The following is a 72,089-nucleotide window of genomic DNA, read 5'->3' as shown; positions in this document are numbered from 1 at the left end:
TATGTAAACAGTGGGAACAGCCATTGGGGAGTCTGGTTAAGGGTGTGAAAAAAGAAGTTCTAGTCCAGGGGTGGGCAACCCCTGGTACGCGTACCAAACATGGCACGCCAGAAACTTTTGCTGGCACGCGAAACCCTCTCTTATAATCTTCCATTTACAATTTTTTTCTTAATATCGACTTTTTTATTTTTCAGATAAATTCAGTGTAGGTGCATCTTAGATAAATAAATAATTTTACATAACAAGTTATCTTAAAGACCATAGACATGGATTGACGAGAGAGGGGAAGAGCAATTTCTATGCCTCTGCCTTAACTCTCCCTGCCTTCCTAGATCTGACCAGTGTTTTGGTTTCATCCACATACGCTTGTGAATCTTTGTTCTCAGTGATGAATTTTGTTAAGTCTTGTAATAGGAGTAGCCTGACGGATGAAAGTAGTAGCTCGTGCATGTCTCTGAAGGTCACAAAATATAAGTAAAATCTCAGTCATCAGTGATGCAGCAGCAAAAGTTCCACTGATAATATCAAATGGAGTCATAAAGTTTTCTGTCAGACTATCAGTGTACATGTATACATTTAAAAATATATGCACTTTTTTAATCATATACTGTTTTTGTCGCTCGAATGAATTTTATTATTTCTTCAAGGTTCTTCACATACGTACACCTTAAGAGATATCAAGTAGGCGTAACATGTTCTCAAAAAATTAGGGTTGGCACGCAGAAGAATTTTGAGTCAGAAATTTTGCTGGTTTTGGCACACACTCACAAAAAGGTTGCCCACCCCTGTTCTAAGTTGAGGCTCAAGGAATTGAGGGTTGTTGCCATGGTAACATGACAGGCAAGACAAGCAGACAAGAAGGAGCAAGTTCTTTGACTCTGCCTTTCCATCTCCCTCTATTGCCTCCTAGTGGCAGAACCTAGAAGAAAGTCAACTGGCAAAGGGGACATTAGTAAGTTTTAACTCAACCTCACAGAGCAGAGCATGCATGGAAAGGCTATTTGGAGCTGAGATGCGATAACTTGTACAAAGAAGAACAAATTTACTTATATGTTAATTACTTAAGTCCTCAAAACAGTCCTAGGAAAGGACATCATTGTCCCCACTTACATCTGAGAGAATAGAGTATGTTACTTCCCACAGGCACACCATTAGTGAGAGGCAGCCCCACCAGGTATATTAATGCTGTTTTTGTGTTTTAGGCAGAGTTAATGCCAATTTGTACAGCTTGATTTGAGATTTCAAAGTCAGTCAGTCACCTTGTCATCATCTTTAAGTTAAATCAACTGAGATTGTTCCTGAGAATGTATGACTTAGTGTGCTGACTACACTAGGGTGCAAAATCCCCAGGGAAATGTCCATGCAGAGCAAGGAAAAGAGCACTCTGTACTTAACCCTCCTCCCCAGGCCTCTCACCTCTCTTCCCAGACAGGGGTTATCACGTGGTGTGTGTCTAAAACCTTGTGAGATAAGATAAGGTCAGCTTGGGGGGAACCAGAGATACATGGCTTTATAGGGCTTAAGCCAACTTCAATTCTGTTTCCTCCGCCTCACAAGATAAGAAACTTTGAGCTGTGTAAGGGAGAAAATTAAAGCTGCAGTCTGTTTGGCACCAGGGAACTAGAAAGATCAAAGCCCCTGGACACCACGAAATGGATGACATCCAGGGGCTTGTGCTAATAAAATGGTTCAACACAGAACAGGCACCTTTGCACCATTTGCCCCAGTATAACGAAGACTTCCTAATGATGTCACCTGTGCTATATAAATGTCTATGGCCCTTAAACAAGGGGCAGCTCTGTAACTGATACAGGAGACTTGCCTGGAAATAAAGATTTTAAGTAGGGTATTCAATTCCACTTGGCTCAACCATTTTGGTTTCCTAGAAATTCACTAGTAAGGCTCATGTTAGTCCAGCCAAAACACAGTGGCCTACTAGTCACCTGGGTTTGTGTTTAACTGGCTACATGGAAGAAAACTGCCCTTCAGTTGTTTGTCAGCTCATGTAATTTGGAATTCATTGCTGCCTATGCAGTTTAAAAATGGTTAAGTTTATGTGATGTAAATTTCATCACAGCTTTTTTAAAAAAGGAATAAAGTACTGATACATGCTACAACACAGATGAGCCTTGAAAAGAATCAATGACATATTTAGGTCATGCTTGTAAAAAGCCAAGAATTTAACATAAATTAGTGGGGAAAAAAGATATATGAAGTTGAATGGGAAAGGAAGGTGGGAGATACATACAAGAAATAGAACTTTTCTCTCTTCTCTTTTATCCTGAATATCTTTTGTTATAACGCTTATTACCAACTTATATTTTACATATTAATTATATATTTTTTAAAGACTTTGTTTGACAAAGTCTAGACTTTAACACACTTTTTTTAGAGCAGTTCTAGATTCATGGCCTAACCCTATCTACTTCTTATCTAGTCCCAAATCTAGATCTCACACAAATGCTATGGATTGGAACAAAGTAAGTCACATTTCTACCCATAGCCATAGGAAGGCTAGAAATGCATTATGGGGAATTACAGTTTCTGAAATATGGAAGGCCATCTAGGAGAAAGTAGGGATGAATGTTGAACAAGTCAGTCTATACACTTTCCACAGTTTTACAATATGGATAAGAGATTAGAGAGAAGCCAGATTCCGAATCGTTGATCAGGCTGCATAGAACCTTCAGCCCCCCTTTTGTTATTTTTGATCATCTGAAGTAGTCAATACATCACTTTATGGGCCTTCAGCCAACTTCAATTGTGTATTTTTGTCACTTGCCAGAGTCCTGATACAAACTTTAAGGTTTCTTCCAACTCTGATGTTCTTTGTTTCATTTTACTTTGCTCAAAAAAAGTTACCAGAAATGATTTTGGTGGGAAGGAAATGCAATATTAAACAGGAATGACCTAGGTCAAAACTGTGAATAACCTGGAATCTATCTCTCTCTTTTCCTTTTATCCTATTATCGTCCCGCAACCTTACTTTGGCTTACCATCTCTAGCAGGAGCAGTGTGCTCTAAATGAGCCATAGGATATTTAGTTTGGCAAATTTAGAAAAGATTTAAGCATTTTTAGTACCCTCGTAAGAGGACTCTAGACCTGTCTAACGATTAGAAGTTCAATAGGACAGGTTACAGGGTGTAGACAAAGGGATAGTTGAGTTGAACTTCTTTTCCTTGGGTAAGAAGATGGAGATAAGAATGTTGGGGTAGATGACAGTACCCAGGGGGAAAGTTATACTAGATAAAAAGGAAATACGCTCTTTTTCTCAATGCAGTATAAATGTGCTTTTATTAAGTTCTGGGACTACAAAGACAAGTAATACAGAGCTGTTAAAAAAAACTACAAGGAAAGCCTGGCCAGTGAGAATCAGTGGTTGAGCATCGACCTATGAACCAGGAGATCATGGTTCCATTCCTGGTCAGGGCACATGCCTGGGTTTTGAGCTTGATCCCCAGTGTGGGGGGTGTAGGAAGCAGCCAATCAATTATTTTCTCTCATCATTAGTGTTTCTATCTCTCTCTCCCTCTCCCTTCCTCTCTGAAATCAATAAGAATATATGTTAAAAAAAAAACTATAAGGAAATTGTTCCTTGTAAGGAGAGAATGGTAAGATTGTGGAGAGCAAATTGAGGATAAACTTAGAATTTCACATTTCCATTGGGATGAATCTTTCTTCAAAGAGTAGAAAGCTATGCTTTTGGTTAGATTTTCTCTGTTATATATTCTCCAAACACACTGCCTTTTCCCTTGATAGCATTTTATTACAGTTGTGCATAATTATTTGAGTAATTGCTTGGTTAATGGCCGTGTCCCGTTGTAAACATCAAGTTCTATGGGGCCAAAGGTGCTATCTAACTTGTTAATATCTATATTCCCAGAACTAGCACAGAGCCTGGAAAACAATAAATTAGATAACATTTTTTAAATGTTGTTGAGTGAAACTATTGTCCTGATTTCAAAGTCAGGGCAAAAGTTGGAAGCCATTACCTTCTAAACTTCCTTCTCACTCTTCTACATTCAAAGCAAAATATTCCCCAACTACCAAACTCAAGATGAAACAAAATAGCATCTTTTCTCCCTAAAAATCAGAAGTTTAAATATCTGGAGAGTACTATGTTTCTGTCACACTCATGTTCCCTAACTACCATTTATTACATTCGCTATGAATCTGATACCCATGTGTTGGCTTTAATTATATGATTCAATTTAACCTTTTTCATTAACTTCTAAGACTATCTTCTAAGATAGGTACCACCATTTGACTGATGGGAAACTAAGGCCCAGAGAATTTAAGTAACTTGTTAGAAATGGATAGAGCTAAGATATGAACCCAATTCCTTTTAATTCCAAAGTTGGAATCAGTCCCAGGTTGGCTGAGCATATAATTTCCCAAAAATGAATTAGACCAAAGAGTCTTCTCCCCCTGGTTTAACTAAAGAGATGTTGGTATAAATCCTAGTTCATCTCTGGCCCTAGTAGCTTTCAAATGTGATTTCTAGCAGTGCAATAATCATCCCCAAATCCCATTACAACCACACAGCGCGGACAAATGAAGAAGTTTATTCCAGTGGGATTTTATGTGACGTAGGAAGACCTGACCGCTCTCCCTGGAAGACAAGACAGATGGTGCACACTCTGGATACGGGTCCCACACCGCTGATTCTGGCCAAGGTGTTTTATTTTAACTCTAAATCTTTAAAAGCTCCTTGGAACAGTCATAGCAAACACTCTTGGGTTTGCCTTGTTTTCAGGGTGGAATGGTGGCCTGCACCTTTAAAGTTATGATCTCTCAGTGGTCCCCATCCCTTCGTGACACAGCACAGTAGGAGCCGAACATTTTTATTTTTAATTTCCCAGTGACAATGACAGTAGACAACTTGGATGAAATATGCCTTTGAATTACTCGGGAGTGCCACAGGAGGTAGGGACACGTTATGTTCTGATACAGACATGCTCTTTCAAGACGCCATGCAGCAACCCTGGTTTTGTAAACGCCTGGTGAGAAGACAGAATAGAATTGTACCGTTTCAGGAATAATGATGAAAAGTGAAGGCCCTCGTCAAAGAACTTTACTTTTCTCGCTCTGCTCTGCTTTCAAACTCCTGAGGCTGGCGGAGTAGAACTCCCAGCGCTCTGTCAATAATGTGGCTCACAAGCAAATCTGATGTGTTTTCTCAGCTGTAACAGAGCATGTCTGCACACAGCTCCCGAGGGACCAGAAGAAGTCTGGAGGCTGCGATGTGCATTTTGAAGACTGCAATTATTTTAAAATCTTGTATGAAGGTAGAGAACATTTAGTGAGACCCTTTGGAGCTTGAATAAACTTCCACCCAACTACTTGGTCCAGTGTGCAGCTGCTAATGCTACTCCTCACAGAGGAGCCTCAGAGGAAAGAATGGTTTCAGATCCATCTAATCTGGTCCCAGTTTTAGAGTCTTATGTGGTCCAGTCTGTGCATGAAGAAAGATCATCTGTGACATCCATGAACAGGGTTTTACTTTAGTATCTCTCATGGCTAAGGAAACTTGACTTTTGGGAGCTGTTTGTCCTGTGTTAAAGCCAGCAGTAAATGACATAATGACACCTACCTGGGAAGCTTCCCTCTTCCATCTGCAGCAGGCATCCGGCTTCCTAAACCAAGGATATCTAAGTGTGTCCTAACCTTGGGAGACATCAAAGTCTGTGTGAAAATTCTATCATCCTTTAGGGAAAACAAGACATAGCCCTTTTCCTTTAGAAAGCGGTGGTATTTGATTTTTGGGAAATAATGCTGAACACTATAGAATTGTGTATATATATATATATATATATATATATATATATATATATATGGAATAGAGAAATATGCAAATTAGCCCCAACACCAGAATGCATCACCACTGAACAGCAGGGACCTGAGCAACCGCAGGCTACCAGCACTGCCAGCCCCAGAGCAGCCAGCACACCCTCGGGCCTGGAATAATGATGCATTCTCAACCAGCCCCGAGTCACTGCACAGGGGGCTGCAGATCACAGGGCTGCAGATCAGAGAGCTGCAGATCAGGGGGGCTGTGGATCAGGGGGGCTGCAGTTTGGGGGGAGCTACAGATTAGGGGCTACAGATCAGGTGGGCTACAGATTGGGGGGGCTGCAGATTGGGGGGCTATGGACCAGGGGGGCTGTGGACCAGGGAGGCTGCGGACCAGGGGGGCTGTAGGAGGGGAAGGGAGCTGCAGATCAGGGGACTGAGGCACTGGGGACCTCAGCTCCGAGCCCAGAGCCTGGCTTCAGGGCTACAGCTGTGGCTGTGCTGCCCAGTGGGGAGCCCCACAATCTGCCCCCACAGACTCAGGAGAGCCAACGGGTTCATGGGGACGGCCAGGAAGAGGCCTTGCCTGGCCAGACCATGACCAGCAATCAGTGTTTGAAGAGGGAGCCCTCAGCCCCGTGGACTTTCTCTCCCAACGAAGCTCCCTCCGGCTCCTCCCTGCACTCCGCCCTGCAGATGGCCCTGCCGGCCCACGTGGCCGCTGCCCACACGCACTGGTGTCTGCAGTCCCGCGTGGGACAGTCAACCGTGTCTGAGCCACTCTGAGGTGGAGCCCATGTCACCGCTTTAAAGTTTTCATTTTTGCTGATCGGACCTTTGCCTTCTGAAGCGTAGAAGCCAGGACGGTGGGCGCAGTGGAGCCCGCAGACAGGCACCCAGGAGCTCCTCGGCTCCGATGGCTTCATTCACAGAAGGCGCTCCCCCGCCACCCACCCCCACCCCGCACCGCTCACCCCGGCCTGCGGCCTGCGGGGAGCAGCACAGTCACCACGACAGGCAGGGCCCCAAAGCTGCTCCTGAACCTCGCTCTTCCTCCCTCTGCTCCCAAAGCCCAACGCAGCCTGTGGCCACACCCGCAGAGGGTTGGCTGGTGCCCCCAGCGCCCTCCCCAGGGCCTCCCCAGTACCAGACAGGACCAGGCAGCAGGGGGGTGAGGTTGGCCTGGGGCACACTTAGCCCCTGCAAGCTGTGTCACAGCAGATCCTGAGCAGCAAGAACTTACCAATAGGGATGTTTGTGCAGACATTTTAAACAACTTCCACTTTTAAAACTGAATTGAAAAGCATAGATTGTTGCTCTAGAGCCATGGTCGGCAAACTGCGGCTCGCGAGCCACATGCGGCTCTTTGGCCCCTTGAGTGTGGCTCTTCCTAAGCCTTAGGAGTACCCTACAGTGTACCTACCTATATAGTTTAAGTTTAAAAAATTTGGCTCTCAAAAGAAATTTCAATCGTTGTACTGTTGATATTTGGCTCTGTTGACTCATGAGTTTGCCGACCACTGGTCTAGAGAGCAGTGCTTCGGCGGGACCCTGAGGTCACCTTGGAGGCTAGAACGAAAAGTTAAATGGTAGCAAGTGTTGGCAAGGATGTGGACAAATCCGAGCCCTCACACACTGCTGTCGGAATGGAAGTGGTGTGGCCGCTCCTCAAATGATTAATATCGGTCACATAGGACCCTGCAACCCGCCACTCCGAGGTATACACCCAAGTGAGGCAGCCGGTCACAGAATGCCTATTGTGTATGGTCCCGTTCCCATGAAGTGTCTGAAACAGCAGTGTGCAGATGGCTGGGTGGGACAGGCCACTAGATGGGGAAGGTTTTCTTCTAGAAGCAATACAATGTCCTAAAAGTGACTGGTGGTGCCCTACCTGGTTTGGCTCAGTGGATAGAGCATCAGCCTGCAGACTGCAGGGTCCCGAGTTCAATTCTGGTCAAGGGCACATGCCTGGGTTGCGGGTTCATCCCCAGTAGGGGGCGTGCAGGAGGCAGCCGATCCATGATTCTCTCTATTATTGATGTTTCTTTCTCCCACCTCCCTTCCTCTCCGAAATATATATATATATACACATATACATATACACACACACTAGAGCAGCGGTTCTCAACCTGTGGGTCACTACCCCTTTGGCGGTTGAACGACCCTTTCACAGGGGTCGCCTAAGACCATCCTGCATATCAGATATTTACATTACGATTCATAATACTAGCAACATTACTGTTATGAAATAGCAAAGAAAATAATTTTATGGTTGGGTCACAACATGAGGAACTGTATTTAAAGGGCCAGAAGGTTGAGAACCACTGCTAGAGGCCCAGTGCACAACATTCGTGCACTGGGGGTAGAGGGTCACTCAGCCCCGCCTGCGCCCTCTTGCAGTTTGGGACATCTCCCGAGGGGTCCTTAGCGCTGTGGCAGAGGTGGGAGAGGCTCCCGCCACTGCTGCTGCCAGTTGTGAGCCCGGCTTCTGGCTAAGCAGCACTCCCCCTGTGGGAGTGCACTGACCACCAGGGGGCAGATCCTGCATTGAGCATCTGCCCCCTGGTGGTCAGTGTGTGTTATAGTGACTGGTTGTTCCACCATTCAGTCAATTTGCATTTTAGTCTTATAATATATATATATATATATATATATATATATATATATATATACACACACACACACACACACACACACACACACACACATATATATATGTATATATATATATCCTATCTAATAAAAGAGAAACATGGTAATTAGCGTACGACCGCTATCCTTCCCATTGGCTAATCAGGGCAATATGCAAATTAACTGCCAGCCAAGATGGCCGCTGGCAGCCAGGCAGCTTGAAACTAACATGAGGCTTGCTTGCTTCAGTGACAGAGGACTCCAACGTTCCCCGCCTGCCGCTGCAGGCCTCTGAGCTGCAACTCTAAGCAACTATGTTACAAATATAGAAGCTAAACAAAACCCCAGAAACCTGCTTTAGTCCGTCGGGCTTCAGCCAGCAGGATTGCACCATTGTTTCAAATACAGAAGGTAAACAAAGGCCAGAAACCTGGTTTCAGCAGTGGAGGCCTGAGAGCTGGAGCCTCAGAGCTAAAGCTGGCCCAGAATAAAAAAAAAAAGAAAAAAAGGAGCGGTTGGAGCTTCAGTCACCCGCCAGCCTGAAAACAGCCCTCAGCCCCTCACCCAGACTGGCCAGGCACCCCAGTGGGGACCCCTACCCTGAAGGGGGTGTGACCAGCTGCAAACAGCCATCATCCCCTCACCCAGGCTGGCCAGGCACCCCAGTGGGGACCCCCACCCTGATCCAGGCAGCGCCCCAACCCCCACCCCACGGGCCCTGCTCTGTGTGTGATGGGGTAGAGCCATAACCTCCCCATCGGCCCTGCCCTGAGTGTGACAGTGGCGGCGCCCCAACCCCCTGATGGGCCCTGCTCTGTGCGTGACAGGGGGCAGCGCCCCAACCCCCTGATTGGCCCTGCTCTGTGTGTGACTGGGTGGCGCTGCAACCTCCCCATCGACCCTGCCTTGAGTGTGACAGGGGGCGGTGCCCCAACCCCCCAATCAGCTCTACCCTGAGCGTGACTGAGGGTGGCATCGCAACCTCCCAATCTGCCCTGCTCTGTGCATGATGGGGGTGGTGCCCCAACTCCCCAATCGGCCCTGCTCTGAGCCGGACCAGGGGCTGCACCTAGGGATTGGGCCTGCCTCCTGCCACCCGGGAGCAGGCCTAAGCCAGCAGGTCATTATCTCCCGAGGGGTCCCAGACTATGAGAGGGCACAGGCTGGGCTGAGAGACCCCCCCCTCCCCCCGGAGTTTACAAATTTTTGTGCACCGGGCCTTTAGTATACACACACACACACACACACACACACACACACTAATAAAAGGGTAATATGCTTATTAAACCGGATAGACCAGACGTCATTCTGGACATCCTTCCTGACAAAGCCGGGGCCCAGCCTAGGGGAAGCTGCCCCGGGTCCCGAGTGCCTGCGGCCGGCCATAGGGAGGGAAGCCCTGGTCCCTGGTGCTGGAGGGAAGCTGGTACCGGCAGCCCAGGGAAGGAAGGCCTACTCTTGGATGAATTTTCGTGCAACGGGCCTCTAGTTTTCTAATAAAAAACATGTTGGAGTACATTCAGGTATATTTAGGGACCAGGACAGAAACAGAATAGAGTCAGGGGTAAAGCCACAGACCTTGACATCGACAGACCCCCCAGATTTAATCCCAGCATTTTAGCTCATTTCTATGTGACCTGGGATTTGCCAAGCATCAGTGCCCACATTTACAATGTGAGGATTTTAATATTATCCATCTCGTGGGACGGTTATTGGAATCAATTGATGGAACACTTCTAAAGTGTTTAAATGATTTCTGTCTTATTGTAGACCTATACTACCTGGTAACTGCCTCGCCCTCACTTAAAGGGTCAGGATTGATGTTATCAATTAAAATGAGGCTTTGTCTGTCTCCAGAATGACTGGCAATCTTTTCAGCCTATGATTTGTTTCCCTATGTTGAAATAACTTCAGGTATGACTGCTTCCAATGGGGAAAGAAATTTGCATGCATCTATTATCATTCACTAAAAGAATTACCTAAATTAAAAATACCATGAGCCCTGGCTGGTGTGGCTCAGTTGGGTGAGCATTCTCCCCTGCACCAAAAAGTCAAAGTTCAATTACCGGTCAGGGCACATGCCTGGGTTGCAGGCTCAATCTGCAGGCATACAGGGAGCAGCTGATAGATGTTTCTCTCTCATGGATGTTACTCTCTCTCTGCCCCTCTCCCTTACTCTCTTTCTCTAAAATCAATTTTAAAGTATTTTTTAAAAAATACCATCAGATTTAAATAAATGAGGAACAATCATACACACCCCCACAAATACAGACTGAAAAATGCCAATTAAGATTATTTTCTCTTATTACCTAGCAAGCATGTTGCTTAAGAGGATTTTAAATTTCTCAGGGGATAAAGAAGAGAGAAATAAAGTAGGAAAAAATCCTTTCTACTCTCAGCAGAAATTCAAAGTGGAAAAAGCCCTTCTTATGTTGATCTCCTCTGGATTTTTATTTTACTTTTTCTGCCCACGGGAAAGCCAGGGAAAATTGCATAAGCAAGGCCTGATACAAACTTCAAGCTATGTATCAGGAAGAATTAGAATAAAAACTGCAAATAACAGGTCTTCTCAGTTGCCTACCTCTCCCCCAAGGCAGAATCAGTCATTCCTGGTGCTGTGGTTCTACTGTGGGTTGTTCCTGCTGTTTTAACAATTTTCACATTGTTTTCTAATTAGTTACTTACCTTTCTGTTTCTATGGTGTTCCAAACCATTGTTGTTTGCTCAGCCAAATTAGCTGTTGTGTCACACTGGCCCGGAGACTCTATAAGGTTATGGTTATTTGGCCCCAGCTATCTTTGCAGAAATAATATCTAGATCTGTGGTTATCAAACCCACGAAGGGATGTTTGATAAATATTCAGAGACATTTTTGATTGTCACCACTGGGGTGATGCTACTGACATCTAGTGGGTAGAGGCCAGGGATGTTGCTAAAAATCCTACAATGCACAGAACAGCCTCCACAATAGAGAATTATGCAGCCCCAAATGTCAAAAGTACCAACAAGGTTAAGAAATCCTGGTCTAGAGTGAAGACTTGCTCAGGACTTTGGTCAAAGAAATCTAGTCACGCTGAAGCTTCAGTGCATATAACTATTACAGCCATCCTCCAGGGCAGACCATGCCGTACATGGTCAATCAAAGAGTTTTACACAATATTGGCCTAGATTTCCTTGTGAGGTTAAAGCTCATTTGATTAATCAACACCCTTTCTCATGCTGCCCCTGGGAGACTTGGGTTGGAATCCATAGAAATTAATTCAAACCTCAGAAACTTCATTCCTAGGTTCCCCTCACTGATTCATGGAAGGGGCCAGGCTTCTGCTTTCATTTCTTTATTTCTTCATGATGATTTAATTCCTGGGCCTATTGCTTCTCCATAACTTTTGGTGAGGGCCAGTCTTGGTTTCCCTAAATTTGGATCTCTGAGAGAATGGTTTAGGGACTTAGTGGTTTTCCTTGTCATGGATTGCTTGAGAAAATTGGTCCACTCCCTTTTTAGGTGTCTACATTCCTTAGGGAATTAGAAGGTATACTTTTGCTGAGGAAGGAAATTCTCAAGTTCTGTTATATCTTTCCCTGGGTCATAAGCAAAGAGATCATTGATTCTTGCCATAGTCAACAAAGTCTTCATTAACATACTGACATCACTTCTAAGTATGTGCTCACATGACATGGAAACCTCTAGAATAAAAAGATTTTAAGAGGGTTGCTTTCCAGACCAGTTACAGATTGAGTTTCCAGTTTTGACCCAGACATCCTAGGCTACAGGAGAATGGATGCGTCCAAGGAAGACATTGGCTACTGACACATATTTGGCACTTGGTATATATTATCTCGCTTACCTACCTCACTTCTTATAAGAAAACTCCTCTGTGTGATGCCTTGTCAGTCATTCATGCCTCAGGATAAGTAAATACAACACTCATGTCAATTAGCTTTTCCTTCAATATCAAGGGTACCCTTGGGATCAAGGATAAGGAGAAATCTCCCACATAGCATTGGTTGATATCTCACTGGTAAATGGGAATTAATGAGGCAAAAAAAGAAAGAACAGGCTAATTTTTATGGAGGAAGAGGTGATCGTTTGGGGCTAGAGGGAAGAAAAAGTGAAAAAAAAATTGAGGTATGGCTAGAGCAAAAAATGGAGTTGAGGAAGATTAGGTTACTGTCCTCTCATATGTTACTTTTATTCATGACCTCTTTCTAAAGGATTTGCTTTCTCCAGTGTACCTTCAACACCCTGAATCACTCTGTTATCTAGATTATCCAGAAGGGTAGGGGAGGAGGGGGAAAGAAACTACTTTTAAGCCAAAAATCCATTCTATTAAATTTTCTAAAGCAAGTTCTCTTCTGAGAAGCATGATTAAGTATTTGCTAGCAATACTTTGGGGGACTCTTCAGGGCAGCCAAGTTGTCAAAATTCTAAAGACACTGCATCGTTCTTAGACTGTGACCTTCAAGGAAATTAATTGTCACTCCTGTTCGTCCTTCCTTGAAGACATTCCAAGCCTTCAGGTTTTGTGGTGTTTTTGGCAGCATCTACCTGAATTTTTAGACTGTTAAATCTTAGTTGAAGAATGCCAATGCAAAATGAGATTTATGCCAGCTTATCTAACAGGCCTGACAAGCAACTCAAATATTGTTCCAACCTGAATGCTCTCACATCTCCGAAGATGAAAATTAAGTACCACCTGGGCTCAAGAGGAGTATTTCCAGGGTGAAGTCTTCCCCAGCTCCCATTTTCCCTTTCTGTTTTCCATGATTAAATAATAAGCATCCTGCTGAGAGAGAACATTTAAAATTCTAAGTAATGATGTGCATAATGCAAAAATAAAGGGAAGATCAACAAATGTGCCATATCAGTCATTTTAATATTCTTACAATGCATCTTTTTTCAGTACTGTTGTTCCCTTCAAAGCTGCAGAAACAATCCCTTAAAAAGTAAATTTATGAAGCATCTTGTATGTGCCAGCTACTTTGTTCATTATTAATGAGAACACAGGATAAAAACAGATATGGTTTCCGCCGTCAAAATGGTGTGAAGTACAATTTCAGATAACAGTGCAAGATATTTGTCAGGGCAACATAGGAGTTAGTACCATAAGTCAGCACCAACAATAAATGCTATAAAAAGTTTCAGAACTGAGTGGCTCTAGCATTCCTACTTGTTTTGAGGGGTTCTTTGGAAAGAAGCTAAACATTTTCTTAGGAAGCAAAAGGCAAGACTACTTTTTTTTCTATATGAGTGTTATGCTTTTTATTTAATGTTTAGGTTATAAGAATGGTATTATACAAATTACTAGGGATTTTTTTTTTTTTGCTTTAAAAAAGTCTTGCCCGTTGTTAAGCTTGTTGTGTAACCCTGAACAAATCATAGACCCTTCGTTTCTTCATTTATAAGACAGCAATAATGACACCAACTTTTAGTGTGATTGTGAGACTACTTTAAAAAAAAAAAAAGTAACATCTGAAAAATAACTTACTTTTCACAGCAATAGGCTCAAATGCCTCTGGGTTGACTCTGTGACCTTGATTTTGCATTGATGGTTTCAATCACCAAGTGTTGCTTAAGAGGGCGAAAAAATGTGAACAACATTAATTAATTGCTTCTTTTAAAAGATCTCTCCATTAAGCTAAACAAGCATAATTGTAATTGATGTCACTATTGCTCCCCTCAAATTTTGGGTATGGCTGTGCAAACAAGTGTGACACATGGCACTTCCATGTGGAAAAATTCAGTTGTTGATACTTAAACCTTCAGCAGAAATGACTGTGGAGGTGTGGCTTGTTTTGGAGATTCTATGCTGAGCTATAACACAAAAAGCAGCTACCCTAGAGAGAGGCCCAAATGTGTAGCAGACTTTTTGCGAGGGTAAGACTTTCTGGCCGGTGTGGCTCAGTTGGTTAGGTGTCATCCCATGCACTGAAAGGTTGCTGGTTCAATTCCTGATTGGGATGCATGCCCAGGTTGTGGGCTCGATCCACGGTAGTGGATGTACAGGAGGCAGCCAAAGGATGTTACATTCTCACACCAATGTTTCTCTCTCTCCCTCTCCCTTCCTCTTTCTCTAAAAATCAATAAACTAGTCTTAAAAAAAGAAAGAAACCCAAACCTTTGTTGTTTTCATTGAGACACTGGGATTACCATAATAAGCCTCAAAAAATATTGCTGGTAGCTTCACATTAGTAATTTGGTTTTCAGATGAGATTAAGAAGATTAATGTAATACTCTGTATTATTAATAAGGGACTTCATACTCAAGCTAAAAAAGGGAAAATATGCCTGCTATCTAAGAGACTAATACATTATTCTCTCAAGCATGACAGTGTCTGACTAAAATCTCAAATAATCAGCATCGATCATCTGAATTCTATAATGAAATGTAAGCTTCTTCTCTGATTGTGCTCATTATGTAGATAGGGATATGAAGCCTAAAGAAGAAAAAATTGGATTGCAACACCCCATTCTTGCCAACAATGCCATCTGGTTTGGTAAAATTAATTCTTGAGTGAGAAACTCATGGAATTTCCAAAATGAACTTGGAAACTTTTGGAAACCAGAAAGCATCCTTGGCCAGAACTTTGCAATCTGAGAAACTTCTCTAACAAACAGGGTGCCTTTCACTGTCAACGCCATGAATTAGCTTTGTGGCTTGGTCCAATCACTTTCACTTCTCTGGACTCTAGTTTCCCAGAAAGTGTTGGGTTACTGATATCCAAGGTCTCTTTTAACATCCTATGCATCTACAACCTGTACTTTCAAATGGGAAAATAGGACATAAACCTCTCTCCCCATAAGTAAGAACTTGTTACTCTGGAGAAGTTAAAGCCCATGATGAAATCTGAACACTTCTCTCAACTTAGACACTAACGAATCACAGAAAAGTATAAGAAATGACCATTATTGCATATTGAGTAAAAGTGTGAAAATACCCCTGAGATAAAACCATCTTGAGGGCAAGTGTCCTCTTCCTCATCTTTTTATATCCATGTAACAGGGTGTCTGGGCACATGGAAGGTGTTCAAATTATTTATTGAATTGATGAATGGATTGATAAATCTGTGGATAGTTATATGGAATGGATGAATACTGAAGATATTCCCTTGGCATTTTTTTGGTCCTATGTATATGTAATTTACCATATAAAATGCTCTTCATGATAAAAAAAAAACATAGTGAGTATAATTTTTAAATGCTTGAATAAGTACAATGCAAATAGAAGTAGGATTCAAGAGACCTTAGTTGCATTAATTCGTGGTGTGACTTTGCAGAAACCACTTCACCTATTGAACCTCAACTCTCTGATCTACAAAATGGCTATTAAAATTTTATCATGTATCCTGAGTAAGAGTTGCTATGAACATAAAATGGGATGAAACATGAAGAAGCTTTGAAAAACAAGATACATGTCTTTACCATCGGTAACCAGTCAGCGAAGAGCAGGGTATAGTTAAGAGGTATAGGTTCTCAGAAGCAGTCACCCCACGCATCTTTTGTGGAAGCTGAAAATCATCTTGCAGTTCCTTGAAACTTGCATGTTATTAGGAGCCTAGGCTTTCTGTTCTTCCTTAAGCAAAATTGCCTTTTGGAATATCTCTGTCCTCAAAGTAGACATTGGTGTTACTTTTTCTACTAATAACATTTTCTTGACTCTCTTTAAAATTCTTCAGTCAGATTTCCCTTCTCTTGCCAAACTCTAGATGTCAGTGTGTCTCCAGCTGGACTGTTTCTCTATGTAAACTCTCTATGTCATGTCATTGGGACCTATTATTTCAGTAAGCCAATTACTCCCAAATTTAGGTTCACCTTTTATCTTGCCCTGAAATCTAGACTTTCATTGCCATCTGCTTGCTCAGTATTTCTAGTTGTGTATGTAATAGGCATCTCAAGCTCAACTCTGAACCATTTCACAACTCCCATGTCATTGCTCATCTCTGCAAAAGGCACCAAGCACCCAATATCTAAGGCGCAAAACTTTGGAATTATCTGTGGCTTCTTTTTCTCCCACATTCCACATCCAAATTAGCCATAAAAAGTTGTCTAATTGCTCATCTCCCCTATTTTCTCTCTCCTTGACGACTTCAAGAGCCATCCAATTGGTCTCCCAAGCTTCCACTCTCACTCTACCGCCAGAATATTTTTCATACCATGAACAGACTCATCTTTTAAATATGTGAGCCAGATCAAAGCATGAACTCTGCCTGAGATTAATTACACCTTTGCTTGGCTTCCCCCACTTTCCTCTCCTGTGTTCTGCACTCTTTACTAGCTTTCTCTGGCAATCATTCCTTAAATTCCTGCACAAGAATTCATAGTTTGGGATTGACTTCTAAGGAACTTATTGACTTGGTTACCTCTAATTCTCTCAGACAGGAGTAACACTCCAAATTTGGAGTTCCTGATATTGGCTTAGATGCTAGAGAGGCAGGTATGTGCAAGTTCTCAGGCAGCTCTCTATGTAGTTTCAGACCTCTTTCCCTCCATTATCCTGGGCCCTTGGAGGTTTCCCAGACTTTCTTGTGCACCCAGAAATGCACTTAAAATAAATGTGCTGTAAATTAGCCAATATCTGCATTTTTAAGGCAGCTGAGCTATTTTTAGAACACTTGGAGGGCCCTATTGCTGGAGGTCTAAGACTTTTCTGCTCATTATTTCTAGATTTTAAGTTAGCTCATGTATTTTTGGTCTTTCTAGCTTTCTTATCAATGAATTAAAAAATACATATGTATCTATTAATGTCTCACACATGGTATGTATTGTTTCATTGTCATCTACCTCTAAGTATTTTGTCATTTATTATATATCTTCTTTAACATGGGTTTTCTGTAAGTACTTTATTGGTTTAAAGACATAAATGACTTAAAATTATACCCTTTTGTATATTCATTTCTAACTTTATATATATTGTGTATAAGAGATACCGTATGGGAAAATGTTAAGAAATGTTTAAAGATAGATTTGTGATCTAGTACATGATAGATTTTTGTGACTGTTCAAATAACTATAGAAAGTTCTCTACATATCTCTGTATTATATTCACTAATCAACTCATACAAATCTATGATCTTGCTTATTTTTGTCTCTTCTTTCTACCAGTTTCTGAGAGGGGTGTGTTAAAATCTCCACCTACACAATTAATCACTAAGTTAATCTATCACTTGTTGTTTAACATATTTTGAACACACACACACACACACACACACACACACACACACACACATATATATATATATATATATATGTAGTTATTTGCATGTCTTTGCTGATTGTTTTATCTTCTGGATCTGTTACTGTTTTTCATAGTAAACAGCATTCCTCTTTGTCACTGATTATGCTTTTGCCATAAAATCTACCTTGTGCTATACTAAAATCGCTATTCTGTGTTCCTTCCTGTTTACATTTGCCTCATGTTTTTACATTAACTTTGTTTTTCACTCCTGTCTGTCCATTAAGAATGTCTTTTACCAAAAAAAAAGAATGCCTCCTACAGACATCAGTGATGAAATATAAGTTTATTATATGTTTATTGTTGCTGGGGTTTTTTGCTCTTGTTACCTAATACAGTCAGAGTATTGCAATTTTTAACCAATGAGTTTAACCAGTTTTTATTTATTAAAATTTATTTTACATTTAGCATATAGTACATAATATAGGGTGGGGCAAAAGTGGGTCTACAATTGCCCATATGGAAAAGAATACAATAAATAATAATACAAGAATAAACTTTGTGTTTCACATACTCACAACTGTAAACCTACTTTTGCTCTACCCTGAATATAGGTGTGTAAATGTAAATATCATGATTTATTTTTGTGCCTTAATTTTCTGTTTTCCAGTTACTAAGCTCTTTTTGCTTTTAGTATTACTTCTTTCCACCTTCTATTAGAGAAATTTAATACCAACTTAGTGATATTCACTTAAATTATTTTTTCTTTCAATGCCCAAAATTTAGCAATATGTATATTTCTCTCGGAGTAGCTCTCATCTCCCACCGTCACTCTTAGATTTCCAGGTTATTAGAAATATTTTTATAAGGAATTCCTTATTGGGGACATACTATACCTTATTGAAATCTTTGTTTACTTATATTTCATATACTTTATTATTAATTTCCAGATTTATGCTTTATCTTATTAGGGTCTACCCATCAAAAGCTCTTTCGAAGAGCTTAATGTGGTCAAACTCTGAAAAACTTTGCATGCATAGGAATCATATTATGTTCTTTTGTTTAGGTGGGTTCTTAGTTAAATGTAAATTCTAAGTCCCAAGTTCTTTGCTTCCAATAGTTTAAAGATACTTCACCACTGTTGCTAAAGTATTGATGGTGAAAAGTCAGGTATCATTCAGGAAATTAATTTCTCTAGGCTTTCAAAAGATGCCTTTGTAAAAGGATGAGGCTATAGTAGACAATGTGTTAGGGGTTTTACATTAGTTAGAAATATTCCTGGTGGCAAGGAAAACATTTTTTTTTTTTTATTATTAATGATGGGTTAGTAGACACATGGGAATTTATTGGCCTCATGTAAAAACAAGTCATGGGGCAGGAAATTCAGAGTTAGTTCATAGCTCAACAAATCCACCAAGAGCCCAAAGTCCTTGAATCTCTAGCAAAAAAAAAATTCTAGTTTCCTCACCTTGAAAATGGAGGGATTGCACAAGATGGCTACTAAGATCGCTTCTAGACCCAACAGTCTATTGTGCTATGAACAATCATAGCGCACAATACCACCCAAAGGGCTCACAATAACCCAGAGTTTTCAAGAAATTAATATAACATGCAGTTTGATAGAGACATTTAAGGAAACTGGATGATGTGGGGATTTTAGGTTTTGTTTTGTTTTTTGTTTTTAGCCTTACAAAGGCTGACAGATTACCCAGACAAGTATATTACACAGGTGAGAAAGTCCTACAGAGGTCCCTGTATTTCAAGGTCTAATTTTCATCTTTCTTTACTTACAATAAAGTTACTAATATATCCAGTGGTAGTGCAACTCTTAGATACTGGATTCCGTTACTGACCTATAAATGCTAGAATGACAACATATTCAATTATAATCAAAACAAAATAATCAAGGGAACTACTCTGCCTGTTCCTTCTGCTCACTGCATTCTCTTTCTATGGATAATTTAACAAGATAGACAAATTTACTTTCAGAATGTGCCTTGATGAGCATGGGAACGGAGCCAAGAAACAAGATAAGGATTCATTTATTTGTTCATTCATTCAAATGTACTATTTTAGAGCATACCATGTGGTAGGAACTTCTGAGAAATTAAAAGTATAAGCAATTTTTAATTTAAAGAAAAATGTACATATAGTCAAATGCAAAAATATTGTTTGGCTCAATGAATTTTTCAAGTCTGTATCTGTATAACTGCCTTCTATGTCAAAATATCGTATTTTCAACAATTCAGAAAGTTCCTGCTGCCAATATCTCCCCCCAATTATTTGACCATTATTCTGACGTCTATAACATTAGGTACACTTGGTCAATTATTGAACTTCATATTCAAGAAATTTTATAGGCTGCAGTTTTTGTGTTTATCTTATTTTGACCAAAAGCATATTTTAAAGATTTATTCAATACTTTTAGGTATATAAGTGTATTCCTTTTAATTTCTGAGTAATGTTCCATTGTGTGAATGTACCGTAATTTGATTACTTATTATTCTGTTTCCACTTTTAATGTGATAAACAAAACTGCTATGGATCTTCTTATGAAGTATTACATGGATATATGCATTTATTTATCCTTGGTAAATACCTATGAGTATAATATCTTGGTCACAGCATAGGTGTAGCTTTAGTTTTTTTAGAAACTTCAAAAAGTTTCCCAGAGTGATATTGTTGTTTTAAATTCCCACAAGCAGTGTCTCTAGATTATTTATTTATTTCTGCAGTAAAAGTTTAACTCAGCAGATTTGGGGTGCTCAAACCAAAGAATCCAAAGAGTCAACTGGTCCCTGACCAACTCCTGAGAGATAACCTCTCCATCCTCAGAATATCCTGCCTGGTAAGGGTGACTGTACCCCTGGGACTGGGTCCATGCAATCAGTTCATGCTAACAGTCTGATTTATGATGGGGACTTGGCCCTTGCTGTGCCAGTTTGACCCCTGGAGAGACTGGAGACCAAGTAACTAAGGGCAGCCACATGAGCACAATATGCAGACGAGACCAAATCCCAGTAAAATCTCTGGACACCAATGCTGCGTGAGCTTCCCTGATTGATAATATTCCATATGTTTGTCACTCATCATTTCTGGGAGAAATATTCACCCTTCTTACAACAAAACTGGGAGAGGACGAGTGGGAGCTTGTGCCCGTCCTATGCAGGAGAGACCTATGTGCTTCTTACTTCCACTGATTTCAGTCGGTATCTTTTTACTGTAACCAATTGTAACCATGGGTGTAGCAGCTGGAAGTCCTAGCAAAGCAGGGAATCTGAGGGAGCCAGAGTTATAAACTAGTAAAAATCAGAGTTGAGATTCAAACACACATAGACCAGCTCTGGAGTTAATGAGATTGACCACTATGCTTTACTGCCTGTCAATCTATCATTCTGATCAGTTATTCTCCATAATTATTTAATTGTACGGTGCTAAGTTACCCTTTTCAGAGAATTAGTGCAATTCAAAGTTCCATTGTTTTGTCGTAAATGCTGATAAGAAACTGCATTTATGTTCTTTCATTACTAAAATTGTGGTGGTTGTTTTTTTGCCTATATTCAGATCTGCCAAAAAACAAAGTAATAACAGATACTTAACACATTCTTCAACTGACTGGCACGATATATTTAGGTAAAATGCAAGTTTTTGTAAGGTAAATATTCCTCTTAAATTTGTTTTTCCTTTTAATCCCTAAATTTGTACAATGCCATTTGAACTAAAACGTATTTTAAGGTTAAGATTTCTAAACCTCAGAAATAAATTCTTAATCCAATCAGGTCAAGGACTGGCTATTTCAGTTAAATGACCTTCTATTCACCTGCGGGGGTGGATACTTTTTCTGTTTCTCTCTTTTGTGCTTTGTCTGCTTCCTTGTTCATTCATGTCACTTGCTATAAGAACAAAGTTTCATTTGCTTTAATCTTTTCAGTGTTTTGAAGAGTTCATAAGTCTTGTTATTGTCATTGTACATGTGGAAATTGCTAAGTTTTTTGGGGAAAAAACACCCCTTAAGTTCTATTCCTCTCATCAACAGTGGCAAAAAAAAGTGCTATAATTTATTTCTAAGTTATGAGATAGGAGACAGTACATTTTATTCATTTTCACCATTATCTCATCCCCTACCATACATACTTCACAATGTTTGTAAAAGTAATCTGAAATTGAAAATTGTTATTGTGGTTATAGGCTTTTGTGTTGTTATATTAAATATCTTGTGCTTATAGAAAATACAAAAAATCATAAAGTACCAGTGCCCTCACCCCAGTTTGTGAAACGAAGCTTCATGAAGACCAATGAAGGTTTCACTCTGCGCATCAATGTGAACTGCTATCCGAATTAGTTTTTCTTTTCCTACAGTTAAAAATGTTACTACATATACACTTTACTATGTATGTGTGTGTATGTCTTTGTGTATAAACATATGTATGTATTTATGCACATATTCCATAAACTATATCTATTGTGTTTTGCATGTTTTAATCCTCATGAATCCACAGACTATTCTGCAACTTATTTCACTCAAAATTGTGGTTTTTGCAATTATCTATGTGGCATATGTATCTTCATTTGGATAATTTAAAGGTGGCATTAAATAGACTGACACTAATCTGATTGTCTTCCTGTGAACAGACATGAGGTTCTTTGCAGATTCTTACTCTTATGAGCAAGGCCGGGAAGAGTCTTGTGTGTGTTTTCTTGTGAACCGATCTCCAGGGTCAGAGCCTCAAAGTGGAATGCTGCGCCAGGCATCTGACTTTCCCTAGATTTTTCCTTTACTGGATAGTGCCAAGTTCTTCCCCAAATGACTGCTGCAGTTTAAACTAGCACAGGCAGACTTTCCACGTCCATTCACATCCCTGCTAACATTTTCTTTTGTCAGAATTTTTATTTCTGCCGTACTGTTGCATATAAAATTTTTCTATTATGGGTTTTATTTTTACCTCCCTGGTTACTAGCCAGGTTGGACATCTTTTCATTTTTTATTGGCTATTAAGGTCTTGTCTTTCCTGTGCATTATTAATTCCTTTTTTTTTTTTTTTTTTGGATTGCCTTTTTCTTACAAACTATCAGGAGTTATTCTACTTTTTATTCTAGTTACAAAATTTTTATCAGTGGCATGCATTACTATAATCTTAAATCTACTACTTGCCATTTTATAATGCCTTGTTTTGAAATAAGTATAAACTTTAAAAATAGTTTTAGTCATCTTTTTTTTTTTTTTGAATGATTTGGGTTTTGCAGTGTCTTAAAATATTCTTTCCTTCCCAAGGTCATAATTTTTCAAAAGTTTTACTTTACACATTAAGTTATTAATTTGCCTAAAACATATTTTTGTATTATGTAAGGAAGAACTATATCATTTTTATATGTTCATAACAAATTATTGGGCAACGTTATTAAATAGTCTACTTTTTTCCCATTGGGTTTAAGTGCCTCATTTGCTATGTATCACATTTCTATGCTAATTTGTGGGTCTTTTTCTGGGAGAAATAAATTCCCTTGCTCTAGGTCTATGTACCAATTTCTGGCACAATGTTATACTTGCTTAATCGTTACATGTCAAAATACATCTTGATATCTAATAATGAGGCTTATATTATAGAACTTTGTAAGTCAAAAAATTAGAAGTATCCCTTTGCCTCAATTTTGATCAGACCCTTTTCATTCTGAATACCGGGGGGAGGGAGAAATTCAGCTCAGGAAGATTTTCTTAAATTAAGTTGTTGATTATTAATGTTCCAGAACATTTACCAAGCTGAATTTTCCATCTTAGTCTTCTCTGTCTAGTGCCTTTTGTTTTAGCCCATTTATCTATTTCATTACTATTCCTAGAAAGTTTATCAATTGTGTTCCCCAAATATCTGATCTGACATTTTATACTTTCAATTTGGCTTTCACTTTCTGCGTGATAGACTTTAATTTCATTTAATTTGCATTTTCTGTGGCCATTCCTTACATCCTCTATCCCCCCTTCGTAATTTATGCTCTTATAGTCCCCGTCAGACTGTTCTCTCCTAATACCATTCAACAACAGTAATAGAGCTTTCTCTTTGTGTTCAATACTGAGAATTTCAGAGTCCAAAAATTTAATTCTGAGTCCTGCAGTAGGTAATTCTCAGGTATAGTCTTCTTTTCGACTTTCTCCTCATTCTCATTCTCCACTACTTTCTCATAGGCTCTGTATGTAGGCTGTCCTCAGTACTCAGTTGAGGCGAGGTTTAGACAGCCACCCAGTGTCACTGTTTGCCAACAAGCAGGGAATGTGAATTGTGAGGCTTCTGGCTGGATACGCTTCTCACATCCACACCCACTGGACAGGCATCATTTTAGCAATTTTCTAGGCATAGCAGATATGCATCTAGTGGAACCCATCTAAGAGTAGATAGGAGGAGGGCATGGTGGTTTTTTGCTGGCTCTGTGACTTGTTTCCTCTTGTTGTTTTTGCACTTCAGCTGAATGGAATTCTGTTTCGCTATGCTGGGTCTTAGCTATAAGAGGGAAGTAAAGTTAGGAAGGGGTCAGGTCATACCTTCAGTCAATCCTGCTGAAAAGCCAGAGAAGCAGAAGCAGCTAATAAGGCAAGGTAGCTCCTAAAGTGATCAGGCCAGATGTCAGGCTCAGTTTGTGAATGCCACACCGCTCCACTGTCCATCAAAGGCATGGTTCTCTGACATCAATGCAGAAAATGAATGATTTTGGTCCCAGGATAACACAATGTGAGAGAAATGACTTGCTCGTCTTTGGGGATGGCATTGAATGAAGGTCAAGTTTGCGTTGTCTTTTCAGAAAGGAAAAACAGTGAACATTGTATGCTAACCAAGAAGAACTTCAGTATGGTTTTCTCTTAACACAAACAGGACCTGGAATCTATAGTGCAGTTTCAGAAGTACTGTCCAGCTCCAGAAATTACTGAAGCCAATGCCCATAAATCTTCTCTGGGGTTTGGATTTGTGGATCAGTGCTCAATAGATTTGGAAGGTTGATTGTAATTCCTTCCATCTCCCTCTACAAAATGTGTGCAGCTGAAGAGTAACCAGCCCTACCCGGTTTGGCTCAGTGGATAAAGAATCGAACTGAAGGGTCCTAGGTTCGATTCTGGTCAAGTGCACATGCCCAAGTTGCAGGCTCAATCCCAGTAGGGGGCATGTAGGAGGAAGCCAATCAGTGATGCTCTCTCATCATTGATGTCTCTATCTCTTTCTCCCTTTCCTTTTCTCTTTGAAATCAATAAAAAATATATTTTAAAAAATAGTGAAGTAATCAAAGCAGCTTCAGAAAGACATTGGGAGACATGAGGAAGAAAAAAGGATTATGTAATTTACATGTTTTGATGAAAAAACAAACACACACAGTCTTTTCCAGCTTCCACGGGCTGCCATATGCCTTACTCTGTGGCCTTTGCCTCCAACTTCAAAGTCATCTTCTGTCTCTCTTCTCCTTGTAAGAACTCTTATGATTTCATTGGGTCCAGCTGAACAATCCAGAGTAATTTCCCCATCTCAAAATCAGTTGCTTACCAATCTTAATTTTATCTGGAGCCTTAATTCCTCTTTCCATGGAACCTAACATAATCACATATTCTGGGGGTTAACACATAGACATCTTTGGAGGACCAATGTTCGGTCTACTGCAGTCTCTTAGATGACCAAGCCCTAATTTTACAAATCAGAAATTTGAGTTCAAAAAAGTTAAAGTGGTCTGCCTCAAATCATATACCTAACTCTAATCTTGCTTGAGTGTGTATTGAATCAAATATTACTGTCTCTCTGACCAGAGTAATTTTCACATGGCAGACCCAAAACACATTCGATACTTCAGTCCTCCTTCCACTGATAGGATATAGACCATTATAAAAGTTTAACACACAGTATATAAATTTCCTTTTAAATTCAAAATACAACGCCTAATAGTATGTCTAGTATACTAGGTGGCATGAGGATGGCAACAATCCGAATCATGAGGCTGAGATATGAATGAATATTTCTGCCAGTCAGACTCGATGATCTAAGCACTGATACAAGAAGGAAATTGTTCTTTATTAAGCATCCATTGAATTTGTGCCTGTCTAAAGGGACTTCCTGTCACAGCACTGAAATTCAGCGTTTGATCTTCAGGTTCAAATTTAAACTGACACACTACAGATATCCCTCTTTTTAAAATTAATTAGTGTCTGAGCTTCTTTTTCTTGGGAAGGTCAGTATTCAGTAATGTCATTGAAACATGTGTCCTTTTTTAGTCAGGTGAGGGGAGGGAATGCCAGCTCTTGGAACCATGGGAATCAGGAGAACTGAAGAGGTCAACACATTGGCCAACATGACACTTAAGTACTGCATTACACAGAGACCTCTTCAGTGATCTTTTTCCCTTCTATTTTGACTCCAGAAAAAAAAAAGGTGCTGTCAACCTCATTTAGAAGGTTATTCTTCATTTTTACTTACTGGTGACTTTTCACTGACCTCCTTTCTTTTTCTATTAGAACCGGATGTTCTTGGTTATGATCATTCACTTCCATTCCTACATTTTTTCCTGAACTTGTCTGGATAATTTTGATCTGTGGAAAGAACCAATTAGCTTGTATGCTCTAAAAAGGTCTTCAGCCTCTTTGGAGAAAGATGAGGCAGGTAGAGGAGAGAGAATTAAAAGACCAACTCCATGGCTGAGTCTGAGGCCTGAGGTTAAGAAGAACTGGGATTGTTCTCACTGAAAATCTAAGGATCCCTGAGTTCTGGATGTATCCAGGGAGAAAAACAGTTGTGGACAGGGAGGTTTGAAAGGATACTATTGGGCTACTGGGGAAAAGTCCATGGAACCTGATTCTACTGCATACCACCAGGTGCCTTTCTAGGCACTGAAGATATTGAGCTGATAATGTATGGCCCTGTACACCAAAACCTTACAGTGTGAATATGGAATAAATCAGGTCATTATTTTCTAAGTATATTTGTAATGTCAGAGAAACAAAGAAACGAAGACATCAATTCCACCATGAGCCAGGAGAAGGAATGGGTCAGTTTTTAAAAAAAGAAATGTTCTGCCATGACCGGTTTGCTCAGTGGATAGAGCGTCGGCCTGCGGACTGAAGGGTCCTGGGTTCGATTCCGGTCAAGGTCATGTACCTTTGTTGCGGGTACACCCCCAGTGGGGGATGTGCAAGAGGCAGCTGGTCGATGTTTCTCTCTCATCGATGTTTCTAACTCTCTATCCCTTTCCCTTCCTCTCTGTAAAAAATCAATAAAATATATTTGTTTTAAAAAAAAGAAAAGTTCTTTGAGGGTGGTGATCGGGTCTTCATTGTAATTCAAGTGCCATGCAGTGTTGGGAGCCTTCAGTGTAATATTAAAACTTGATTTTCTTTTTCCTATTTGGAGAAGAAATGTTTAGTGGAAGAAAGGAAAGACTATAGTCATACATACCTTGATTTGAAAATTAATAGTCACTATCTGGGGAGGTTTCAAAAGGTATTTAACCATCTTTTGTCTCAGTTCCCTCATTAGAGAGGGTAGCAAGCAAGGCTGTCTAGCTTATAGACTTGTTTTGTTGATAAGATGAGAAATTACCCAGACACTTGGAATTGCCCAGCATGAAATCATACAAATCATAGATTTTGATAGAGAATAGTGATTGCATTCCTTGCTATCTTTTTGCTTATCTTGCTTCCTCCTTTTCTCCCTCATAATGGGGCATCATTAAAGGTAATAAACAGAAATATAGTTGAAAAGATAATATCCTTTGAACTATTACGGACTCACCAAACTTGCTTCATCACCTCTATTTACTAAGTTTCCATCAAGATATCCCACCACTGTTTTCAACACTCAGTCCCATACTCCATATTACCATATCACATTTGATTAAAAAATTAGATAGATAGATAGATGATAGATAGATAAATAAATAACATTCCTCAGCTCAAAATAAAGCTCTTCAGCATAGAAATCAAATCTATCCACAACCTGGTCCCTGTCTACTTCTCCAACTTTGAGATATAAGTCTGGTCATTCATTCAACAAATACTTATAGCCAAGTGTGCACAAGGCACTACACTGTTAGATGATTAAACTTGAAAATGTTTTCAGGACAAGATATTATAGATATAACTTTATAGATGTACATCTTCATGATTCCTAGCTTATTTACTCATATATAATTACCTTTAAAATATATACCAGGTCCATATTATCCTTGAAGCTCAGGAAACGAAATAGATTTCTCAAAATAAAACAGATTATGAAGATGACAAGCAGAATTTGAATGATAAATTTTTAAATTTGCAAATTTTGTTTCTCTTTGGTCTTTAGGTAAAAGAATATATTTTGTCTGTAGCTTCCCTAATGAGTCTTGATAAAGATTGTAATGTTTTCAGAGATATTTTCATTTAAGTGGCATTTAACCAACATTTAAGGACTCTTTTTCTACCCTCCATAACCAACAAATGAATTTTCTACTTTAGCCAGAAAACAGTGAATGGCACAGATGAGCAATACAGTTCCTGAATTTTTAGAATTATTTTCTGGCTTAGAGTTTTTCTCCTTGGGAGGTTCAGAAGCATTATTTATACATGACATTTTGAGGTTAGTGGCTCTCTTCAGAAATTTCCTTTCCTCCCAATGTCAAGGAAAAGAAAATCTCTTTGCATACTTTCTGTTTTAATCTCAAGAACTCTCTGACATGTAATCAATGTTGGCCCATTTGAAAACATGGTCTCTGTGACCTTGTTAACAATATCCCGAATTTCCCAGCAGAACCAAAGAAGGTCGTAATGACTTCAAACCCTTGTCAAAATGTTCTCACTCATGATGCTGGTCCGCCTGACCAGTGGCCTACTTATGAAGGAGTTGGTTTGGTTTTGTGTTCTTTGTCTCCTTGGGTTCTAGTGTAGAGTGAGAATGTTGTGCTTCTGCCAACCAAGGGCAGGATGATAAATCAAAGGGTAGGAATGTGCCCTCAGTATCTGAAGGACAAGACTGTCCCTTTCTCCTCTGGATTCTCTCCTCCCTTGAGGTCTTTTCTCAGAACTCTAGTGCTGAGGAACCACATCAGATTAACGCCCAGAGCTGCTGGGTCTCCTGAGTTCAGGTTCCCTTCTCTCTTCTCTAGTCCTGTCTGTCTGAGTGACACCAGGTCACATGAGATTTCCTGTTAGACTCTCTGATGCATTGCTCTGCAGAGTCGGCTTAGGGCAGTGATGGCGAACCTTTTGAGCTCGGCGTGTCAACATTTTGAAAAACCCTAACTTAACTCTGGTGCCGTGTCACATAGAGAAATTTTTTGATATTTGCAACCATAGTAAAACAAAGACTTATATTTCTGATATTTATTTTATATATTTAAATGCCATTTAACAAAGAAAAAGCAACCAAAAAAATGAGTTCGCGTGTCACCTCTGACACGCGTGTCATAGGTTCACCATCACTGGCTTAGACGTAACTGCAGAGGGTGCTGCTGAGATTGTCTTTTTGAGAAGGCTACTGAGAGCGACTGCCCACACCATTCTCCCCTGGAGGGACTAGCCACCCAGGACACTGTCTTTTATGTATAACCCGGGTTCCCACACCCTCCGCTTTTAGCCAGAAGTAGACATCAGATGAGAATATATGGCTATATGGTCAAGTGCCAACCTATTCTGGTGGCAAACCAATGCATCACTTCCCTGGTTGCCATCGAATTGCTTCTTATTCTGGGTATATAGGTCACTCCCAGGTGGGCAGGCTTTTGCTGCCAGCTTCAGTTTTATTATCAGGCCTCCTATGGTGGCTTGAGCTGAGATTTCTGTCTTCAGTTCTATGTTGTCTATTTTTAAGCCTTTCTGGGATTGCGCACAGTGCCTGGTGCATGCAATGACTCTGTGCACCCCCGTTACGGCTTTAGTTGTTTATGTGCCTTCTTGTCACTTTGCACTTGGAACAAGGGCGGGAGGTTGTGGCAGATTTCAGGCTGCCATCTTAAGTCATCGATTGAATGCTTGCTCTCTTGAGGCTCAAGAGCTCACAAACATCACCAGCTAGCCTTGACAGCTAACCCACCATTTGCCTTGCCCTCCACAAATTGGGCAATGGGAGTAATGTTTGTCTCTACATCTACTCCAGGCTGATTCCTGATCTGTGGCCAGCAGGAGAGAAACAAAAGTGCAGCTGTAGTTTCCCATTCCTTCAGGAACCCTCCCCTTCGTGGAAACAGCCAAAAGCTAAAGGGGAATATGCACCCTCCATGATAAGCAGCCGAAACAACCCAAAGGTCTGACTGTCATGAGACTCGCAGGAATCAGAGGTCGTATCCATTACTGGGATTTACTAATATTTTTAAGGATGCAAGTAATTATAAACACAGGCAAAGCAGAGAGAGGCCCGGGACCCTGCTGCTCCCAGGCCCATTCCCCCCTCATTCGATGAACTATGGTCCAGGTTAAGAGATGCTGTTAAGAGGTATGTGATCACCCCACTCACTCCTGAAACTCCTGGGTTTGCTACCTAGCTTATCCAACCTCTTCCGGGGAAGCACCCCTCATAAACGCATACACTCCAGATTTGTTGGCTGTAAACAATGCTAGACCACAGGCACAATCTGCTAAAAGCATTCCTTAGATAAGGATTCCTCTGCCGGCAGACACCATTGAGTTTGATTGACAGGAAGCCGAGCATTAGTATGTTACAAGGGGATTAGACTGGGTCACAGGCATCTTTCTTTCTCAGGAGTGTCTCCCTCTCATCTCTCCACCACCACCCTCATAAAAGGAGGAAATGGATGGGGGGGCTTGCTGTTTAACTCTTTTCTTTCCAATAAACTATCAGCACAAAATCAATTTTATTTTACAAAAGCCACTATTGCTTTGAATTCTAATTCAGTACACTAGTAAGTTGTTGTTTTTAATATTTTCCTCCAATTCTCTGAGAATTGAATTGAAAATTCAAATTAAAAGCACAGAAATAAAGTCATTATGAGGATGATTATTTATCGGCATAGAACAGATTTTTCTTTAGTTTGTATTGCTACATATGTTTTGCAAAGCATCTAGTGGACTGTCCCCCATACTCTACCATTAAATATGTAAAATTCTAATTGTTACAATTTTACCCTTACACATTAAGGTTTCTCATCTACCTAGAGAAAAACTGGTAATTCTCTAAGTCAGATGCAAAAAAGAGTTTCCATTTTGCTTGTCAACTCCTGTTATTGGATAGTGGCTGACTCAAACATTGTGTTGGTAAGATAGCTGGGGAGACCAACCTCCACTTTCCCCATTAACATTCTTTTGCAGAAAAATAAGCCAGTAGATGCATTTATCAGCTCACAACAAGGTCCTACTGCCTGTTCTGTAGCCTGATCTTTAACCACTGTGAGGAGGAAAGTGGAAGAAAAATAGAAGCATAGGGTAAAACCTATTATGAGGTTTTAGCAAATAAACTCCAGGGTGGACCCTTTTTCAAAAATGATCTAATTTGTTTTTCTAAAATAGAAATTATGCCTCGCATGTGTAATGACTAAGGCCTTCTGCAAGCACTTTTCTGATACATTTTAGCATTAGAATTGTTGATGCCACTTAACTGCAGGTAACGTGTTTTCTAAACCACATTCTTTCCCTGGAGCTCATTAAAAGCTCTCATTCCTCTAATGATTTCTGGGCCTCGAGTTGGACTTATTAGTGCACAAGGAGCAATAGATGCTTAAATGTCAGGTCTATTTACCGGCTGAAAGGATTGTTGCAGAGAGGCGTTTGTCTTCTGTGGGATGTGCTGACTACGGCTGGTTAATTTTATTGTTCCTGATGGGAAAGAGTTCTCCTGAATCCAATACTTAGTCCAACCAAGCCTCAGCATGGAGAATGACATTCTGGCTCACGCAAGCTCCTAGTGTGTTCTGAACTGGAGTGATTACTGCTGTTGTCACCTGGTCTTCCCTGCAGGCCTGAGGCACCCCCTGGGCAGGCATTGAACCTGTGTTTTACAGGTCCTTGTTTTTTTGGTGCTTGTTACACAGGCTGGGACACAGGTAGCTGTCCGATAATGGTTTGTCTGCTTAAGTCTTACTTCTCTTTGCTTCTTTCTGTATCATCTGCTTCTATTGAATCAGTGTTTGACAATTTTAGATTCTTATCTTCCTTAACAATTCTCAAATCCAGCCACTCTCTGCTCCATTCTCTCTCTTATGACCTGAATCCAGGCCCCACCATCCCTCAACTGGATTCTTGGGCAGCTTTCTAATGAATATCATCCTCTCCATTCATTCCCCACATGGATTGCTGCATTCAGGCTTAAAGCATCACAAGGACTCCCCTCTGTCTTGCAATAGGAAACAATAAATCTAAACTCCTCAGCGAGCACCCCAGGCCTTTTGAATCTCATCCCTCCATATTTTCTAGTCTTATTTCTTACGTAACATCTCTAGGCAAGCTGCGGTTCAATCAAGCCAGACTCCCATTCCAAGAATACTTCATGCACTTTCCTTCATCATGTCTTATTGCATTATTTTTAAAACATTCTTCCTGTCATCTTGCTTCATCAGAATCCTACTCTTCTTTCATGATCCAGTGAAAATGCTTCCAACGTTCCCAAATTCTTTTCTACATCTTCCCTGTTTAAAAAAGCTGTTCCTCCCTGTGTTTCCATATTGCACCCTATTGATTCTATTAAATTTCAGCCGGAAGGTAGTGGAGCATAGGGGTGAAAAGCCCAAACCTGAAGGCTGCCTGCTGGGTTTGAGCCCAAGCTCTGCCACTTACTGGCCTGGTGACCTTAAGCATGTTACTGTATCTCCTTCTCTCGGTTTCCTCCTCTGTTGAATGGGAATAAGAACAGCATCACATCATAGCAGTGCTATGATAATTAAATGACTTAATGCCTGATACATTGAAAGTCCTCTGTAAGCATTTCTTCGATTAAGAAAAAAAGAAATTAGCAGCGGAGGCGTGGAAGAGCATTGCTCTCTTAACTCACTGATGAGTGGCTCTCAGAGTGTGGCCCAGCTGCATCAGCCTCGCCTGGGAACTTGTTGGAAATGCAGGTGACCAGATCCCACCACCGACCAGCTGGGTCAGAAACGCTGAGCATGGGCCCCAGTGTCTGCTTTCACAAACTCTCTGGGTGATGCTGGGGTCACTCTATAGAAGATCTTTAATTTAAAATGCCTTTCAGCCCAGGCTGGTGTGGTTCAGTGGACAGAGTGTCGGCCTGTGGACTGAAGAGTCCCAGGTTCGATTCCAGCCAAGGGCACATGCCCGGGTTTCAGGTTCAATCCCCAGTAGGAAGTGTGCAGGAGGCAGCCGATCAATGATTCTCTCTCATCATTGATGTTTCTATCTCTCTCCCTCTACCTTCCTCTCTGAAATCAATTTAAAATAATAATAATAAAATAAATAAACAAAATGCCTTTCAGTCCACACCACCTATAGACTGATTACAATTCCCCTGTACAGAGCCATTGAAAAGTAGAATTGAAGACAATTCTAACAGGTTGGAGAGGGCAGTAAGGGATGAGGTCAGAGAGCAGGAAGTGAAGAGAGAAGCCAATTATCCATTTGCATGAGGGAGCAAAGGATGCAAGAAGGAAAAAAATTACAGGAAAAAAAAGCCGAAACTTTTCTTTTTAGCTCTTCTTATGAAATCAGGAAGCTTCACATGGGATATTGTTCCAAAGATTTACTCATGACTTTTTAAAAATATTTCTATAGCCCTAGCAGGTTTGGCTCAGTGATTAGGGCTTTGGCCCAAAGGCTGAAGGGTCCTGGGTTTGATTTGGTCAAGGGAACATATATACCTCAGTTGCAAGCTCGATCCCCAACCCTGGTCCAGGCTTGTGTAGGAGGCAACCAATCGATGTGTCTCTTTCACATCAGTGTTTTCTCTCTGTCTCTCTCCCTCCCTTCCACACTCTCTAAAAATCAATGGAAAAATATCCAGTGAGGATTAACAAAAAATAAAAATAAATAATAAAAATATTTCTATAGTCGATTTTTATGTTTTATACCAGTGGCCTGGCGCACAGATTTGTGCACATTGAAAGGAAAGTAATTAGAAGAAATATTTTAATATCGCTATTTGCCCTTTCTCTATAATGGAGTGTCAGAGATGAAAGAAAATTAGTAAAATGTATATGAAAAAATATATAAATTGATTAATAAATGAACAATAACAACATGATATAACAACAACAAAGACATGATATAAAAACAACAAAAACATGATAAAAAACAACTTTGATAAAAACAATGAATGATAAATTGATTAAACTTATTCTAATATCTCCCTGTACACCACATTAAGAGTAAAAACACTTTCAGAGTGCTTGACTAATTTCCCTTGTGATGAAGTATTTACAACTTTAACATCACACACTCCTCGAACTCGAGAGAAAGCAACATGTAACTGACCATGTCCGAAAACAGGTTCAAGTAGGAATATTCCTACTCTGTCTAGAGTTTGTCCTTGTGATTTATTAACAGTCATCACAAATGCTGGCATCACAGGAAACTGTCTTTGAATTCATTTAAAGTGTCAGATGGGGACAAATATCATGCATGCGTGAGTCAGCGTTTATTTTTAAATTGCCAGTGCACGTCATATGTACTGGCTGGTCGGTCAGTACATAGCCTTTTATAGACAGTGGGTCGGTCACTTAGCCTTTTATATATATAGATACTCTATATTCCTATAAATAAAAATACTTTTGTTTCTTATATGTTAATAAGAAATTTTAAATTATGAGAAAAATATTTTAATAAAACCCTCTTTTCTTCTCCTCCTTGAACAACTGGGATTTTTTTTTTTAAAGAATAATGGGAAATTTTACTGAAAAATACAACACAATTTAGCATATATCTCCCAACATAAATGCAGGGTACCCCCCAAAAATGTATACACACTTTAATAGCTGACAGCTCAATTTTGATAATGAAATGTATTGTAATGAACACTGCCTTTATAATTAATCAATGCGTGTATACTTTTTTGGGACACCCTGTATGGGTGGAAAGCTAAAATAAGGTGCAAAGGGGACTGAATGTAGCACCAGGATGCAGCAGAGTTCTTTGCAAGATTGACTTCATACGCAGATACTGTTGCCAAAGCTAAAGGCATTATGAAATATTTCAGACACAGGAAAAGGTATGGAATAACTAAGTATCTGTGCACGCACCCAGCACCCATTACATATACTGAAATAGAGTTTAAAGGGCTCAACGGGGTCTGTGCATCGAAGTGCTGCCTGGCTGTTAAAATTTAGTGGACAAAGCACAGCGCAGGGCTTAACACAATCAATGCTCATCTTCTGTTTCCGTCTTTGCAAACTGTGTAAACAAGCTCTCTGGCAGCAGGGTTTCCTGACAGAAAGATGTGTTTCCGGGCAAGTTTGGGGATGGTGAAATTGTGACAAGTGAATAAAACAATTAGCGCTGTTGTCCTTTCCAAATGAAGTTGTGTGTTCTTACGGGAGACTTATTTTCCCCTTTTGTAAATAAAGATTTCATCCAGAAAATGCTTTGGAAAGCTCCCAGGGATGATGCCATTATTCAAACACTGCACTAAAGATTCTGAGGGTGGAAAATGAATGATAATTAGCTCTGTTGACTGTGGAGGTTTTTGTAATCTCTCTTTTCGTTCAAGCAGGGGGGTGGGGAATAAGGCCATGTGAACCTATAGAGAAATTAGCCAAACGTATAAAATCAACTATGTCTTCTTTCTATGGGTTCTTCTCTCGATTTCTCTGGAACTCTGGGTTAACAAGTTAAAAAAAAAGAACATAAAGGAACATAATAATCATAGTTATGTTTATTGACCAGCTTTCAGGTGAGAGTCATCAAACTAAGTAACAGGTATTCATTTGTTTAATCTTTACAATGGCTCAGACGACAGGTACATTTCATATACTTTTTCCAGCTAAGGAAATCAATCGCTAGAGAAGTTGAGTAATGTATCCAGTGGGGGAATGGTAGCACAGGGGTTCAAATCCATGTACCACTGAGAGTATATTGTCAAAGACTGGGGATCCCAGACATGTAGGGAGCAGTTGGCTAAGGTAGTGGTCGGCAAACTGCAGCCCCTTGAGTGTGGCTCTTCCACAAAATACCACGCATAGGCGCGCACGTACAGTGCGATTGAAACTTCGTGGCCACACTCGAGGGGCCAAAGAGCCACATGTGGCTCGCAAGCTGCAGTTTGCCAACCACTGGAAGGGATGGCTCATTTAGTCCAATCTCTTCCTTTGACAGGTGAGCAAATTAAGGCTAGAATGGGAAGGCGCTTCTGCAAGGTTGCAGAGCAGAGGCTAGAATTCAGGATTCCCGAATCTCCATTCAGCCCCGTTCATGTCCTCTTCACATGACCAAAATGGAAAGGCCCTTCTTTGCCTCTAAGGCAGTGGTTCTCAACCTTCCTGATGCCGCGACCCTTTAATACAGTTCCTCATGTTGTGGTGATCCCCAACCATAAAATTATTTTCGTTGCTACTTCATCACTGTAATGTTGCTACTGTTATGAATCATAATGTAAATATCTGATATGCAGGATGTATTTTCATTGTTATATTGAACATAATTAAAGCATAGTGATTAATCACAAAAACAATATGTAATTATATATGCGTTTTCCAATGGTCTTAGGCAACCCCTGTGAAAGGGTCGTTCGACCCCCAAAGGGGTCGAGACCCGCAGGTTGAGAACCGCTGCTCTAAAACCTGTTTGTCCAACCATCTTCCAGATCACACGGCAGCACCACAGTCAGCACCAGCGGGGTCTGTTCTCAAGGCTGGCTACACTGTCGGGTCATCTAGGAAGAGTAAAAGAATACCCAAGCCAGCGTGTCACTCAGGAGAGAGTGATACATTGTGTTCGGGAGGGGACCAGGAGTCCACACCACCTGCGCACGTGAATGTACCATAGGGTTCTTCGAATGTCCTTGTACACAGCGGCCCTCTTCATTTCCAGCTCCTCGACCTCAGATCTGAGTCTTTCTCAAAAATAGCACCACAGGGGGTTGCTCCAGCCAGAAACCCAGCCTTCGTCCTTCATTCCTCCCTTTTCCATCCATCTACATTCAATCCATGAGCTTGTGTCTTGTGTTGGGTAAATGTTTGATAAGCGAGGAAATGCAGACATTTAGTGTGGGGTTCATTTGGAAGGGGAAATTTCTAAAAATTATATTCTAGTACATTGTGGGCACATGCCCTTTTAGGACTGCTTCTTCTGTCATTCCTACATGCCCTCGAGGCCCACAGCCCCGCTCTGCAAGGGTTGAACTTCAGGCTCCCTGAAGAGAGTGATACTCTGACACCATGAACAGGTGTGGGCCTCTTCGGAGCGCTCACATTTCTCAGCGTTATTCTTCCCACCCATCTCTCCCTCCCGTTTCAGCCCTGGCCTATACACACACACACACACACAGGTAATTTGCATGGCCCTGGAGATAATGCTCAGGTCTGGAAAGAGCTGATGGAGAAAGGTTCTTTAAAGCAATAATATCCAGCACGTTTTAGTCAAGCAAGCAATAAATGGCTGCCAGGCTTGATTAAACAGGCCAGTCAAGCAGAGGCTTCTAATCAGTCTCAAGTGCCGTATCTGGAAGGCACTGCTTCCCATCCACAGCCTCAACTCCCTTTGAATGTGTGAACAGACCTCGCAGACCCTAGGCTGGGACCAGCACATCAAGAAGAGTCAATGGCAGCTAACAATTTAAAAGTCAGAAAGCCATCAAGGAGATTTTTTCTGGATGAAGATCATTTGGTCACATGGCAGGTCAAAGTTCGGGCTTTGTAATTTTGTGTAAGAAATAAAAATATACTCGAGATTTTATTTTGTCAATAAAAGCAAATAGGAAAATTGTAAGTTTTCTAGCAGCCACATTCAAAATTTTGAGAACATGCGAGATTCGTTTTAATAATGTTTTATTTGTCCTCGTGCGTTTAAATGAGTGAATTGTGTGGTGTATGAATCGATCTCAATCAAGCTGTTAAAAACTACGGGAAACAAATGAGCCATGTTTGCAGCTGTTTAGCTCTTTGGAAGCCAGTTTCCTGAGCATAAGAAGTTGAGAGCCCGTTCTGAACGTTGTCCCTTTGAATTCAAGCTGCCAGCATTTTCACCAATGTGATTCTCTTTAAAATTTTGTGGATTTTCTAGGAATCTGATGAGCAGTTCACTCTGTATCCCAAAGCCACATCCATAATTATTTTTGAGTTGAACCTGCATCTAATTCTGGCTGCCTATGAGGATACAAAGGATCATTAGAAGCCCTTTGGTCTACATGAGAGGGTCTCCTAGGCACCACCTTCAATACTTCTGAGGCCTTAACAAAGATCTTACAATGATTTTTATTATATTCACAAATTTGAAACCATCGCCACAATCAATTTTAGAACATTCTCATCACATCAAGAAAAAATTATATGATGGCTGCCCCTCCCATCCCCTGCCCATCCCCCATCCTTCCCAGCCCTAAGCATTTCTTAAGCATCACTTGTTTTCTAGTGACACAGACCATAGGTAAAGTTCAACATTGTCAGCCTTTTGTTCAATATTAATGAACACAATAGGTTCCTAAACAACTAAGAGATGAGTATAAAACTCCTGAGTAAGAAGAAGCAGGATCTGATTAATAGTCTTTCTGGGACTTTTGTTGGTGTTGTTTCTGTAAAATAAGTTAAATCATATGTTGAAAGGGAACAGCACAGCTCAGTTGTGGTAGAATTTTGAAGTCTGGGCATCTTGCATAGGATTCCTGGAATGAAAAAGATAAATATTAGTATAAGAGTTTGAGTCACGCCCTATGGAGCACAAGTCTAGTAGATTCCAAAAGGTTCGTGGAAGAAAACCTTTTGATTAGGCAGCACTGCCGATAAAAGAGATGAAGACCACCCGCATAAGCACGAGCAACGACTATTTATTCAGAGCCTGATGTATAGCCAGGGAGTCAGCCACCACCACTTACATCTGGCAGAGTCGAAGCAAACAGAGCCGGGTGTTGTGGTCACGAAGGAAGTAGTACTCAGCAGGCACACGCAGAGATCTGGGGAAACGGGAGGTAATCATGACATGAGGTCAGAACCAAGACCTTGCATCAGTTTGGCTACATATTTGGATCTCTATTAGTCTCTTCCACATGGCAAGTATTTGGCCCATTGTCCTAAAATGGCTGTGAAAATATAACTTAGAATTACATAGGGTATGATCAGTAGATTGTAGTAATTGGAGAGATGGATACTGGTCAAGTAATTTACCGGTTGATTTGTTTAATATCATCTTTCCATGTTGGTGCAAGTAGAAATGCCATCAGCTATATCTCCTTGTGGTTTCATTAGAAGAGATTAGAATTGCCCAGGGGTTTTATAATGGAGTCCAGTGATGCATGGCATATCCAGCAGTCAGTTAGACTGAGGGCAGTGGCTACTATTAGAGATAATTTAAGAATGGCATTAAAATAAATATATTCTGACTAACAATTATTTAAGGAGGGGGGGAATAGGATAAAAATTACTACTGTATGTGGATAACAACCAAGGGTCTATAGAAAATGAGAAGAAGAGAAAGAGGCCCTACTCTAACATCTTGGGCAGAAGCTGCCCATTGTCTAAAGCAGTGGTTCTCAACCTTGGCTGCACAGTATAATCACCTGGGAATCTTTTTAAAATCCTGATTTCTAGCCCTGACCGGTTTAGCTCAGTGGATAGAGCGTCAGCCTGTGGACTGAAGGTTCGATTCCAGTCAAGGGCATGTACCTTGGTTGCAGGCACATTCCCAGTGGGGAGTGTGCAGGAGGCAGCTGATGGATGTTTCTCTCTCATCGATGTTTCTCTCTATCCCTCTCCCTTCCTCTGTAAAACAAACAAACAAAAAAATCAATAAAATATATATATTTTTTAAAAATCCTGATTTCTGGGCCTCATATTCTGGAAATTCTGTTTCTTTATTACTAATGTTGTGGCCTCACCCCATAACAAAGAAAGAATTTCCAGAGGATGAGGCCCAGAAATCAGGATTTTAAAAAGATTCCCAGGTGATTCTAACATGCAGCCAAGGTTGAGAACCACTGCTCTACAGTCATCTGCTTGTTCCAAAGATCAGCTGTGTCTACAAGACCTCTGAGTGTCCTCAATTTGAAATCCCATGTTGGAGTAGCCTTCCAATTGTGTGGAATTCTAAATTACTTCTTCAGCTGTTAAACATGAATCCAAGCATTGACTCTGTCTGGCATGTCACTGTTGTATTTGTTGTTTACAGTACCTGATAAGGTCCTTTCCAATGAAGTCAAGAGCAGCAGTTTTCCTATGATGTCTCTTCCAATAAACGAAATATCCTGTTTGAAGATCATGAACAGATGGTTTAGGAAAATGTGTTGGAAAGATACACTAAACCTATAAGTGAAAGAACTGGGTATAGTCCAAGAGTCCCTTGCAATATTTTCCCATGTCACCATGCAGTATGGCAAGTGTCTAATATTGGAGTAAAATCCCCAAATGCGTGGACCCTCCAGTTACTAATTCATAAATAACCAATGTGTCCCCAAGGGAGTGGCCATAGAAACTATAAAAGCTAGTGAAAGTACCTTTGGCCAAGGGAGGTCAGGGTTTCTGAAAGTTTTGCTAATTTGTATTTAAGGATTGCCATTGGTCTTTTCAATCTTTTCAGAAGATTGTCCTATATAATAAAAGGCTAATATGCAAATAGACCAAACGGCAGAAAAACCAACCAACCGATCGCTACGACATGCGATTGACCACCAGGGGGCACACGTGGAACATAGAGGGCATTGGCAGCAGGTGTCAGAGTGCCGAACATGGTGGGTGTAGGCTGGGGCAGGATGGTGGAGCAGGTGAGCGGGGACACCAGACCAAGGCAGGGCGCCAGTCATTGTCATTGGGGCGAGCCTCTGGTGGTTACTGAAAATTCTTTGCTCCCGTGCACCGTGGTCTCACACGGTGTTGCACCCGCTTCTGGCGCCAGCTCCACTCGCACCCACAGCTGGCGCCAGAGCAGCCACTTGCACCTGCTGCCGGCTCCCAGTGCCAGTCCTGATCACCCCTGAGGGCTTCTCAACCTCCCCCTGCTCCTGAGGGGCGATCGGAGCAGCAGTCCCTGCTCACACCTGCTAACGGGACCAGCCCCACTCGTACCCATTGCTGGCACCAGCCCCAATCGCTCGGTGCTATCAGCGTGTGGGAGCGGCGGTGGTGGGAGCAGGGCTGCTGGTAGACAGGGAACTGGGGCTACAGTGGGAGGTGCCAGTTGGGGGTGCAGAGGAGGGCCGAGACCAGCCCCTGTGCCCACAGCAGCCTCACGGCCCATGGTTCCTTTCAAGGTGCACGAATTCGTGCACTGTAATAAGGACAGTACAGTTTCTGAGCAGAGAGTAGTGTCTTACAGATTCTTGTGGAGTGTGTACTCCTAATCGCTTGGTATAAAAGTTGGGATGCCCCAAGTGGAAACCACAAAATCAGGCAGCTTTTCAGTGATCATAAGGTTTGTAGCTTTTCAGCAAGGAAATACTTACGCCTGCCCTGAAAGACGATACACAATAACCAACACATATTCAGATCCCATAGAGGTTGGGTGAATTCCATCTGAGCTTGTTGAATGTGTCATTGAGGCCTTGGGTCCTTTTTTTTTGTCCCACCTTTGCAGTTTTAAAAGGACTAAGTTGCTGACAGGTGATACATGACCCGAAAGTAGCCTCAGCTGTGTTTTTAAGGTTTCCTCGCCAATGTTGATTTAAATTAACAACCCAAAAAACAAAGCAAACTGACACACAGAACAGAAACAGAGGCCTGGAGACATGGAACAGACGGACAGCTGTCAGAGGGGAGGAAGAGGGGGGACTGGATGAAAGAAGAGATTCGCCAAAGAATGTTATGTTTTTAAAAGTAAGGCAGAATATTGGATGCATTTTTCTCCCTCAGAGCACCCTCACTGACAAGGATTGAGGACATTTTTTTGTCTTGGTTTTTCTTTGATAAAATTAGACCCTCCTCCACCCCCCATTTTCCTTTTTACAATATCTGCAAGAGTCCTTATCAATAAGTGGTGTTTGGGAAGTGGTCTACACAGCTGTTTGATCTTTAGGGTCATGACTTTATTTTGGATCTTATCTCATTTGTATTCTAAAGCTATTTCAAAATGTATGCCAGGTTTTTTTTTTGGGGGGGGGGTTCAGATAAAGGGGTTATTTCCCATTATAATTTCTTTCTGTGAATTAGATGACCAATATCAGGTTTAGCTCCACTGACAAAATGAGATGAAGGGGCTGCTGTTATATCAGCATTTTCTTCAACTCTCAGGTGTTTTCAGAAGATACTTTCTAGTCTATACTTAAAACCTCCTATAGTTTCATCTTTAAGCTTTTTTACATGATTTAATTATGGTCCAATCGATTTTTATTAAAATGTTTCAGATGTGGCTTCTAGGATACTTTGCCTTATTTTTAAAGCCACTTTTTAACTCTTAAGTTTATTGTGAAAGGAAGGATACAGTAGGTCCCTTTCTGGGTAAATCCAACCAGCTTTTACCCACAGAACCTAGCATCTGAGGTTCCAACCAACCAACATGTGTACAATTTGGTACAGATCAAGTAACAATGGGTCATATGCACCCAAAAGAATTCTTAATTATTTTATGACTATTTGTTGGTCTTATCTGTGTTTCAAGAAATCTTTACAGCTTTTAATTCAGCTTGAGTCCAAGGTTAAAATTCTATCATTTCCTGCACACCTAGCACATGGTAAGGATGAATTTTTAGAGGCAACTGGCATTGATGGTTTTAGGATAGTTGGGAAAAGGGAAAAAGTCTGGACAAGGGAAAGAGAGGATGCTTGACAGAGATGTGAAAGAAAAGAGATCAGAATTGAAGGGTAAGAGAGAAAAAAGGGCAGGATGTAGGGAAGCAACTGGAGGACTAGAGGAGGATTTACTAGGTAAATTAGTCTACTTTGTTGCTGTGACATAAGTTTGTCAAGTGGCGTGTAGCTTTGGCCAAATATTCTTTTAGTGGAGCAATTTTTTTATTCAGATTTTTGTTTGGAGCCTCTGAATACCCATCAAAAAATGCTGCCCATTTGGACTGAGAAGTCTCATTCCCTTTCTTTTATAAGGAACCTTTCAAATGAACAATTTGTTAAGTCCAGTGCTCCCTAGGATACCCACTGAAGGCCTAGTCATAATCATGTCATTGGGAAAGATAGATAAAGGAATTAGGACTGTAATGAGAGTAAATATAAAGAGCAACAATTTCCCTGGAAAAGGAGATTTGGGTTTAGATGAGCCTCTGAGAGCTGGCAATAGTTTGTACAAAGAAAATGCTGTGCATCTCATATGTCAGGTCCCCAAACTGATGACTGGTTGCCTCCAAACACAGACCCAACAATCTGCACCCCCAGGCAGAAAGAATGTTCTCTCTGAATGAAAAAATAAAGCTCTGAGGACTAAAACTGGAGTCGGAGGGAGAACCTCATCCAGTTTTATTGGTGACCTACAACACAGCTTGTCCAAATGGACAGTTCTGATAACTACAGGGTCACTGGTCTGCAGACAGCCAGGACAACAGGCTGATAAGGCATATGCCTGTGTTCTATCCAGTGATTGTCCTTCTTATGACAGATAACACCTTGAGACAGCACACCACGAAATGGTAACACAAATGCAGCAAAAGGGAATGAAAAGAATTGTTTGATTCCACTAAGGAGGTCAAACAAACGGGAACCGATAACACCTGGGTGCAGATATGAGACTAAATAACCAATTCCACACAAAGAGAGTGGAGGGTGGACCTGGTGCTGACTTACCACATTGTTGTGGACTCGACAAGAGGTGAGCAGCAAAGCACAAGGGCTTCCACACTTGGACGAAGACTGGAGTCCATGCTCACGACCAGTGGAAACTGTATCTTAGTGGAACCTCCAAGGAAACTATGGAAATAAATGAAGATCACCTCAATGAAAACAAGCAAATGCTATTTACTCAGAGCTTGCTATAGGAAGAGAGTCATCACCATCACTTGAGTTTGGCAGAAACTCAAATGTGTGTAGTGTAGTGGGGAAGCGCCAGTGCAGGGGTGGGGAACATCGGCCTGTGGACTGTATAAGGCCCACAAAATCATTTGATTTGGCCCAGCCAAGGCACTAGGGGTGAGTTACTGAAATGTTTGACCAAATATAGCAGGCTGACTTTTTTAAATATATTTTATTGATTTTTTAAAGAGAGGAAGGGAGAGGGATAGAGAGTTAGAAACATCGATGAGAGAGAAACATCAATCAGCTGCCTCCTGCACACTCCCCACTGGGGATGTGCCCACAACCCAGGTACATGCCCTTGACCAGAATCGAACCTGGGACCCTTGAGTCCACAGGCCGACGCTCTATCCACTGAGCCAAACCGGTCAGGGCAAAGGCTGATTTTTAAGTTGATAATTTTGTATAGCCCACGAGTGATGTTGTAAATATCTAAATGGCTCTTGGCAGAAAAAAGGTTCCCTACCCCTGCTCTAGTGGGAAAGGGGGAAGGTTTCAGGTGTGCCCTACCTAGAGGCTGTTGGTATGAAAAGCTGGAAGCAGGCTAACTAGAAGTGGGTCATCCAATATAATTTGTTAGGAATACATATTTGGCTTTCTATGGTCAGTCCTAAGTTAAAAGTAGGGGGAAAAGTTAGGGAAGCTGGCAGTTACTAGGACCTGATTTGGGGCTGATCTTGTAGATGGACTCAGACTGGTAGCTATGGAGGAAGTGTGTCAGAGTTTTACTTGTATAGGGTGTCCCAAAATTCACGCAAGATTTGAATTTTGCGTGAGCATTAACAACAACAACAAAAAAAAATAAAAGCCTAATTTTACTTGGTTTATTGAATCAGATTCTAATATCTGTTGCCCTTTGATTTCAATCCCTTCAATTTAATAAGCATTACCAAGTACCAATTATGGCCCAGGAGCAGGGACAATGAAGACCAGGGCTTTGCGTATGTGCCAGCAAAGCTGTAGAGGCCATTTACCTGATGTGCTATTCCATATATAATCCTATACTGTATACTTTATGAATCAATAAAAAATTTACAATTTTTCATTATAAAACCTGTGTTTTCTATCAAAATTACTTCTTGCATAAATTTGGGGACACGATATAGATATAGATATAGATATAGATATAGATATAGATATAGATATAGATATAATCTTGTCATTGCCTGTTTGTATATTTAATCTCTCACCTTTCACTGAGGCTTTCGAAGTTATGATGTTGACTGCTTTGGTGATGTTGTCCAAAGTGTTGGTTACCTCTCCAGCCAGGGCATGGGTGACCTGAGAATTTCACCAGACTTCCACAGCAGTCCAAACAGCAGTTTATCCAAGGAAAGAGCTGTGCCATGAATGGTCAGCTGAAATGATGAGTCCTAGTCATAGGCTTAAACAAGTCCTCAGGCTTGAACTTGCAATGAGTCTTCAGTCCGAGGGGGGAAGCACCAGTTACAAGGCAACCTCAGAGTCTCAATAAGTATCTGGCAATCAGGTTTTAGTTCTCAGTGACTCCAAGTCAAGAAGAAAGGAGAAAGAATGGAAATCTTAGTTTGAAGGCGAAGGTGAGATTGTAGCCAGATATTGAAGGGGTCTGGAAGAGCTGAAAACCTGGTAAGGATCGACAGTCTGTGCAAGGTGGAAGAATCCAGTTCAATATCAAACTGATTTTTCCACAGTGAAAGAGAAAGCTTGGTTACTAGATCAGACAAAGTCAGTCGAAAGCAATTACAAAAAGGTGCAACATAGCTCAAAGACAATGAAGAAGATCAGAATCTGAACATCCAGAGAGTAAGCTACTATTTCCTATTGAAACAAAATTTCTCACTACAGTCTCTCTTACCATTCTGGTCAAACACAATCTCAAAGATAAAGAAAAAAAAATATTTTTTAAAAGATCAAACACAATCTCAAAGAAAAGTTATTCTTGATCACAAAATAAGGCTGGTCTCATTACAGTGGCCTGGTTATTTGCATAGATGCACCAAGAATGACAATTTACCACATAGGTTTTAGATTTGCTTTGCTGAGAGTTTTCATAAAGAATCTCAGATTGGACTTTTCAAAGCCTCTTGAGGGTAGGAAGCCAAGCCAAGAATTCACCCCCACTTTTCACCTGCAGCACCCAGTGATTTGATGGGCATTCCTCTCTTCCCGAGGTCCCCCAAAGCAGCCTAAGATTCCTGAGCCCACCAGGAAGTGACCTTCCTCACTCACCTGTAAGGCTGGGAACCCTATGAAGCCAGTTACCAGGCCAGTCTTCCCGAGAGAGACTCGGTAAGCATGAGCCCCCACCAAGTCAACCTTAGTGCCTAGAAGCATTTGGTCATAGCTGGTTAAATGAGCATCATTCTCAAATACGACATTATAGGCAAAAGCTCGGTTGCATAACCAATGTTCCCAATTATGGTCCACTTGTTAAAAAGATGGACGGACTCTTATTGAATCTATGCAGATAACTGTATTGCCATGAAAATAAGAGTACTCGATAAGAGTTTCAGAATTGTGGAAAGGTGAGTCAGGGTGGAGCAGATAAATGTTTCATTGCTATTTACAAGAGCACAGTCTACTAAATTGTTATGAGTGATAGATAGCTTATTTGAAAGTGGTCCTTATACCCAGAGAATAGAACATTAGAGCATCAGCACTATTCCAAACAAAGCCCATATCCATCCATCAGCAGTTCATTCAGTCCTGTGCCATCAAACCTGCCTCACTTGAACTTGGATTAGCAGTCTCATAAATCCATCTTCTTCTCAACTAAGGTTCTGGAAATCCTGACTGAGTCCACCAATAACCAAAGTTATTTAAGCAATGCCATCAGGAGTCTGTGTGCAAGAGTAGCTGGCATAGTTCTTCCCCATGGGTCTCTGAGACTGTCCTTTTTGGCTGAAGACAAAGCATTCAGGCAGGTAGCTGATCATTTCTGTTTACAAGAGCACCGTCTACTAAATTGTTATGAGTGATAGATAGCTTCACAGAAAGCGGTTCCTTATATCCAGAAAATAGAACATTAATGCATCAGCTATTCCAAACAAAGTTCCTATTCACCCAATTTACTCAGTCCATTCAGTCCTAGGCAATTATTTTTTCTTCCACTTGAACTTGAGTCAGTAGTCCAATGAATGCACCTGCTTTCCAATAGAGGTCTGTAGCTCCTGACTTGATCCACCGGTGTGATTTTGTAGTTGCTTAAGCAATGCCATCAGAAGCCTGTACCCAAGAGTCCCTAGTATGGTCCTTTTCCACCAGGCTCTAAGACGGTCTTTCTTTATTGAAGATGGAATTTCTGTCCTATAGCTCATTGCATTCGATTTCATGGAAACATCAGGAGTAAAACAAAACACACAAACAAAACTATCTATAGATGTAAAAAGACTAAAAATGGCGATTATTTCCTTATTATTGATATTTTTCAAAAGGGAATAATCTAAAGAGGGTTTGTTACAACAATAATGCAATTAACAAGCATATCTGGTTGTTCTGTGGCATGCAAAACAAAGTCAACCCAAAACAATGCTATACAAAATATCTATAAACACAAAGAGTTAAGTCTATTTTCAAAAAAAAGGTGGATATTATATCTAGCTTATGAAAATGGAAGGATATCATCTTCACAGAGAAAACATTTTCAGATATAACATATAAAAATTGGATGCCACCTATAACTAGCACATCCTTAAAATATGAAAAGACTACCAAGCTTATCAAGTAAATAGATTCAGCACATCTGGAATTGGCTTTAAACACCAATAGATTAATAAAACTCCACAGATAGCCAAAACCGGTTTGGCTCGGTGGATAGAGCATCGGCCTGCGGACTGAAAGGTCCCAGGTTCGATTCCGGTCAAGGGCATGTACCTGGGTTGCGGGCACATCCCCAGTAGGAGATGTGCAGGAGGCAGCTGATCGATGTGTCTCTCTCATCGATGTTTCTAACTCTCTATCTCTCTCCCTTCCTCTCTGTAAAAAATCAATAAAATATATTAAAAAAACAAACAAACAAACAAAAAACTCCACAGATAAGTGTTGTGAATTCCAAATAGAAAACTACTGGCCTGCAATATATTAGATTCAAATTAAAGAAGTTACAACCAAGTTAATGTTTTCAAAAGTAATTGAAGCTATGACCAATAACACTATGCTGCTTTTGTCTTATAGGCAAAGCAACACAAGGACTTGGGTAAATAGAAACAAATCATTGACAGCAAAAACATTGACAGTCCTCTGGAACTTTCTCATACAGAATATAAGTGTTTAAATATTAATGTTAATAACATTTTACCCACACAAATTTAACCTAGGAAAGTTTAAGCGTTTCTTCAGATTTGACAGTATTTTTAATGTAACTCATCATCGGTAACATATCAAATAGCCCTAAGTATTTCTAATATTTCTCTTTTCACAGTGGGAAAGAACAAATCTTGGTGATTTTCCAGGGACTCTCTTGGAAATCACAAAGGCAATTTTAGGTGTTGACAAGGCTAATCAAATTTTGAGCTTGACACAACGTTAAGACCAAGGGGCCTTCAATTCTATGATAACTTCCTGTCCTTTAACTTGTTTGTTCCATCTTAGGTGCAGACTTGGCCCGTGTGCTTAACCACAACCAACATTTCCATTTCCTGTCTTGATTTTTTGGTTAGCAGAATATTTGAGGGAGCTTCTTACGTTTCAAAAACCCCCTCCCACCACCAGCTTCACCGCCGCCCTCCCTCCTACGTTCTACAGCTATCTCTGCATTTAAAGGCTTTGTCCACTCATCTCCCCTGAGACATTTCTGGCTTAGTCTTTGAGCATCTTTCTATTCTAATACTCTCCTGCTCCCACTGCAGTATCCTCTTAATGAAATCTTTCATGCTCACGTCCAGACTGTATTTTTTTCTTTGACAGTAATGATGCCGTGACTCTGATGGAGTATTGACTACCCCTCCGACCCTGCTTTTTTCACTCAAGCATTAAGGCTGTTCTATTACACTCTGTGTCCTTTCCTGGCTGGGGACATCGGGATCCACAGTGGTAAGTGATACCTCCTAACCCAGTGTTCCAAATGTTTGTCTATTGTCGCATGGTAAGGACTTGACTTTATTTTCTCTTTATTTTTGTCTTTTTTCTTCTATTTCTCTGTCTTTTTATTCTGCCATTTTTTAGTGTGGTTAAAGCCCCTGGTTCTCTCCCTGGAAATTGTACCTGGTACCAACAGGTGTTCCTTTCATTATCATGGGAGATTGTCAGTCTAATGATTGTCCCTCAGATCTCTTCATTGTGGGGTATGTCCTACAACATTGTGGTATAAATTCCACCCAATTCCTTAAAAAATGGCAAAATTTTAGTAACAACCACTTAGAATTTCAATGGCCTTTTGAGGAACGTTTTCTCTCCTCTGTCCCTTTCTAAATTTTAGACCATTTGGGCTCATTCTGAGCAGAGCTCTTGAATCCACTGATTCCAATATCTCACCCAACAGTGAACTGCTTTTATTGTTTGGTAGAAAGAAACAGAAAAATGTCTCTCCCACAAAAATGTTTCAGAGACGATTGTTTCTCTTAAAGAATATCCTCCTTCCTCAACAACTTTTAAGACCTGTCTCTTCTCATCACTCATCCTCCCAACTTCTCCTTTCTCCTTCCCACCCTTAATCTCACTTGAACCCTTTGGTCTCCCCCTTCACCACCTCTACATCCCCCCTACTCTGCCCTCCCTTGTCAGACCTTTCTTTTCTCACTCCAGCCCTTCAACCTCCCTATAGTCATTGGAGACTTAAGTCCCTCTAACACTGCTGGCTCCGGTGGAGCTCAGAGACATGAAGAGCAACAGCCTGAAAACTCTAATAGGAAACAGGCTGGGTAATTTTTCCACTCAAATGGACTTTAGAGCCCCCAGATGGCTGCGTGGTCTCTCCTCCATCCCTCTCCCGAAAATTAGTCCACAGTCTCCATAGGATTGCACATCATGGCAAAGGACATCTTCAAGGTCTGCTCCACAAACTCTAGTAAAGATTCTTTAGCCATCATATTGAGCTAGTTACTTCCATTTTCCCCATCTGCCAGGAATATAATTGTTGTAAAAATGTAAAAAAAAAATACAACAACAAAAAAACACCCCAAATGTAAAAGTGAGGCAACAATGCAAGTCAGCTCTTTTACATGAGCCAGTGAGTTTTGTATTTTGGGGTTTATGCCTAAACCATGGCTAAATTTTTAAAATTAAAAACTAAAGCTATAAGTTACTTGTCTGTGTTCTTCTATATGTGTGTGCATGTAAGTGTGTATATATATATATGTATGTGTGTAGAATGCATGTGTAATATTTTCCTAATTACAAATTGCATTACCACATTAAATTATAAAATTATTTTTAGAAACTCCTGTTTTATCTGCCAAGAGATAAATAAGAGGCTACAATTTTTAATATTCCTGAAATTCTCAGAAGCTAAGAAAATTAAATTTCTAATATACACAATGTGTGGGGGGTACTCTTACATAAACTTCCCAAAATGTTTTAAACATTCAAGCTCACATGATATGAGTACATCTTTGGCAAATGAGACGAGTTTGATGTTGTTGGTTTAATAAATACACCTAGGTCTTCTGAGTTATCAGTCTTGCAAAAATGCATTTTTATTCTAATCAGATATGTTTTTCTTAAACTTATACAGCTTTACTGAACCTCTTTGTTTTATAACCTAGATATAGTACTGCTTTATTCTAACTATATGCTTGCTAAATGTGTAGTATATTATGTTTCAGGATTATTACATTTGACTTTTAACGAATGTTCCTCCATATTCATAAATTGGATGTAATATCCACTATTCTTTGAAAATGAAATAAATCATCATGTTTATGCACATTTTTAATAAATTTTTGGACTAACTTAAGTGTCACATAGGAAAATTTTCTTGTCAATTGTATTATTTTTATAGTGAACTCTCGTCACCTATTCCCTTTTGCAAACTATTGAAAATATTAAGCATGAGCATTTTAAGTCTTTTATCAAATACAGATAGTTTTGTGTTTTACTCCGATGCTTTACAAAGCATACAGATTAGCTACCTGCCCGAGTTCTTTGTCTTCAGTCAAAAAGGACAGTCTCAGAGACCCATGGGGAAGAACTATGCCAGCTACTCTTGCACACAGGCTCCTGATGGCATTGCTTAAATAACTTTGGTTATTGGTGGACTCAGTCAGGATTTCCAGAACCTTAGTTGAGAAGAAGATGGATTTATGAGACTGCTAATCCAAGTTCAAGTGAGGCAGGTTTGATGGCACAGGACTGAATGAACTGCTGATGGATGGATATGGGCTTTGTTTGGAATAGTGCTGATGCTCTAATGTTCTATTCTCTGGGTATAAGGACCACTTTCTATTAAGCTATCTATCACTCATAACAATTTAGTAGACTGTGCTCTTGTAAATAGCAATGAAACATTTATCTGCTCCACCCTGACTCACCTTTCCACAATTCTGAAACTCTTATTGAGTACTCTTATTTTCATGGCAATACAGTTATCTGCATAGATTCAATAAGAGTCCTTCCACCTTTTTAACAAGTGGACCATAATTGGGAACATTGGTTATGCAACCGAGCTTTTGCCTATAATGTCGTATTTGAGAATGATGCTCATTTAACCAGCTATGACCAAATGCTTCTAGGCACTAAGGTTGACTTGGTGGGGGCTCATGCTTACCGAGTCTCTCTCGGGAAGACTGGCCTGGTAACTGGCTTCATAGGGTTCCCAGCCTTACAGGTGAGTGAGGAAGGTCACTTCCTGGTGGGCTCAGGAATCTTAGGCTGCTTTGGGGGACCTCAGGAAGAGAGGAATGCCCATCAAATCACTGGGTGCTGCAGGTGAAAAGTGGGGGTGAATTCTTGGCTTGGCTTCCTACCCTCAAGAGGCTTTGAAAAGTCCAATCTGAGATTCTTTATGAAAACTCTCAGCAAAGCAAATCTAAAACCTATGTGGTAAATTGTCATTCTTGGTGCATCTATGCAAATAACCAGGCCACTGTAATGAGACCAGCCTTATTTTGTGATCAAGAATAACTTTTCTTTGAGATTGTATTTGATCAGAATGGTAAGAGAGACTGTAGAGAGAAATTTTGTTTCAATAAAAAACTATAGCTGGCTCTTCTGGATGTTCAGATTCTGATCCTAGTCATTGTCTTTGAGCTATGTTGCACCTTCCTGTAAATTTCAGGTAACAGATTAATATACAAACTCTGTCTTCTCTGGTAGATACTTGATTGGCTTCCTCTCCACTGTGGATAAACTAGTTTTGATACCTATTTATGGTTTGATTTGGATCTATTTACATCGTACACTTAGTCAACTTAGCAAATCATTCTATTTCCTTCAATATCTAGCTACAACCTTCCAAATTAATCTACCTTTTCTCCCTTCCTCTTGACTTTAAGTCACTGAGATCTAAACCCTGACTTCCCAGATCCTTATTGGGAGTCTAGATTGCTTTGTAGCAGGCCTTTTCCTCCAGGATTTAAGAAAACACTACAGGCTAAAGCCTGGCCGCTTGTTATAAACCTGGGACTCATCACTGCAGTAGACCATGCATGGGCCGATTTCTCCCTTGAAAAGCTGCTGTCTGGGACACTATGGAATTCTGGAGAAATGTTCAGGTCATGTTTACCCACATCAGAATAGTAATTTAGATGCAGGACAACATTATAATATGATGTACAAAGCTGTGCTTCGTAATTAAATGGTTTCATTCACTGAGCTCTTGAAATTCATTAGTTCAACTTCTGGCTCTTTATTCCTTCCCTTTGTGTTAACATTTCTCTTTTTTATTTTAGGAATCCCACTCTTAAGATGCCTGACCTAATGGACACTGAAATGACTGGTCTTTGCCAACACACAAACCAAACATTTGCACCAGTCCTCTAGGGACATCACTGAGAAAATGCTGACTCTGAGGACCGTTCCACTCAGCCATCCCATGTTTGAAATATTTCTTATCCCTGTTTTGTTCAAGGACAGTCTCTCTGAGCCTGCCTGAGCCTGCCTTGAACAAGAAGAGGGACTGACAAAGCTGATTACACATCTATAGGTGGCTTTGCTGAGGACCACTAGGCCCTCAACCCCATGTGAACTTCCTGCACTTGAGCTTGTTTGCTCCATGTCAGATGCAGAATCCCAACCCCATGAGCTTAATCACACACCAACTTTGCTGCCTCAACTTTTCTCTTAGTACATTATGTGATACAGTTCAAGTCTAAGGGCTCCTCCCACACATCAGCTTCAGCATTGCATCTCTCTTCCACTTTCCATGGGCACCTATCAATCTACCGCAGGCCTCTGCCTATAAAAGCGTGGCTTGCACACATCTTGCCTGAATCTTCTCTGGCTTAGGCTTTGAGCATCTCCTTGTTGCAAAACTCTTCCTTAATAATGTCTTTCTTTACTCAAGTGTAGATTTACATTGTTTTCCTTGACAACACAGAAGATATCATTTAGGATTTGATTTTTGGAAGGTAAAGCATAAAAAGTTGTCAAGAAGTTTGAACACTTGACTCAGTAGGATCATGGAGTGCGGAGAAACTCTATTTAGTTATCTATTTAACCCAACTAATAATAATACAAATTTTTTAAAGTAGGCATAGGCCATACCATGATTATGAAGAACTTTTAAGTGAAAAACCTTGTTCTCATAAATTATCAAGGATGTGATAAAGTCAACACAAAATGTAGGAAAGTACTCTGATAAGACCCTTAATAGTTGTCTTCTAGGTAGATTACTCAAAATGTAAAGAAAAATAATCCAAGAAAAAATTTGTCATTTTAAGAGAGAAAATCCAATTTTAGTTTTTAAACTAAAGTTCTTATTGAAAATCTTATAAATAAACTCACCAAACCTAACACAAGTTTGACTATAAGAAATCAAATTTCCTTCCCATGAATCACCTACAACTTTCTTCATCTAGGCATGTGTTGTTGTTTTTATACAATGTTCTCTCTCTCATCCAGAACGCCTAGTCATTTTACTTCAGAATAAAATTATTGTCATAGTCTTTAACAAAAGATAGTCTGCCCTCTTGGCATGTGAAGTTTTCTCTCTCTGCGACTACTGCTCCTATTAGAGTCTAAGTCACATATGTTCATAATAATTTTATAACTACAGTCACTTCAATTGCACAGAGAAAGCCAGGAGGCAGTGCAAGAAAAAGTTATGCACTGGTTACCGTTGAAATAACAAAACAGATCTTATTAGAGTGACTGCACTAAGGAAAGGAGACTTCAGTGAAGAACTGAGCTCAATTTCCAATTCGGCAAAGATAGCTGGGCATGCAGAGCCAAGGGACAGAGTGAGGAGTCAGTAGATAGAAAATTACTAAGAGGAACCTGATTAGATATCAGGGGCAGGGGGATTCTTACTAAACTGGCGTAACAGAATTTTTACAGGCCAAGGTCTTAGACATTCAAGGCAGGGGATGTGATAAGGGGTTTCATCAGATATTGGGGGGCCAGGGGGTGCTTCTTAAGATTCTTTGCTAAAACTGGGTGTAGTAGCCTAATCTACAAGAGGACTCCTAAGAGCCTGACTGAAGTTTGGTCAAGGAGGGAATCTCTGTAGATAATTGTAAACTACCTTCATACATCAGTATTTTCTAGTAGACTAGCAGAGCTTATAAATATACGTCTCATAACTTTCTATAGCTATAAATAACTTCTTAATGTGGCAAAAATAAACATGTGCCTTAACAGACCCAAATATATAGCCTCTCTATATTACATAAAAGTCAGAGCAAAAAGTATGAAAAAAATAAAATGATATTTTGTAATTAATGCTTCAGTATTTTATCTTATTTAGATACGTTCTGGCTATCTGATGAATTAATTGACTCAGTTTAGCATCAGTCCAAAGTTTTAAGTTATTAAAGTATTTTTGAAACTATCTTCAAGCTGATATACTATAAAACATAATTATATTTTCAGTAAAATTTATCAGAATAATGAATTAATTTGACAAAATACAAATTTACATTTTTTTATAATGTTAAAATATAATACCTAAAAGGAGAGCTTATTAAATCAGCAAACCTTTATAAGTTGGGGAAGAATAAAAATACAGGGTGTTCCAAAAAATGTTTACACGCTTTTAATAATTATTAATTGATTTATTATTGGTTGATATTTATTAATAATTATTTATTATTAATTGTTAATACTACTGATTGATGTTTATTGATAATTATCAATTAATAAATAATAATTATTCATTCCAATGGGTTAGAACTGAAAATAAAGAAACATTGGAATTAGTAATTATTCAAAGTGCGTATACATTTTGGGGGACACTCTACATATGTTTGTATTATACCTAATGATGATAACTCAGAAGCTATAGCTGTTTTATCAGTTAAACCAATTAGAGGCCAGGTGCACGAAATTCATGCACTCGAGGGTCCCCTCAGCCTGGCCTGCACCCTCTCGCAGTCTGGGAGCCCTCGGGGGCTGTCCAACTGATGGCTTAGGCCCGCTTTAATCAGCCATCCTTAGTGCTGCCACAGAGGCGGGAGAGGCTCCTGCCACCGCCGCTGCGCTCACCAGCTGTGAGCCCAGCTTCTGGCTGAGTGGTGCTCCCCCTGTGGGAGCGCACTAACCACCAGGGGGCAGCTCCTGTGTTGAGTCTCTGCTCCCTGATGGTCAGTGCGCTCCACAGCAACTGGTCATTTTGCCATTTGGTCGATTATTAGCCTTTTATTATATAGGATAATATTAAATTAGTCTCATTTGCCAAAGTTGACTTCTATTATGTAAACTTTAATTTTTAGAACCTTTAAGTTGTGCCTATAAGTATATTTTTAACACATTAAAAGTATTAGAAATTTAATTTTGTTACTATCTGGGAATTTTGGGGAATATGCCATTTGTATAAGGCCTTATTTAGTTAACCAAAACAGTGCTCTATAAATTTTTTTTATACACTTACACAATGGAATACTATACAGCCATAAAAAGAAGGAAATCTTACCCTTGGCAACAGCGTGGATGGACTTGAGAGTATGATGCTAAGTGAAATAGCTAGTCAAAGAAAGACAAACGCCATATGATTTCATTTATATGTGGAATCTAATGAATAAAATAAACTGACAAACAAAACAGAAACAGACTCATAAATACAGAGAACAGACTGACAGCTGTCAGAAGAGAGGGGGAGGGGGACTGGGTGATAAAGGTGAAGGGATTAAGATAAAACACAAAAACAAAATTCATAGATAGACAACGATCATTACCAGAGGGAAATGGGGGTGAGGGGATATAGGAGAGAGTAAAGTGGGTAATAAATGGTGATGGAAAGAGACATGACCTGTGGTTGTGAACACACAATACAGTAACAGATGATGTATTATAGAATTGTACCACGTAAGGCTATATAATTCTATTAAGTAACGTAACCCCAATAAATCCAATTAAAAATTATAACCTAATCTAATTCCTAAAACTAGGAAAATAGTACATACCCAAGACTCATACATATACATCCAAGCATAGAGAACTTATAGCTTCAATGCTAAAGTTTCAGGCATAAATCCAGAAATAAAAAATTCACTTTTCATATAAAAAGAGTTCTTGCCTTCCCAGTGGATACACATTCTTAATTGATTTGAGTCCAAAATAGGGAAAAATAAATAAGAGAAAAAAGTAACAAACTTGATTTTTTGACATGTTTTGCCCAATAGAGATAAGATACCTGTGAACCACTTAATTCTTTATAGAGATTGCCAAATGATCAGACTATAAAATAAAAAAACAAAACAAATCCAGTACCAAAAATTACCTAAGTATTCCCAAAAAGTCAAAATCAAATTCTTACCATTCTACCAACAGACAAGAGGCTGGAACATAGGACCAGGGTCAGAATTTGCCTTTAGATCCCTGGGTTGCCTGTCAGGAATGGAGCACAGAAGGCTCCAAGTGGCCTGTTGACCTGGCAGGAGCAGACTAGAATCTGAAGGCAAGTCAAGGCACCAAACTGTCAAAGACAAAAAACAGACAAGTTAAGTTAGGAGACTAATATTATTGAGACTCTTGCTGTAGGGAGCTCACCCAATCTGAAGAACTTCAGATTGGTCTCAGCTTTTATAGGGAGAAATGACGAAAAAATACTCAAATTATGATTTCCTGTGTGGTTAAGTAAACCACAAGCTTGGAAAAGGATTAGTCATCTAAGAAGGAAGTGGTTTTTTGAGCTAGCTTAAGCACACTGAAATTTCAATTGCAGATAGTCAACCATGCAACAAAGAACAGGAAGCTGAAGTCTCTGTGGTTTGCCTTGTCAGTAGATTCCGGAAAAGGGGAGGAAGTTCGTTCAGTTTTGTCACATGAGAACGAAGATCGTATAGGAAAGAGTTTAAAGCATTTAAAAATAATGGCCTCATCTTGTCTAGTCTCTCTAGACCCAGCATGTCAAACTTGCGGCCCTCGGGCCTCATGTGGCCCACAACAAATATTTTTGTGGTCCAGCCAATATAACGGTAGGTAAGAAATGTTTTAATAAAAATTTCATAACTTAATTTTTACAATATCCTGTTATACATAACTAGTAGCCTGGTGCACAGATTCGTGCACATTGAAAGGAAATTAATTAGAAGAAAGATTCATGCAGTAATTACGTTACTGCAAAAAATTACATATCAAGCCGAAACCGGTTTGGCTCAGTGGATAGAGCGTCGGCCTGCGGACTGAAAAGTCCCAGGTTCGATTCCGGTCAAGGGCATGTACCTGGGTTGCGGGCATATCCCCGGTGGGAGATGTGCAGGAGGCAGCTGATCGATGTTTCTCTCTCATCGATGTTTCTAACTCTCTATCTCTCTCCCTTCCTCTCTGTAAAAAATCAATAAAATATTTTAAAAAATTACATATCAAAATAGTATATATAATATAGTATTATAAAGTTAAAACATGTGTGCAATTGGTGCCAGCGAGAGCTTTATATGTATCACACATGTGCAAGTCAATGTTTATTTTAAATTGCCAGTGTTCATCATATGTACTGGCCAGTCAGTCAGACGGTTGGACAGATGTATGGTCGGTCACTTAGCCTTTTATATATATAGACTACAGGCCCGGTGCACAAGATTTGTGCACTGGTGGGAGGCATGGCCTGCGCGGATCGGCCCACTGTGGGAGCACCACTCATCCTGGTTAGCCAAGCGGCTGCTTCTGCTGTGGGAGCACTGCTCATCCCGGTCAGTCGCATGGCTGTGTACCCACCTCTGAGCGGCTGCTCTCACTATGGGAGTGCCGCTCATCTTGGTCAGCCAAGCGGCTGTGGACCCACCCTCTGAGGAAGTGCATTGACCACCAGGGGCAGCTCCGGTGCGTGTCTGCCTCCTGGTGGTCCGAGCATATCATAGCAACTGGTCAATGGATCGCTCTGGTCATTCCGCCATTCAGTCACTGAGCTTTTATTATATAGGATTATTAATAATGAACTACAAGTTCACTAATGACTGATGACTATAATCGTGTTGCATTTATTTCTCTTATGCACCTTATGCACAGGCACCTCATTTCTCTCCACTAATACTAGCAGCAAATATTTTAGCAGCCAATTGCCATGTCATTAGTCTTGTACTGACTTGTTTGGTGTGTATAACAGGAAATATTTCGCTTTTGGAGAACAAGAAAAATAGGTTTATTTGGATTATGCTTATTAATTTTTGCAGTTATTCAGTGTCTGATAAGTTAATGTTCAAGAAAAAATATTAATTTTTATTATTATGTTCTCTTATTTTATGTTAATGATTAATCATTTGTTTCAGCCCTTTGTATTCAGCATGTCTCTATTGAAATAAACCTACATTCCTATGAAAATCGAAGCTTTGTCTTTTTGTGGCCCACATAAACTTAAACCTTGTTTATTTGGCCCCTTGTTAGCCTTTGAGTTTGGCATGCTTGCTCTAGACTCTAGTAATGAGTCTAGACCACATTTTGATCTAGTCTATAGTCCTCTAGACCTGAATCTAGGCTAAATCATGTCTCCTTCCCCTACCCTGCTGATTCTGCATGTAGCTTACTTACTTTTCCTGCCCCCCAACCTCTTTAAATGTAGCCTCTCTTTCTCCCACTTACCACCTCTATTCATATCTCTCCATTGGTCAAAATGCTGATCCAATTATTATATCACCTTATCCCTTTGAGGCTACTGCACTACATTACTAAATGGTCTTCTTCCTTGAAGTCTTTACTTACAATTTGTTCTCCAGGAAGCAGAGTGAACCAAAATGAAAATCTGATTTTGTTACTAATCTGTTCAAAATTTTCAACCTTTCCATGTTGCCTTTCAAAACTAGTGTGACCATGCCAGTATTAGGCTGTTTGATTACAATAGCTTTATAGTATAATTTGATATCTGGTACTATGAGCCCTCCTACTTTGTTCTTCTTTCTCAAGATTGCTGTGGCTATTCAGAGTCTTTTTGGTTCTATATAAAATTTTGGAGTATTTGTTCTAGATCTGTGAAATATGCCATTGGTATTTTAATAGGCATTGCATTGAATCTATAGATTGCTATGGGTAGTACGGACATTTTCATGGTGTTAATTTTTTCAATCCATGAATATGGTATACTCTTTCACTTGTTTGTATCGTACACTATTTCTTTTTTCAATGTCCTGAGAGAGAAGCTTGGAGGTAGTAACTACGTGAGGCTACAGAAACCAGCCAGTGAGCTGGACAGGGCAGACAGGAGAAGCTGCTGGGCCAGAGAGCTCAGATACTGCTACGATGTGAGGCGGTGAGTCTAGGAGCAGCATGCAGCATCCCAGATACTAACTGTGGGTACAGAGACTATTGCTAATTTGTGATAAAGGTGTATATTGTTCACCAGCCAGTGTGTGGCTACCTTTATGGAACACTGCTGTAAAGAACTGTTTTGTCTGATGGCTATATGGCCACTGGCTTCTGCACTAAAGACTCATTCTTTTACACCTCTCATGGCATCTCTGTCTAAGACCTGGCAACCAAGAAGGTCCAGCCCATGGCTCAACAGTTACTGTAGCAAGTAGGGTTCGAGAGGGAACCTACTCTGGTGTAGTCGGGAAGGATTTAGAACAATATATGGACTCAGAAGAACTCAGAGCAATCGTACTGAGCAGTGTCCTTGATGGCTCTGAGAGAGCATTTAACTTTCACTGTTTTATATTTTGTTCCTAAGAGTAGTCACTCCTATAGCTCTCAAAGAGTAGAAAGTATGTCACCTTCATCTTCATTTCCATAGTTCCCAGGCCACTGTTCTATGTGCTTTAAATGTGTTCACTCATTTAATCTTCACAATACCATAAGGAGGGTTTTACTTTTATCCTCACTTACTTCACACTTAAGGAGGTTACGGGCCCCAATCATGATTATATTCATGATGTCAGGTAGATGTGAAAGTAGGTAGTCTGGCTCCAGAATCCATGCTCTTAATTTCTATACTGTACAAGAAAGTAATTTAATTTTCTTCTTAATTCTGGAGTCTAGTTTCAGAATAGATTTATATATTTTTATCTCCTTTTTCTCTTTTTAAAAAAATATATTTTTATTTATTTCAGAGAAGATGGGAGAGGGAGAGAGAAATAGAAACATCAGTGATGAGAGAGAATCATTGATCAGCTGCCTCCTGCATGTCCCACACTGGGGATCAAGCCCACACCCTGAGCATGTGCCCTGACAGGGAATCGAACCATGACCTCCTGATTCACAGGTTGATGCTCAACCACTGAGCCACACTGGCTGGGCATCTCCTCTTTCTCTTGATTCTTTCATTATTGCTTGTATTCTGTGATCTATATTTATTTTTGTAAAATAAAATAATTTTATTGCACTCTAAAAATTTTAGATATTAAAAATCTCATATGCATTCATTTTTTTTAATTTTTATTTTTTGATATATTTCTCTTTTTTATTGCTTAAAGTATTACAAAGAGTATCACATATGTCTCCTTTTTTTCCCTGCCCTTGACAATATGAGCAACATTGGAAGAGAAGAGTTTTCCTTTAATTTTCAAGTTTTACAATCTTAAATGTGAAGATTAGCCTCTCCAAAAATGCTACTTTGGCAAAAAAAAATGCCTCTGACCTCCCCCTATTTGCCTAAAAGCAGGACATAGATTGATGAGTGAGTCCCCTCTCCCTCTCTAAGAAGGATAAAAGTTCATCACCACAGCCAGCTTTAGGCCTTTATCAGTCTTCAGGGGGCACCAGAGAAATCTACATGACAAACTTTCCTAACCAGCCCTCACCTACTATTAGCTGCGGTGATGAGAAAACAGCTTTTCTGAGCTGCTGCCTAGGCATTGTAGAGTAGGACAGCTGCTCACATTGAGTCTGGACATTCACGTAGGGACCTGAGCTTAGGATTCCAAGTTCTTACTTTGCTTCTTCCAGAGCATCTTGTAAAATAACCATAGAGTTGACCCTGCCAGAGTTAGTGACCTCCACCCCACCCACCTTGTCAGTACATAATGGATGCTTGCTACCCTGCTCTCTAGCTCCTGCTAGCTTGTGACCTGGGACAGAGGACTGCTCATTGAGCAATCCAACCCCCAACCCTGTTTCTGGGGTCTGTAAGTAATAAATCTTGCAACTCTACTTCCTGTGTTTGGGTATATTGGAACTGCACCTTCAATCAAAATAACCCCCGCCCTAACCGGTTTGGCTCAGTGGATAGAGCATCGGCCTGAGGACTCAAGGGTCCTGGGTTCAATTCTGGTCAAGGGCATGTACCTTGGTTGCGGGCACATCCCCAGTGGGGGGGGTGCAGGAGGCAGCTGATCGATGTTTCTCTCTCATTGATGTTTCTAACTCTCTATCCTTCTCCCTTCCTCTCTGTAAAAAATCAAAAAAATATATATTTAAAAAAAAATAACCCTCAGGGTCCGGGTTTCAATTCCCCAAAGTGAGAGCTTGGATGCAGAGGGAATTACATGCTGACTGGTATCGGTGGCTTGTGCCCCCTCATTCAGCAGACCATAATCTTCATATTCTTTTATTGTATACACACAAATAGAATATATATTGTATACATATACATTTTATTTTTTAATTTTTATACATTGATTTTAGAGAGAGAAAGGAAGGGAGAGAGAGGAAGGGCAGGGAAAAAAGAGAGAGTGAACATCCATTTGTTGTTCCACTTATTTATGCATTCATTGGTTGCTTCTTGTATGTGCCCTGCCTGGGGATCAAACCTGCAACCTTGGCAAATCAGGATGATGCTCTAACCAACTGAGCTACCCGGCCAGGGCCAATCTGCATATTCTTAATTTAATACACCAGCTAAAATTTAATCCCCCAACACAGTTTCCTTTCTATTTGCCTTCACATAGTTCACCCTCCCTGACGACCTAAAGTTGTCTCCCTGGTCTTGTCACTTTTCTAAACATTTATTGTTTCCTTGCTAAGCAAGTTCTAACCAAGCCTTCAAGCTACTCATCCCTGAGTTCCTCCTATACATTTATGAGATATACATGTCAACGGACTTCTGTTTGTTTTCTCTTGTTGATCTGTCGTTGTTACAGAGCCCTAGTCAAAACCTAAAACAGTTGGAAAAGATTTTTTTTCCTCCCCTGCATATTCAAGGACATAATCCTACACAGGTCCAGGGGGAAGTAAGTAATATTGAAGATACCAGAATGCGAAAGACTTCACATGTTGCCTCTGAGACCTGGAGAAGTCGAAGGTTTAGATGAAAAGCAGCACACATCTAAGATAAACAGAACAGCTATGCTGAGCATAGGGCCCCAGCTGTGCTCATTTTTGCCTCGCAGGACACAGGAAACAGATATAATATGTAGGATTTTAAAAGACTGTAACTGAGTCCTCCACGTTTTAAAAAAAATAGAAGTAATTAAAGATTCAAGAATAAAACTAAGTGAAATATATTTTAAATAAACACTATGATTTTTAAAAAGGAAGCAGTGAAATATCAGAAGAAAGTAGTCAATTAGGCATTTCATTAGGAAAATCTTGAGGTATAACGAAAGAATAAAAGAATTTCTGACAATCAAAACATGCCCTCAGAGATTTATATCAAGGAATAAAGGAGAGCAAGCCTAAAATATAAACACATTCACTTTTTAATGTGACTTTTATCATTTACTTAAAAATCTGCAATCAGGAAATATAAAGTGAACTGCCAGAGCCATTGTTTTTCAGCAATTGTTTTGGAATCCATGGAATGGAGTAGAATAGAATAGAATGGAGAATACAATACAGTACAAAACAATACAATACAAGCATATAGTTTGAATTAGGGGGAAATAATATACAAGGTAAAGGTAGATAGCAGATATGATAGATAGATAGATGAATATACCGATATATAGAAAAATTTTAATAAGTGTATGTTTAAAAAGATTAGTCACAATATTCTCTTGGAATGTTTAAATTTGGAAAAGTACTACTTCAAATCCATCCACAAACCAAAGCAGGCCTGTGAACTTCTTATTACCCACCTATGACAAGATGAGTATGGAAATTGAGAACAAGTCTTGAGAAACTTTTGTAGGAGTCTGAAAAAGAAATTGCATGTCTATTCTATCTAATAATAAGAAAAAGTTTAGAGTTTCACTTTCTGCCTTTTTGTAATTTTTCTAGTAATTCATTTTATTATGTTTTATAAAAGAATCAGCAGACTATGATGGATTAGAAATTTAAAGAATAAAACTGTCCCTTTCCCAGAAGTAGTTTGAGGAGTAATAGAATTATATTTGGCCAAGGCAGGTGCTCTGGATTCTTTAATTCAGCTCTCATTTTTATCTTTCCAGGAAGGGGAATTGTCTACTCGCACTATAAGAGAAACTGGAAACAAGAGAAAGGGAAAGAGGACCTTTCTGTTTAGCAGGTACAAGCTGGAACTGTAAGTCCAGTAAACACCTTAGGATTTCCATAGTCAGTGTGAGGCCAGTCATTTGCCCATTTTTACCCACTGTCCTAAGGTTACTATTATTGCTATTGTTATTTGGCTCTCCACGCTGTTCTTCAAAACACGGTGCTGGATTTCATTCAATCACTCACAGACACCACACGATAACTCTCCCTCTAACTTCCAGGCTAAGGAGCAGGGAAAATGTGGGGACCCATTTCAGCTCTGGGGAGTTCAGGTGGCGCCCTGGTTTGCATCAGTCCCCCCTGTCTGGTGGCACTTCTATGGATCTGGATTGTTGTCTGTGTAGGGAAGAGCAGACTTTTGATGGGATATGTGGATCCCGGAGGTGCTCAAGAGTGCTTTGAGCCTCAAGCTTACCCCACCCTTAGCTACAAACCACAAAATGTACACAAAAGACACTTTCTCAGATTTTTTTTTTTTACTTTTATCACACGTTTTCTGAGAAGAGACAAGAGCTAACTTTCGAATCCACTTCTCGGAAAATTGACAAAAGCTCTTTGATCTTAGAGAACATCCGCCTGGCCCCTCACACCGGATTCCTGTTTCATGGTCCACTGGTCTCATGAGCAGCCTCAGGGCCCCTGGGACCATAATGTACAAAATCTCTGCTCATTGCCAGATGTCAGGACCCTGTCACCTTCAGACAAATCCTCTTACTAAATAAAGCCTTGTCTTTTATTACCTCCACATCTTTCTACAAGAGACTTCTGTCAGAATTCAGTCCACCTTGCTGCCAGGCAATTCTTTCTCTGGACCTCCTCTATGTACACGTCGCCTGGGAGCTGGAATGTGCAGGCTAATGTTGAGTTCAATGATGTGTCCTCCAGCTGTTGGACAGAACAACTTGAAGAGAGTTTGGCCATTGACTGAGCCCCACTTTCCAAAGATCTGTAGCTCAGCATGTCTGCAGGACCCTGGGAAGGGCCTACGGACACTCTAGACAGTTCTGTGTAAATTGACATCATCTACTAGCAGAGGCTGAGGCCAGAAGGCTGCCCAGATTCTTGTTTCTCAGAGAGTAGAAGCGATCTGCTCATTCAAAACCCGAAAAAATAAAATAAAAGGGAAAGTAGAAAGAGTTCTGAAAACCCATGTTAATATTTTAAAATATAATGAAAGTTGGATGAGTTTAAATGAGTTTTAAAAGGGAAGAGAACGTTTTAAAGCATCTATTGCACATAAAGATGTGTGAAGAGAGAACTCTAGGAATAGCAAAAGTAAATTCATAGGATAAAAGAGAAAATCCCAAATGGGAACATCCTGGGGGTTTCTTTGTCTAAATTTCAAAATAAAATGTAACAAATTATAGTCTCCAAAGCTGTGTTTAATATAACAAAATGAAAACATGTTTTCAAAGCACTGGAAATAGTATGGAAAGAGTAATTAACCAGCAAAAATGTAGTAATTTATGCTATTACTATTACTAAGGAAATACCAACACAATAAGCTTACTCTCTGGTATGTATGAAATAAATATTTAAAAGCGAAAAGGAAGATGACAACATAAAGTCATGAATAAAACAATAGAAAGATAAAATAAAAGTAATATCTGATAATGCAATAGCAATACTAATAGTACTTTAGAAAAAATTATAAATTTATGTATTTGAATTTAATCAATTTATTAAAAACTTAAAAATGTAACAATTAACAAAACTTGAAATAAGAAATGGGAAATCTAACAATTTACTTGATCTGTATATCTATTATTTTATTGTGTCTGCATTGATTTAAATCATTGTCTGTCTCCACAAATAGAGACTTTCATAGGGATGGTGGGTGCTTTATGTTCAAGTTTTGGTCACCCACATAATAAGTGCTCAATAAATGTTTGTAAATAGAAAAGAATGTGAAAAAAAGAGATTTTAAAGTTATAAAATAAGACTAAAATATTTAAAATATAAAAGTTAATAGTGACTTAAAAATAAGAGCACCTAAATGTGACATATTTACTGGATAATTTTTTCAGGCATCTAAAAAAGGGGAGTGGAGATAAGAATGAACTATAATTTTTTTGAGAGATAATATGTGTAAGGCACCATGCTCGGATTTTTTAGACTTAAAAAAAAGAAGTATAAGAGTCAGAATAAAAAACACTTAAATACCAATGTTTGTGGATGATGTGATGATATAACTAAAAAATAAGAGGAAAAGTAAATCCTAAAACAAATTAAGCTTTTTGTTATATGATATAAAAAATAAGCATTGCATTTAAATGCTTAAGTACCACTGATATCTAGAATGTGAAGTGAATGGATTCTGTTCCTGAGAGCAAAAACAGTAATTATGAATTAATACATTAAGAATTAGATGTTCATTACATACACACACACACACACACACACACTCACCCTAAATGTACAAGAACACACATCAATGAAGAGGAAAAGTCTCCATGAGGTTAAAAGGCTTTAGAAATACCTGCACTATTCTCAGTAGCAATTCATTCCAGTAATATCATTTCTGACTTTTGCCATTCCCTAATCACACTCCATCCTAACTTCTATCACCAGATTGATTATCTTAAAATAGGAATTTATAAGCCATCTAATGGTCCAACTTCATCCACCAGACCCCACCCCTGTCAGAGCACAGAAAAAGGTCAAAATCCAAAGTCATGCATAATCCTTTCATCCATTATGACCAATCTCCACTTCCTTGTTAAAATTCGTAATTATTGGCAGTTTATTTTTTACTTTAGTGAGAACATTTACCATGAGACACTTTTAACAAATGCTTAAATGTACAATGCAGTACTGTTAACTATAGGCATGATGCAGTCCAGTAGATCGCTAAATTTCTTCATCTGCAGAACTGAAACTTTATGTCCCGTGACTAGGAATTCCCCGCTCCCTGTCTTCCCAGCCCCTGGTAACCACCAGGGGTTTCTGTTTTCTGCTTCGATGAGTTTCAGTTATTTTTGGATTGCTCATATAAGTGAAATCATACACTGTTTTTCTGCATCTGATTTATTTCACTTAGAATAACATCCTACATCCATGTTGTTGCACTTACTTTTATATCCATTTTCTGATTCCTCCAAAGTTGCCTATGTACTGACCTCCTGTGCCTGTGCCACATGCCCCCCACGCTGCATTTTTCTAATTATGTGTATTTCATGAAGCTTTCCCAGGTTTTTCCAACGTAGGCAACCTATCCCTTCATCATAGAACATTTATTCTTATAACATTGGCCAGCCATTTGCTGAAGCCTCACAGTTCATTGTGACATTTCTTCAGGTTTCATTTTCACTGCAACTTAACAGTCCATGCGTTTGTGTGTAACATTTCTAATTAGGTCAGACAACATATTCCTCATAATATTTAGCTCAATGTCTCACACAGTAATTATGCAGTAAATATTGTTTAATCAATCGAATGGTAACAAACTCCTTAAGGGAACATTTCATTTACCTCAGTATCCCCAAGGCATAGGAAATACTTGACATGGAAATGCTTGACATGTAGTAAATGCTCAATAAATATCAGGTAGTATATGGGGAGAAACAGAGAGAAAGAAAGAATGAGATGATTTGGCTGAGAACGCATTGCTGAATACAGAGGTCAATTCTTAGTTCTCTTCCTTTTTTAATAATTCTTTTTATTTTTTCAATTACAGTTGACATACAGTATTGGTTTTTCTTGGTTGACCTGTCCGCAGCATCTGACTCAGCTGGTAACTCCTTCCCGCCAGAAACACCTCTTTCACTAGACTTCTAGGACTCTCACTCTCTACGTCTTCCTCCCGTGTCACTGGCTGTTCCTTCTCAGTCTGTTTTACTGCCTATGTCTTCTCCCAGCCTCTTCCCCTTGCAATGCCTCAGGGGTCGGTCCCTGGTGCCCTTCTTCTATGTTTTCTTCTCTAACACTTATTCCCTTGAGTGATTTCATTAATTCATGGCTTAAAAAAACACACACAAAAAAAACCCTTGTGTTGATAATTCCTATAGGTACACCTCCAACTCTGACACCTTCACTATTGCCTATTTAATATCCTCACTGGGGTGTTCACTCAGTCTTCCTCCTTGAACTGGCTCCTGCAGCAGGGTTCTTCGTCTCAGTTAAGAATCAAAAGAGCATTTTCCCAGTTTCAGGCATTCTTAACTATGTTGTTCTCAATTCATCAGGTAACACTCTTTGTTGTACCTACACAGATGCCAACAACTTCTCACCTTCCACCCCTCTACCAACTTGATTTGAGCCATCATCATTGCTCACCTTGATTGTTACAACGGCACCTACAATTTATTCCCCACGCAGCAGCCAGAGAGAGCCTTTGAGAAAGTACGTCAGAGCCGGTCACTTCTCTCCCAAAACCCTGCAACAGCCCTCCATTTCACTCTGAGTAAAGCCCAGAATTGTTATGAGAAAATATCCAACTGGACTTCCCATGTTTCTCTCTGACTTTATCTCCCACTAGTTTCCCTCTTGCTCACCCCCTCTACTTACAATACCCTCCTTGCAATTTATTTCAGCCATTTACTGCTGCTTAATAATCCACTCCAAAACTAAATGCCTTAAGACAACAATGTGTTATCTCTGTGGCTCTGTGGGTGGATTGACATCAGCTGGGCATTCTTGCTGAAGGTTTCTTGTATGGTTGAGGTCAATGTCAGCTGGATCCGAAGTTATCTGAAGGCTCAATGGACTAGGTGTCCAGACTGGCTCACTCTTGTGACTGGCCGCTGATGCTGGGCCTTAGCTAGGGCTGTGGACCAGAGCACCACCACGTGGCCTCTCTAGGGGCCTTGGACTTCTCACAACATGGCAGGCAGGAGATGCAGCATCACAAGAGCATGTGTTCCAGGAGGCAGGAAGGAGATGTTTCTGGGCCAGGTAAGGGCCACACCTGGAACTGACATAGTGACACTCGGGTCCCAGTCAATTTGTTTAAGCAGTCTCAGAGCCTGGCAGGATTTAAGGCCATGGATAAATAAACACCTGTTCATGGGAGTGTGGCAAGGCTGCACTGCAAAGAGCATGTGGGCTGGGAGGTATAACTGGGGCAATCCTTGAAAAATAAAACCTATCATTCTACTGTTCAAACACAACAGCTAATGCCTTGTGCTAGCTTCTCCCTCTGCCAGGAATGGTTTTCTCCCAGGATCAGCATGTTTTGTGCCTTCGTGGTTCTCAAGTCTGCTTTCTAACCTACTTCAACTCTGCTCATATGTCGCCTTCTCAATGAGCCCACCTTTGACCACTCACTTAACTTTATACAAAAACACCTCCCCTATGACTGAGTGCTCACAATTGCCCATGACACAGCCATTGGGTTAAAGCTTGACCCACTTTAGTCAGGCTCCCCTCCTCCCAGAAGCCCCTAAAATTTAGCTTGGCCTTGAGTTTCAATAAGCACTAAACCACTAAGGTACGAAATGTCACACCCTCTTAACAGCTAATTCTGAGAATTGTACTGACTAACCACAAAGAAAAATATTTTCCTCGTGATGCCACCTGTTTGCCCCACTGCTTGCCCCGCTCCCCACAAATTTCCTGCTATAAAAAAACTTACTTTCTTCTGCATAATGGTGCACTTTTCTGAGATCAGAGCATTCTCCCTATTGCAATAATCTTTTTAAATAAAGTATTGCTTATTTTAAGTCCTCGAAAAGCATTTGCTCATTTAATGGATAAACTCTCACCTGTGGTGTGACAAAAGCAGGTCCACCTAACACATAAAGATATAGAATCAAAAAATATTTCTACTGCGCTAGCCGGTCTGGCTCAATGGATAGAGCATCAGCCTGCAGACTGAAAGGTCCCAGGTTTGATTCTGGTCAAGGGCACATGCCTGGGATTCAGGCTCAATCCCCAGTGTGGGGCGTGCAGGAGGCTGCCGATCAATAATTCTCTCTCATCATTGATGATTCTATCTCTCTCTCTCCCTCTCCCTTCCTCTCTGAAATCAATAAAAATATATTTTTTTAAAAATTGCTACTGATCTTACGGTGCCCCAACCCGCGGGGCATGCAACGTGGGTACCGTGACGATTCCTGTAAGGGAATGAGAGGATAGGAGGCGCGAAGAAATGGAGGCAAGACAAGATCCTGATCAAGCCTCAAATTTTATTCTTCCAGAATATATATTGTTTTAGGGACGGGGGTGGGGGGGTGAGGGGGGAGGGGGTGGAGAAGCCTATTAGCTTATCAACAGGGTTGTAGCAGGCTCCGGTTGTGGCCGTAGTTGCTTCAGGGTATAAGATAATTATCTTTAGCTGCTGACCAAACCTCAGGACTTACGTGGTTTCTGGTAACTAGGAGTTCCTACCAGAAACTTATTGTTCTTAAGATGGCTTTGTCTAGGCCAATATCTCTAATGGCTCCCAACATTACAGGGTCTATTCTCCACCCCCCAAGTAATTGAGTCTCTGACATGTTCCTGGAGCCAGCTTTTCATTTCAGTCACGTGGTCTCTACAAAATTCTTAGTAGTGCTCTGCCTTGTTTTTCTTAGTCCTTCCTAACTCCTTTCCCTCTCTGCTCTTGAACCTGCTCAGAACTGGAGCCTGGTTATTTAGGAACGGTTTTCTGTAATGCTGCTAGCTCACTGGATTTTCAATCATTCTCTCTCGGAACACCCTTGTCAACTTGTGTTAAGTTATTATCCTATGTAATCCAAGCCACTAGTCTAGACCTTCCCTATAGTTGGCTATGTGCTCTCAGGCACAATATGGTGATCTACCTGGCCTGGACCCCTTTCCTCTTCTCCTGCTGACCTGTCCACCAAGCTGGCCCTGACTCACTGGGCAAGCTGCCACTGCTGTTTCTGACACCTCCTAGTCTTCTACATCCTACTTCAGTAAATTAGGTTCCTTCTAGACACATCCTGGGCCAGAAGAAAAAGAGACATTTTTTTCTTCGTGATCATGCATAGGTGATCATGCAAAAAGATAGGAGAGCACAGTGATTTCTATGTTCCAAGGTATTCCTCCATTCCTAAGCTGTAGGCAGAGAGAGAGAAAGGTGGCAAAAAGTCAAAAGTCTTATGGTCATAATGAATTTCAGTTCATGGCTACATAATGCACCTGTTATTACACACTGCTGCTCCTTTAAATACAGTTGCAGATCCCCGTTAGAATGAATGAAATACTAGTGCCTGAGAGTTTCACCCAAGCATCACGAGTAAAGGGGCAATCTTCAAATTGATTCCAACTGCACAAATCTCTTGAGTTGCAAGATAGAGCTGGAAATCAGTTGAAGAAAATGTATGGGATTTCTGGATTGATGGATGTTAGGACACTCTAAATCAGTGGTTCTCAACCTTCTGGCCCTTTAAATACAGTTCCTCATGTTGTGACCCAACCATAAAATTATTTTCGTTGCTACTTCATAACTGTCATGTTGCTACTGTTATGAATCGTCATGTAAATATCTGATAGGCAGGATGGTCTTAGGCGACCCCCGTGAAAGGGTCGTTCGACCGCCAAAGGGGTCGAGACCCACAGGTTGAGAACCGCTGCTCTAAACCGTGGGGAAAATCTTCCCTCTCATTAAAGATGAAAGTTTGCTTTCAGTGCTGCTCTTAAACATAGGAAGTGACTCATGTTTTTATATCTTCTTTGTCTTCTTTTCCAATTTTACGCCTTCAGGTGAGGCAGAGGGTGAAAGGAAAGGCCTCTGGAGTCCAAGTAATCACCCTGGGTTCTACCTTCTCCCACCCAACTTCTGAGTCTCCTCTGTGTCATATGAATAATAATTTATGTACTTATCCCATCAGTCATAATATGGATTCAACAAGAGGACAAGTTGGAAATATTTTTAAATATATATTTTTATTGATTTCAGAGAGGAAGGGAGAGGGAGAGAGAGATGGAAACATCAATGATGAGAGAGAATCATTGATCAGCTGCCTCCTGCATGCTCCCTACTGGAGACTGAGTCCATAATCTGGGCTTATGCCCAACCGGGAATCAAACCATGACGTCTTGGTTCATAGGTTGACATTCAACCACTGAGCCTTATGGGCTGGGCTGAAAATATTTTTAATAATAAACTTATAACCAATTGCAGGACTATATGGTAACTTAGAATGAAAACAGCAGCAACACTGTATAAGTGGAAATATAACTGTATTGGATAATTAATATTTTAAATGCCATTTCCCCCAAATTAATATAGCAATTAAATATATTTTAAAAATACTTGAAAATGAATCTAGCATTTAACTAGAATAGTAAATGTATGAGAATAACAGACATGTTTGAGAAGGGGCAAAGGAAGAATAAGAGTGTGTTTGTTCTGTCTAGTATATAAAATGTAATATTGGGCTGAAGTGGTAGTTCTCAACTGAGGGCAACTTTGTCCCCCATGTTATTTGATAATATATTTGAGATATTTTTGCTTGTTACAGTTGAGCTGGGGTGAGAGTGGGGGTGTGTTCTGACATCTAGTGGTTGGAGGCAAAAGATGCTGCTAAACATCCTACAGTGAATAAGACTTCTCCCTGCAGCAAAGAATTACCCAGCCCACCATGCCAATAGTGCTGGGGTTCGGAAACTGAGCTTGTAATGTCAACCTACAAGCCAAGCGGTTCATTGAGAGATGAAAAAGGGGAGAGTTAATGGGCACGAACACTAATATTGAGACTTACAGCTCCACTTAGCAGAATGGAGCTGAGCTGGG

The 72,089-nt window shown here is 40.2% G+C and overlaps 2 long non-coding RNA genes across 3 annotated transcripts; one reads left to right on the top strand and one right to left on the bottom strand.

Annotated features, from left to right (window-relative positions):
- Positions 1-36,171: 36,171 nt before the first annotated feature.
- Positions 36,172-47,440, bottom strand: LOC118670997. Of its 2 annotated transcripts, XR_004972541.1 has the most exons (6): positions 45,788-47,440; positions 44,767-45,054; positions 43,352-43,474; positions 39,801-39,873; positions 38,509-38,586; positions 36,172-38,298 (listed from the first exon to the last, which is right to left on the bottom strand). It is a non-coding gene; the product is annotated as an uncharacterized LOC118670997 (long non-coding RNA). The 2 variants fall into 2 exon arrangements; XR_004972540.1 differs by having other exon boundaries at positions 44,767-47,440.
- An 854-nt stretch (positions 47,441-48,294) lies between these two features.
- On the top strand, positions 48,295-54,369 carry LOC118670996. The gene is made up of 2 exons (XR_004972539.1): positions 48,295-48,589; positions 52,384-54,369. It is a non-coding gene; the product is annotated as an uncharacterized LOC118670996 (long non-coding RNA).
- Positions 54,370-72,089: the final 17,720 nt, after the last annotated feature.

The sequence above is a fragment of the Myotis myotis genome, unplaced genomic scaffold, assembly GCF_014108235.1.
Source record: "Myotis myotis isolate mMyoMyo1 unplaced genomic scaffold, mMyoMyo1.p scaffold_m19_p_16, whole genome shotgun sequence".
Classification (NCBI taxonomy): Eukaryota; Metazoa; Chordata; class Mammalia; order Chiroptera; family Vespertilionidae; genus Myotis; species Myotis myotis.
The sequence above is the reverse complement of the archived record's forward strand: the minus strand, read 5'-3'. Positions and strand labels throughout refer to the sequence as shown.